This window comes from Oncorhynchus masou, chromosome 12 (assembly GCF_036934945.1).
Source record: "Oncorhynchus masou masou isolate Uvic2021 chromosome 12, UVic_Omas_1.1, whole genome shotgun sequence".
Taxonomy (NCBI): domain Eukaryota; kingdom Metazoa; phylum Chordata; class Actinopteri; order Salmoniformes; family Salmonidae; genus Oncorhynchus; species Oncorhynchus masou.
This window is the reverse complement of record NC_088223.1, coordinates 46,369,940-46,429,226: the sequence shown is the minus strand read 5'-3', so window position 1 is coordinate 46,429,226 and position 59,287 is coordinate 46,369,940. Positions and strand designations below refer to the sequence as shown.

Below are 59,287 nucleotides of genomic sequence, written 5' to 3'. Positions count from 1 at the left end.
CACTCCCTAGAAACACAACCTTATGGAACAATCCTTGGATAGCTTTTCAGAATTCATTGATAAATTGACCCACATGGAAAACTAAAGGCAAAGAAGTTGTATATCACAAAATCTTGAGGGAATCCTATTTGAGTCAGAAAATGATTTTCATATGATAGGTCAACTGTACAAATGATTATAACGTCTATTGGAACTAAGATTTAAAATAACTGATATTAGCATAAGATGTAGGGAATGTTGGAACATAACTAACAAGATTACAGTTAACACAGATTTACGCTTAATCCAGTATAAAATAATGTATAAAATATACAATAGACAAAATTCACACATTAAACAGTTATGCAGAGTCATGTCTGATAAATAAAACTACTGCCGACTTAATAGTTCATGCTTTCTTGAAATCTAACAAAATTCAAAAGTTATGGGCAGAGTTGGAAAGATGCATGTCAGAGGTATTGCAATGTAAATATAATCTGTCTGCATATTTCAAGACATGACATATGAGGGTGCAGTGATATACCAGATGGGTTGGACAATATTTTTCAAATCAATAAAAAAACATACAGTTGAAGTCGGAAGTTTACATACACTTAGGTTGGAGTCATTAAAACTTGTTTTTCAACCACTCCACAAATTTCTTGTTAACAAACTATAGTTTTGGCAAGTCAGTTAGGACATCTACTTTGTGCATGACACAAGTCATTTATCCAACAATTGTTAACAGACTTATAATTCACTGCATCACAATTCCAGTGGGTCAGAAGTTTACATACACTAAGTTGACTGTGCCTTTAAACAGCTTGGAAAATTCCAGAAAATTATGTCATGGATTTAGAAGCTTCTAATAGGCTAGTTGACATCATTTGAGTCAATTGGAGGTGTACCTCTGGATGTATTTCAAGGCCTACCTTCAAACTCAGTGCCTCTTTGCTTGACATCATGGGAAAATCAAAAGAAATCAGCCAAGACATCAGAATCTGGTTCATCCTTGGGAGCAATTTACAAATGCCTGAAGGTACCACATTCATCTGTATAAACAATAGTACAAACAAGTATACAGTGCCTTGCGAAAGTATTCAGCCCCCTTGAACTTTGCGAACTTTTGCCACATTTCAGGCTTCAAACATAAAGATATAAAACTGTATTTTTTTTGTGAAGAATCAACAACAAGTGGGACACAATCATGACGTGGAACAACATTTATTGGATATTTCAAACTTTTTTAACAAATCAAAAACTGAAAAATTGGGCGTGCAAAATTATTCAGCCCCTTTACTTTCAGTGCAGCAAACTCTCTCCAGAAGTTCATTGAGGATCTCTGAATGATCCAATGTTGACCTAAATGACTAATGATGATAAATACAATCCACCTGTGTGTAATCAAGTCTCCGTATAAATGCACCTGCACTGTGATAGTCTCAGAGGTCCGTTAAAAGCGCAGAGAGCATCATGAAGAACAAGGAACACACCAGGCAGGTCCGAGATACTGTTGTGAAGAAGTTTAAAGCTGGATTTGGATACAAAAAGATTTCCCAAGCTTTAAACATCCCAAGGAGCACTGTGCAAGCGATAATATTGAAATGGAAGGAGTATCAGACCACTGCAAATCTACCAAGACCTGGCCGTCCCTCTAAACTTTCAGCTCATACAAGGAGAAGACTGATCAGAGATGCAGCCAAGAGGCCCATGATCACTCTGGATGAACTGCAGAGATCTACAGCTGAGGTGGGAGACTCTGTCCATAGGACAACAATCAGTCGTATATTGCACAAATCTGGCCTTTATGGAAGAGTGGCAAGAAGAAAGCTATTTCTTAAAGATATCCATAAAAAGTGTCGTTTAAAGTTTGCCACAAGCCACCTGGGAGACACACCAAACATGTGGAAGAAGGTGCTCTGGTCAGATGAAACCAAAATTGAACTTTTTGTCAACAATGCAAAATGTTATGTTTAGCGTAAAAGCAACACAGCTCATCACGCTGAACACACCATACCCACTGTCAAACGTGGTGGCAGCATCATGGTTTGGGCCTGCTTTTCTTCAGCAGGGACAGGGAAGATGGTTAAAATTGATGGGAAGATGGATGGAGCCAAATACAGGACCATTCTGGAAGAAAACCTGATGGAGTCTGCAAAAGACCTGAGACTGGGACGCAGATTTGTCTTCCAACAAGACAATGATCCAAAACATAAAGCAAAATCTACAATGGAATGGTTCAAAAATAAACATATCCAGGTGTTAGAATGGCCAAGTCAAAGTCCAGACCTGAATCCAATCCAGAATCTGTGGAAAGAACTGAAAACTGCTGTTCACAAATGCTCCCCATCCAACCTCACTGAGCTCGAGCTGTTTTACAAGGAGGAATGGGAAGAAATTTCAGTCTCTCGATGTGCAAAACTGATAGAGACATACCCCAAGCGACTTACAGCTGTAATCGCAGCAAAAGGTGGCGCTACAAAAATAAATTAACTTCAGGGGGCTGAATAATTTTGCACGCCCAATTTTTCAGTTTTTGATTTGTTAAAAACATTTGAAATATCCAATAAATGTCGTTCCACTTCACGATTGTGTCCCACTTGTTGTTGATTCTTCACAAAAAAATACAGTTTTATATCTTTATGTTTGAAGCCTGAAATGTGGCAAAAGGTCGCAAAGTTCAAGGGGGCCGAATACTTTCGCAAGGCACTGTAAACACCATGCGACCACGCAGCTGTCATACCGCTCAGGAAGGAGATGCGTTCCCTCTCCTAGAGATGAACATACTTTAGTGCGAAAAGTGCAAATCAATCCCAGAACAACAGCAAATGACCTTGTGAAGATGCTGGAGGAAACAGGTACAAAAGTATCTATATCCACAGTAAAACGCAAAAGGCCGCTCAGCAAGGAAGAAGCCACTGCTCCAAAACCGCCATAAAAAAAGCTACATTACGGTTTGCAACTGCACATGGGGACAATGATCAATATTTTTGGAGAAATGTCCTCTGGTCTGATGAAACAAATATAACTGTTCGGCCATTATGACCATCGTTATGTTTGGAGGAAAAAGGGGAAGGCTTGCAAGCCAAAGAACACCATCCCAATTGTGAAGCACAGGGGTGGCAGCATCATGTTGTGTAGGTGCTTTGCTGCAGGAGGGACTGGGGCACTTCACAAAATAGATGGCATCATGAGGTAGGAAAATTATGTGGATATATTGAAGAAACATCTCAAGACATCAGTCAGGAAGTTAAAGCTTGGTCACAAATGGTTCTTCCAAATGGACAAGCAATCTTCAAAAGTTGTGGCAAAATGGTTTAAGGACAACAAAGTCAAGGTGTTGGAGTGGCCATCACAAAGCCCTGACCTCAATCCCATAGAACATTTGTGGGCAGAACTGAAAAAGCATGTGCGAGCAAGGAGGTCTACAAACCTGACTCAGTTGCCACCAGCTCTGTCAGGAGGAATGGGCCAAAATTCACCTTATTGTGAGATGTTTGTGGAAGGCTACCCGAAACATTTGATACAAGTGAAACAATTTAAAGGCAATGCTACCTAATACTAATTGAGTGTATGTAAACTTCTGACCCACTGGGAATGTGATGAAAGAAATAAAAGCTGAAATAAATCATTCTCTCAACTATTATTCAGTCTTTTCACATTCTTAAAATAAAGTGGCGATCCTAACTGACCTAAGACAGCAAATTTTTACAAAGATTAAATGTCAGGAATTGTGAAAATGTATTTGACTAAGGTGTATGTAAACTTCTGACTTCAACCGTATACTCAAAAACTGGAAATCAGCCAATCCTCCGTCGTTCACGCAATTGAAAGATCAAATACAATATTATAAGAGAGAAACAAAATCCTGCAGTTTGAGGCCATGTGGCAGAAAGTGATAATGGTGATCAACATCACCAGCTGTCATCATAGGCAGCTCTATGGTGAGAATCATCTCGGTCCCAAAGGCAAAAACCTTGTGCTACCCAGGAGCACGAGTACAGGACATAACAAGGTTGCTTCCGGCTGTTCTACCACAGATGCTGGATGCTGACGCTGTTGTAGTCCATTTGGGGTCAAACGACATCAGGAGCTCTGAACACTTGAAAATGTATTTTAAAGAACTGATTTTAGCATTAAAAGACTGCAGAAAAACTGACAATAATTTCAGGTTCAGTACCATCGTTGGGCTGCGGGTGTGAAAGATTCAGCAGACTGCTGGCATTACACATCTGGCTAAAATACTACTGTAGCTCTGCTGGAGTCACTTTTATTGATAACTTTGCACCTTCTGGAAACAGAAGATACTCTACAGGTATGACGGAGTCCATCCAGATCATCTTGGCTCCTGGACTCTTTTCAAGGCTGCGTTGAAACAATGATTGGTATGACGATCCAAGACCAGCTCAGTTAATCCTTACCATTGTGACAATGAGTCGTCATAATGCTGCATCAAATGTAAATGTTCTTAGGTGCATTGAATACATCTGTTACAGCTATTGTAAGCAGTAATAACGAGCCTATAAACCAGAGTTACACTGTTAGCACTGAGGTGGTGTGCAATAGTAGGAAGACCACTTTATGCAGTTCACCCTGCACTATCAGCTCCAATGTAAATAACACGAGTAAGTCTAACTCTGATAAGCTTCATAGTAAAGCATTAAAAACAATCAAGCAACCAAGAAAAGTGCTACAAATAGCCCATATTAACATATGTAGCCTAAGAAACAAGGTCCATGAAGTCAATAACTTGCTTGTAACAAATGACATTCATATTCTGACTATCTCTGAAACTCACTTAGATAATACCTTTGATGATACAGTGGTAGCAATACATGGTTATACATGGTTATAACATCTTTCTGAAAATACATAAATGCCAACGGAGGCGGTGTTGCTGTCTATACTCAGAACCACATTCATGCAAAGCTTAGAGACGATCTAATGTTAAATACAGTTGAAGTAATATGGCAACAGGTTCATCTGCCTCACCTAAAGCCCATTCTTGTGGGAAGCTGCTATAGACCACCAAGTGCTAACAGTCAGTATCTGGATAATACGTGTAAAATGCTTGATAATGTATGTGATATGAACAGAGAAGTATATTTTCTGGGTGATCTAACCAGGTAAAACTCTTTCCACAGTGGGAACAGTGATGCTGTCTTGCTGGTTTAGGCGTCTCTGGGTCTGGTTCCCCTGAAGGACTCTTCCCGCTGTCAGAGTGAGAGTCTGGTCTCTCTCCTGACAAAGACAAGGTATTTAGTTAAATATAGACCTGAATGAAACCCCCACATAATAAAACTGTCTTCCCATTAGGTTAAATATTGACTTGCTATCATCAATCTTCCCACTCAGGAAAAAACTTCAAACTGTAACCAGTGCCTGCAAACTTGATCAGGTTATAAGTCAACCTATCAGGGTAGTTACAAACAGCACAGGAATGAAATCATCAACATATATTGATCACATTTTTATTAACTCTGCAGATATTTTCTTTAAAGCAGTATCCAAATCCATAGGATGTAGTGATTACAATATAATATCCATATCTAGGAGAACCAAAGTTCCAAAGGCTGGGCCTAACATAGTGTATAAGAGGTCGCACAATAACTTTTGTAGTGATTCATATGTTGATGTAAAGAATATTTGCTGGTCTGTGGTGTGTAATGAGGAGCAACCAGACGCTGCATTTATGAAACTACTTATTCCAGTTACTAATAAGCACGCAACCATTAAGAAAATGACTGTAAAAACTGTTAAATCCCCTTGGATTGATGAGGAATTGAAAAATTGTATGGTTGAGAGGGATGGCAAAGGGTATGGCAATTAAGTCTGGCAGCCCAACTGATTGGCAAACGTACTGCAAATTAAGAAATCATGTGACTAAACTAAATAAAAATAAAAATAAACTACAATATGAAACAAAGATAAATTATATAAAGAATGATAGTAAAAAGCTTTGGGGCACCTTAAATTAAATTTTGGGAAAAAAAGCCAACTCGGCTCCTTCATTTATTGAATCAGATGGCTCATTCATCACAAAGCATCCAACTATATCGGACCCAAATATGAAAGACAAGAATTGTACTTTTGAATTCCGTAAAGTCAGTGTAGAATAGATGAAAAAAATCATTGTTGTCTATCAACAATGTAAAGCCACCAGGGTCTGACAATTTAGATGGAAAATTACTGAGGATAATAGCAGACGATATTGCCACTCCTATTTGCCACATCTTCAATCTAAGCCTACTAGACAGCGTGTGTTTAGTAGGCTTAAATTGTAGGGAAGCTAAAGTCATTCCGCTACCCAGGAATAGTAAAGCCCCCTTCACTGGCTCAAATAGCCGACCAATCAGCCTGTTACCAAACCTTAGTAAACTTTTTGAAAAAAATGTTTTTGACCAGATACAATGCTAGCAAACAAATTGACAACAGAATGTCAGCATACTTGTAAGGAAGGACACTCAACAAGCACAACACTTACACAAATGACTGATGATTGGCTGAGAGAAATTGATGATAAAATGATTGTGGGGGCTGTCTTGTTAGACTTCAGTGTAGCTTTTTACATCATAGATCATAGTCTGCTGCTGGAAAAACACATGTGTTATGGCTTTACACCACCTGCTATAATGTGGATAAAGAGTTACTTGTCTAACAGACCACAGAGGTTGTTTTTTAATGGACGCCTATAAAATCAGAATCAGGAATTTTGCAGGGTAGCTGTTTAGGCCCCTTGCTTTTTCAATTTTTACTAACGACATGCCACTGACTTCAAATCAAATTTTATTTGTCACATACACATGGTTAGCAGATGTTAATGTGAGTGTAGCAAAATGCTTGTGCTTCTAGTTCCGACAATTCAGTAATAACCAACGAGTAATCTAACCTAACAATTTCACAACAACTACATTATACACACAAGTGTAAAGGGATGAAGAATATGTACATAAAAATATATGAATGAGTGATGGTACAGAACGGCATAGCCAAGATGCAGTAGATGGTATTGAGTATAGTATATACATATGAGATGAGTAATGTAGGGTATGTAAACATATAAAAGTGGTATTGTTTAAAGTGGCTAGTGATACAGTGCCTTGCGAAAGTATTCGGCCCCCTTGAACTTTGCGACCTTTTGCCACATTTCAGGCTTCAAACATAAAGATATAAAACTGTATTTTTTTGTGAAGAATCAACAACAAGTGGAACACAATCATGAAGTGGAACAACATTTATTGGATGTTTCAAACTTTTTTAACAAATCAAAAACTGAAAAATTGGGCGTGCAAAATTATTCAGCCCCCTTAAGTTAATACTTTGTAGCGCCACCTTTTGCTGCAATTACAGCTGTAAGTCGCTTGGGGTATGTCTCTATCAGTTTTGCACATCGAGAGACTGAAATTTTTTCCCATTCCTCCTTGCAAAACAGCTCGAGCTCAGTGAGGTTGGATGGAGAGCATTTGTGAACAGCAGTTTTCAGTTCTTTCCACAGATTCTCGATTGGATTCAGGTCTGGACTTTGACTTGGCCATTCTAAGACCTGGATATGATTATTTTTGAACCATTCCATTGTAGATTTTTCTTTATGTTTTGGATCATTGTCTTGTTGGAAGACAAATCTCCGTCCCAGTCTCAGGTCTTTTGCAGACTCCATCAGGTTTTCTTCCAGAATGGTCCTGTATTTGGCTCCATCCATCTTCCCATCAATTTTAACCATCTTCCCTGTCCCTGCTGAAGAAAAGCAGGCCCAAACCATGATGCTGCCACCACCATGTTTGACAGTGGGGATGGTGTGGTCAGGGTGATGAGCTGTGTTGCTTTTACGCCAAACATAACGTTTTGCATTGTTGCCAAAAAATTTTGCTTGTGGCAAACTTTAAACAACACTTTTTATGGATATCTTTAAGAAATGGCTTTCTTCTTGCCACTCTTCCATAAAGGCCAGATTTGTGCAATATACGACTGATTGTTGTCCTATGGACAGAGTCTCCCACCTCAGCTGTAGATCTCTGCAGTTCATCCAGAGTGATCATGGGCCTCTTGGCTGCATCTCTGATCAGTCTTCTCCTTGTATGAGCTGAAAGCTTAGAGGGACGGCCAGGTCTTGGTAGATTTGCAGTGGTCTGATACTCCGTGATTCCACTTCATGATTGTGTCCCACTTGTTGTTGATTCTTCACAAAAAAATACAGTTTTATATCTTTATGTTTGAAGCCTGAAATGTGGCAAAAGGTCGCAAAGTTCAAGGGGGCCGAATACTTTCGCAAGGCACTGTACATGTATTACATAAAGATGGCAAGATGCAGTAGATGGTATAGAGTACAGTATATACATATGAGATGAGTAATGTAGGGTATTATTATTATTGTGTATTATATTAAGTGGCATTGTTTAAAACCTGTTAGAGATCGGGCTACTTTTTTCAACATTCTGTTAAAAATCGTGCAACATTTCAACGTCCTGCTACTCATGCCAGGAATATAGTATATGCATATGATTAGTATGTGTGCATCGAAAACACTCTGAAGTTTCTAAAACTGGTCAATGATGTCTGTGACTATAACAGAACGTGTTCCGTGGTCAAAATCGCAAGGAAACCTGATCACAAAATCGATGGAGAAAAAATCAATCCGCCAGTCTCTGTATTGTCTATTGGAATGAATAATAGTTAAGGATGGGATTACAGTTCCTACAGCTTCCACAAGATGTCGCCAGTGTTGTGATTTCGATGCAACTAAATCCTTGGTCATCTGAGTAATAGGCACATCCGGTCTTCAGGTCCACAGCTGGAAAAAATGGAACCGGAAAAGTGGACTACGTTTTCCATACTTGTTGCTATTGAATACAGAACGCTCCGTGATCAATTTGATCATTTACTAATACCTAAAGTTGGATTACAGAAGTAGTTTGAAGTGTTTTGTCAAAGTTTATAGGCAACGTTTTTAATTAAAAAAAATAACGTTTGCGTTTAAAAACTGTGTTTTTCCTGGATCTGACGGACTTCATAAATGGACATTTCGGTATACAAGGACCGATTTAATCGAAAAAAATACCCAATTGTGATGTTTATGGGACATATAGGAGTGCCAACAAAGAAGCTCGTCAAAGGTAATGAATGTTTTATATTTTATTTTTGCGTTTTGTGTAGCGCCGGCTATGCTAATTCTTTTGTTTACATCCCCTCCTGGTATTTCGGGGTGTTGCATGCTATCAGATAATAGCTTCTCATGCTTTCGCCGAAAAGCATTTCAAAAATCTGACTTGTTGGCTAGATTCACAACGAGTGTAGCTTGAATTGAGTATCCTGCATGTGAGTTTTAATGAACGTTTGAGTTTTAACGAGTGCTATTAGCATTTGGCGTAGCGCATTTGCATTTATTGTTGGCAAGGTGGGACGCTTGCGTGTCGGGTTGCCCAGAGAGGCTAAAGTGGCTAGTGATACATTTTTTCATCCATTTTTCCATTATTAAAGTGGCTGGAGTTGAGTAAGAATGTTGGCAGCAGCCACTCAATGTTAGTGGTGGCTGTTTAACAGTCTGATGGCCTTGAGATAGAAGATGTTTTTCAGTCTCTTGGTCCCTGCTTTGATGCACCTGTACTAACCTCGCTTCTGGATGATAGCGGGGTGAACAGGCAGTGGCTCGGGTGGTTGTTGCCTTTGATGATCTTTATGGCCTTCCTGTGACATCGGGTGGTGTAGGTGTCCTGGAGGGCAGGTAGATTGCCCCCGGGAGTGAGGCATTGTGCAGACCTCTGTCACGCCCTGGTCTTAGTATTTTGTGTTTTCTTTATCTATTTGGTCAGGCCAGGGTGTGACATGGGTTTTTGTATGTGGTGTGTTTTGACTTGGGTTTTTTTCACATGTATTGGAATTGTAGCTTAGTGGGGTGTTCTAGGTTAGTCTATGGCTGTCTGAAGTGGTTCTCAATCAGAGGCAGGTGTTTATCGTTGTCTCTGATTGGGAACCATATTTAGGCAGCCATAGTGTTTCGTGGGTGATTGTCCTTATGTCCTTATCTCTGTCGTGTGTTAGTTTGCATCAGTATTAGGCTGTTTCGGTTTTCGCGTATCGTTATTATTTTTTGATTTTTTTGATTCGTGTTTACTTCATTTTCATTAAACATGGATCGCAATAGCCACGTCGCATTTTGGTCTGACTCTCCTTCGCATATAGAAAACCGTGACAACCTCACTACCCTCTGGAGAGCCTTACGGTTGTGGGCTGAGCAGTTGCCGTAACAGGCGGCGATACAGCCCAACAGGATGCTCTCAATTGTGCATCTGTAAAAGTTTGTGAGTGCTTTTGGTGACAAGCCGAATTTCTTCAGGCTCCTGAGGTTGAAGAGGCGCTGCTGCGCCTAAATCACCATGCTGTCTGTGTGGGTGGACCAATTCAGTTTGTCCGTGGTGTGTACGCCAAGGAACTTAAAACTTACTACCCTCTCCACTACTGTCCCGTCGATGTGGATTAGGGGGGTGCTTCCTCTGCTGTTTCCTGAAGTCCACGATCATCTCCTTTGTTTTGTTGACGTTGAGTGTGAGGTTATTTTCCTGACACCACACTCCGAGGGCCCTCACCTCCTCCCTGGAGGCCGTCTCGTTGTTGTTGGTAATCACGCAAACCACTGTAGTTTCGTCTGCAAACTTGATGATTGAGTTGGAGGCGTGCATGGCCACGCAGTCGTGGGTGAACAGGGAGTACAGGAGAGGGCTCAGAACGCACCCTTGTGGGGCCCCAGTGTTGAGGATCAGCGGGGTGGAGATGTTGTTACCTACCCTCACCACCTGGGGGCGGCCTGTCAGGAAGTCCAGTACCCAGTTGCACAGGGCGGGGTCAAGACCCAGGGACTTTGTCCTCAAAGCGAGCAAAGAAGTTGTTTACCCTGTCTGGGAGCAAGACATCCTGGTCCACGACGGGGCTGGTTTTCTTTTTGTAATCCGTGATTGACTATAGACCCTACCACATACCTCTTATGTCTGAGCCGTTGATTTGCGACTCTACTTTGTCTCTATACTGACGCTTAGCTTGTTTGATTGCCTTGCGGAGGGAATAGCTACACTGTTTGTATTTGGTCATGTTTCCGGTCACCTTGCCCTGGTTAAAACCTTTTTGGGATAGGGGGCAGCATTTTCACTTTTGGATGAATAGCGTGCCCAGAGTGAACTGCCTCCTACTCTGTCCCAGATTCTAATATATGCATATTTTTATTGGTATTGGATGGAAAACACTCTGAAATTTCTAAAACTGTTTGAATGATGTCTGTGAGTATAACAGAACTCATATGGCAGGCGAAAACCTGAGAAAAATCCAAACAGCAAGTGGGAAATCTGAGGTTTGTAGTTTTTCAAAGCTTGGTCTAACGAATACACAGTGTCTATGGGGTCAAGTTGCACTTCCTAAGATTTCCACTAGATGTCAACTGTCTTTAGAAAATTGTTTCAGGCTTCTGCTATAAAGGAGGGGGAATGGGAGCTGAATGAGTCATGGATCTGGCAGAGTGTCTCAGGCTCGTGACGCGCGGTCCCGACAGAGTTAGCTCTCGTTCCAGTGCTTTTCTACAGAAAATGGAATTCTCCGGTTGGAACCTTGTTGATGATTTATGTTAAAACATCCTAAAGATTGATTCCATACATCATTTGACTTGTTTCCACGACCTGTAACGGAACTTTTTGAGTTGTTGTCTGGACGTAGTGCTCGCGCCTCATGAAGATGGATTACTGGGCTGAACATGCTAACAACAAGTGGCTATTTGGACATAAATGATGGACTTTATGGAACAAATCAGTCATTTATTGTCGAACTGGGATTCCTGGGAGTGCATTCTGATGAAGATCATCAAAGGTAAGTGAATATTTATAATGTTATTTCTAACTTCTGTTGAATCCAACATGGCGGATATTTCTTTGGCTGGAATGGGCTCTGAGCGCCGTACTCAGATTATGCTTTTTCCGTAAAGTTTAAAAAAAAATATGACACAGCGGTTGCATTGAGGAGAAGTCTATGTTTAATTCTGTGAATAACACGTGTACCCTTTATCGATGTTCATTATGAGTATTTCTGCAAAATCACTGAATGTTTTGGAATCAAAACATTACTGCACGTAATGGGCCAGGTTTTCCTTGCAAAACGTTTAACACTGCAAAGTGTTTCACTATGGTTGGCTATGGTCTTCACTAAGGAATTACACCCCAGTCTTCAGATGCATTCACACAAATGGATATGTCTTTGAATATGAATTACGTTTGTCAAAAATATCTAGATATAGCTACTAAGAGACAAAGCCTGTATGTATAATGACCCTTATGTAATGTATACGCTTGGAGTCAGGAAGCAGGTGCAGAAAGTAAGTTTAATGATGAGAAGGGTTATAAATAAAAACAGGAGAAGCGTACTGAATGTGACAAAAACCAATACTGCCTGAACACTGAGCCTACTGAGGGCTATATAAAGGGTGAGTAATCAAAGTGATGATGAGGTCCAGATGTCCATAACGATGGGGAGCTGGTGTGCGTAATTGCCAGGACTGGTGATTAGTAGAATGGCGACGTCAAGCGCTGGAACAGGGGAGCGGAAGTAGGAGTGACACATTAGCTAGATACATTCTAATAACAGAGCTAATGTTAACTAGCTAACTAGCTGTTGTTCATGCACACTGACTTTCATACACTTCTTTTCACATTCACATTACATTTAATTAATGTACCATTTTTGAAGTTTTTTTTTTTTACAGATAATTCATGTTATCACTGCCCATTAAATGGTTAGCATCTAATAAAATAACTACCTTAGCTTTCAATAAAACATACCTACGAAGTCCTGTCTTGTCTCTTCCATAGAGGTATAAAACAACAGTATCTGTCCGAACAAAAATAATGCATCATTTTCTATAGTTTATTTTTCTTCTATGATATAAATAGTTGCTCAAACACAACTGGTTACTCACGAGTGCTGAACTGTGTTCATATTAATAACTAAGCGTCAGTGACAATCCTCAAGAGCGCCACCCTGTCAGTAAAGGTCAATTAATTACCAACTCACTAGCGCCTCACTAGGAATAACACTTCAGCTCGGTATTCAGCTCAGTAGCGCCCCACTGAAAGGAAGAATGTCAGAGGAATATGTCAATAGTCACCTGACAGTTACTAGACAGTTGGAACGGATTGACCTCAGCCAAACTGCCTTTTTCTCTCATTCGGGACGATATCTCTTCATAAATATCTTTATTTCTAAATGTGTGAACTAATTTAGATTGGACAGTGGCATCCGACCACAGTGTTGGTCTTCCATCTGTTATAACTCCGTTTCACTAGAAAATCCAACTTTGAAAATGGTTTCAGATACAATATGTTCGCCATACCGATCACCAAAAGGAAGCAGATGACGTGTGATGTCCATAGGCAGGATTGAGCTCTGCCTGTCCTCCTTCCTATCCCATTACTTTTTTAACAGCAATATGCATGCACATTTATTATTTGAGTGCAATGAAAATTAATGGGACATATTGGCCTTACTTGAGAGCATCAAAACGACTGCAGGCGACTGCCGACTGACTGATCTACAAGTCACCTTGCATCATAAATAACGACTCATTATTTGTCTGTCAGTCAGTCACAAGTTACCTCTGATACATTAAGGTTTTGATCCTATCAAACACGGTAGAAACACGCATGCACAAGTCATGTCAGTGGGCGCATTCAAGCGGATCACTTCTGTCAAGTCGGTGGCGCCTTTCAAAGGGTGCTGCATTATGGGGATAAAAAAGAATCAGTTTTGTGTCTACATGTTCGACTGCATGAACATTGCATGATCAAAGGTCACTGTATTATGAGATGCTGTATTGTCAAGCAATCATTAAGGTGTTTTGTTTGACCCACGCAAACGTGACCAAAGACGTGACTGAAACAGGAACCAACTTTGCCGAACTTCATTTATACAGTGGATATGTACAAATAAGTATGATATGAGTCACTCTCTCACCAATTGATTGTACAATGTACACACATATAGTTTATTAGTTACACCCATCTAGTACTAGGTTGAACACCCCTTTGCCTCCAGAACAGTCTGAATTCTTTGGGGCGTGGACATGTTGCTGAATTGGTATAAAGGGACCTAACGTGTGCCAGGAAAACATTCCCCACAGTATTACACCACCGCCACCAGCCTGTACCGTTGACACCGGGCGAGATGAGGCCAAGGACTCATGCTGCTTACTCCAAATGTTGACTCTGCCATCAGCATGATGCAACATGAACCGGGATTCATCAGACCAGGCAATGTTTTCCACTCCTCAATTGTCCAGTGTGCCCACTGGAGCCTGTTTATTTTTGCTTTTAGCTGATAGGAGTGGAACCCAATTTGGTCATCTGCTGCAATAGGCAATCTGTGACAAGGACCGACGAGTTGTGCGTTCCGAGGTGCCGTTTCTGCACACCACTGTTACACTGCGCCCTTATTTGACAGTTTGTGGCCTGCCTATCAGCTTGCAGGGTTCTTGCCATTTTCCTTCGACCTCACATCAACGAGCTGTATTCACCCACAGGACTGCCGCTGACTGAAAATCTTTATCATGCAGAAAAAACTAAGATGAAAACATTTATATTTATTTTTTATTACAGTTATTTTTTCATTCATTTGTGTGCCTACCGTGCCTACCCTGACTGCAAGTCATTGCGTTGTCCACAATTATGGCGCCATCACGTGCTAGTCGGAACTAGGAAACTCTGAAATGTTGCACTTGCTAACTGGTTGAACGTGGCACTTGTATAACTACAACCAATTTGCAAGTTATTTTGTGACATTGGCCAAACGTATATGCTTTAGTTGTCGGGATTAATTTACACTTCAAGACTATCTGTACAATACACGCCTTCGACTACCTCTGGATGTGGTCAGGAAGATCTCACAATCAGATCACAATGTGTCTTGATTGTCTACACCTGCCGACAAATGTGGGCACAATCAGAATGTGGACAAGATCGTGACAAATAGATGCATGTTAGAACCAGGTATTAACTTTTGTGTTCATGTAGATTATTTCAGGAGAGGGAGTTTTGGGAAAATCTGGCTTGAATTTGAGAGAGTTAAAGGGGGAGGTGTTGTTGACAGACGAACACTATAGCGTGTGACATTCTATATGATTAATGTATGAACACAGATCCCCAAAGACTAGTAAGGCTGAAACAGACACACGCAGGGTAAGGTCATCAAAGGCACACACTTAGTGCAGGTTAATAACAGGCAAATACTTTATTTTGAGAGGTAGATTAGATGGAATTTAGCGCTGCTGAAGAACCCAGTCAACTTGTCATTCCCTCGCGATCTAGAAACGGAGCAGAGGTGCAACTGAAAAATACCCTAATGCTCTTTCCTCTGATGGTGATAGAGTCAGACAGGTACATGGCACACATACAGTCCCCTCGGTTCAGCACAGGTGACGCTATAAATCTACACTCCAACAGCCATATTAACCTTACCTGAAAACACTTATCAACCATAACAGGTTCTGTCTCTTTTACATGTCTCTGTGAATAACAATAAGAGCTGTTTGAGAACCTATAGCGGGTCTTTGTTTGACATTGAGAATTCCACATGCCAACATGAAGTAATACCTGTGAGGCTTCAGAGACCTGTGAGGATGCCATATTGAATAATAAACAGGATCTTTAAAAGGCCCGTCTACGCTCATTACCAAAGAGAGCAGGTGTTGAGTGACACCCAGGTTCAGTGTGGGTGAAATATAGATGAGCAGTGAGTGATCTCTCTCCAGTTTCACACGCATGCGTTGACATGGTCCCTCCTTGAGCTGTAGAGACGCATTAATAGGAGGGTCTGGTTCTGAGTAAGCAAAGCCGCATCTTATAGGATGGCATGGTGTCAATCAATATTCATGGAAAATGTTAAGGCGGGCTAAAAAAACATCCTGAAAATATGGTGAAATTAAGAATTTGGCATTCGAACAATATAGTACTGCATAACAAAAATACATAGGTGTGCCAAACTGAAAAATTCAAGAGTTACTATGTCCATGCTGGGTGAATATTTCTCATAGCATAGGGCAGTGTTACCCAACTCTGATCCTCGAGTACCCCCAACATTATATATTTTTGTTGTGGCCATGGACAAGCACATCTGATTCTACTTGTCAACTACTCTTCAAGCCCTTGACAAGTTGAATCAGTTGTTTTTGTCAAGGAGCTAAAACAAAAATGTGTGCTGTTGGAGGTACTAAAAGACTGGAGTTGGGAAACACTGGCATATGGTCTGAAACAACCACAGGCAACCTAAAGTGCAAATCCCACCTTGGCCAGAAGAGGGCAACATATGTCCAATATCATTCAATTGATCTGTTTTACAATCTACTGTAGCCTTGTTTCATATAAGATTACTAACTGAAAGTCAAGACTGTTGCCAAGTGAGTTTTCCACAACACTTAATCATTGTCTTTCTACCACCACATTTACCACCACTTTTCAGGACTACCGCAAAGTTTAATGGAATGTATGTTATACTTATTTGTATTTATCTGTGTCATGTCGATTGTATTTACACTATTTTAACTTGCATGCTTTACATTTGAATATTAATCATTTAAATCCTATGACTGAACTAAAGAAACAGAAAATGTATCATGGAGGCATAGCCTATATGTCGACAATTATAGGCTACTGTTAGGCTACATTTTTAGACCTGAGTTACAACACAATTTATTTATTATTATTTATATGACTTTTTAAAATGGGGGAGGGGGGTGCCAAATGTAGGCCGAGATCATGTACAAAAAAGACAAATGACAATTTTCTAATTATTCTACTTTGAGTGATTTCCCTACCTTTGAATGAGATGTATAGGCCTATACCCTATATAAGTATCTACTGCCCGAGCTCAAAGGTGAGAGACGAGCGGGTCCAAGGGCTCTCGCGGTCTCAGAATGTGAATATCAACCTGACGAATCACGAGCGCAGTTGATGACAGAGGGGACACCTGGGACAAGATTGCACTTGAATGTGAAACATTGCTTCACTGAATAGATTTAAGTCATGCCTCAAGCTGACAGAAGGTTAAATAAGATGCCATAGACCTGTGGCCCATAGGGCCTCTACCTCTTGTGAAATTGTTTGTCATTAGTGTACTTGATACATAATTAATTCATGGCCATTATATTCCTTCTTTACCAATTATATACGTTGTGAGGATGAAAGAACAACTGATCTCGAGGTTTGGAAGTTTTGCACCTTATTGAGCCCGGCTCCACTGTGGTTTCGGGTTCCTGCTTGTCGCGCTATGGCCGCGCCTTTTATTTGGGATGCAAGAAGCGCTCTCGTATTCCTAACACCCTGCCATCCCAAAGGAGGACAAAAACAAATGTTCGTCCTCAAAATCAAACAGTTCTCATTTACCACGGTCTCCTTGTGGAATATTAAACAGATCAACCTCCCTGGCTGTGCCACGGTTTTAATATAGGTTACACCAGTCCAGCTTACTTTACGGTGATTTTTACGCAAGCATGCATGATGGAAACAAATTTGGAGATTTTAGCTTTAATTACATATTTCAAACCTATTTTGTTTGGGTTCATCGTGACTAATATTTTCATTAATGCAGACAAAAAAAACATGCAAGCTACACAGCTTAATGTTAATATCACAAATCAATATTGGAATGCATGCATACCCTTCACAAGTCATTCATTCTTTCAGTTTCAAATGTTTTGATCGTATGCTCAATGAGGGGATGTAAAAGTTGTAGACAACAATGAATTCAGAGAGAGTTGGTTGGTGTGTGATGAAATGGTGATGAAACCCGTACTAATGTGCCATACATGCACTTGGCATGCTGTGCTCCTAGCTTTCTGACTTGCTTACTTCATGTGCTGTATGTTCACTTTAGACTCACAGATAAATAAAATAACTCGCAGACAAGGCATTATATCTGGCTTTGACTATTTCAAATAGCGACGGGAGCAATGTTGATGACCTTAATTAGGTTATAATTTTCTAATTTCACCTGAAGCTGGTTTGGATGGGTGAAGTGTGATGTAGGCATACGGTTGCTTAGTTAATTGACAGAAACTATACATTGAGAATAGATTGATTGGTAGACCTATCGATTTGTAACAACATTCTTTAACCAACTGTAGTCGTTGTGTTTTCAAATTGAAGGCCAAATAAGAAAATCCACAGTTTTTTCCCCCTTGTAGACTAGGCTACTTTAAGTAGGCCTACCTTGCGTTTCTTTTTTTTTAAGCGTCAATATTTGCTGCACTTGTATACACTTGTGGAGACTGGAGATAAAAAATATTGACAGAGGGAATTAAATCTAGGTTTAGTGGAGTGGAGACTTGGGAACAAATCCAGCATAAAGCCATGTGCGGTACACTGGATACCTCTCACACTGCGCAAACAGTAGTGCTCTCAGTGGACCAATTAACACGGCCCGCGAGAGGAGTCAGCGCTTTCCTGTGAGACATACTCACTTTAACAACCATTATTATATCTCACTCTCGTCTCCGTTACGATCGCGCTTATCTAGATTGCATCAAGTCGCTCTTCTACAACTCAATTGTGAACCGTCATGTGCGTTAGTACAGTGTTACAACTTCAAAGGATGTGTTATGATACTCGAAGGTTTAGTGTTATTTGGGACGGCAGGTGTAGAGAGGTTGTCTCCATCCTTTGGCTGCAATTAGGCTACTTGTCTCAATGAAACAGGGTGTTTCCCATGCAGATTATACCCCATTGACCTTTAGTAAATACTCTATTTTGAGTTAGGCTACTCTAACTCTCTGGGTAGGTCTGCTGGTTATCGGGAAGCTTATAGATGACAAGTTAATAAATGATCACCTGAAAACATTACCTCTAGACAACAATATAGGTAGGCTATGCGACCAAACATAATGTGGTGATGCTTAAAACTATTTCCCTGAATAGATTACATAAAGTGAGGTCCACGTTATCCATATGTTGTTATTTTTTACGTTTTTAGTTAGACATCCAAAAAACAAGGACTCAAGAGCCTTAGACATTGTACACAGACATAAACAGTTTGTCCTTATGGATGTGGCAAAAGAATACTGCAAACATGAAAACTTTTTTCGGAGATGCAACTCAGCAGGTGTGAGCTGGTAGAGGGGAAACATGGTTCGAGCTCGAGACAAGAGGAGAGAGGAAAGGAAAGAGAGCAAGCACTGCAAATCCCATGGCAACAGCAACCAGAAAACACGTCTAAAATAGGGGGCAGTGTTCGCTATTACTATAGCAACAGGAAGACACCGCTCCTTCAATCAGCTTTTGGATTTGCTGAAAGGGGCGAAAAACAAGGCATTATTCTTTTCATAATCGTCATTAGCTGGATTTAATGTATCAGTGTATTAATTTGATTAGACCAGCTGTGTCTCCCATGGCAAGCCTTTAGGCTTCTAAGTACAGACATAAACCTATGCCTAAACATAACCCCCCATGAGATGCATGCCATTTTCAAGTGAATTAGGATACTACCAAAACAAAGAATTTAGCCTAACACTTATCCAGTGCGGTTTGTTTACATCACAACCTATCATCTAGTTACAGGAGCGCGCGTGTCAGGTGTGCCAAGGCAGCAACAGGCAGAGGGGAGTCGGGGGTGCGAAGCGGAAGATTCCTTCAAGCCAACCCCTACAGGCTAAATAAAATGTGCTGAAGATGCGATTAAATTGAGTCGTTTCCACTTGCTATCGTTTAATCACAGTAGTTAGCTACACTTTCCACATCACCCTGTGGGTCTACCGAGTGTAAATTGGTCTACATATGATACAACGTTAGGCTACGCACGAACAAGGGATGGGGTGATTGGAGTGGTTGTTTTTCCTCGTCTGTTGTTCATTTACTCACCAAGCAGTTGTCTATTGCCTAGATAAGACAATTGAAATTGAATACAAGCTTAATAGGTGTTTAATCGGTGTAACCGTGTTATCTTTTTCAACTGGATTTGGGGATTTTGGGCCGCATGAATAATTTCCCATAGCCTATATTTCTCACACGTTCTTTGTAGCACATCTTTATGACAATGTTACAAACCAGGTATAATCCACTTTACATGAGTAATGCTTGGGCTACAACGTAGTTTATAGTGGAATCCCAATACAACATGCTAACCCTTTTCAAAACATATATGATGTGCCACAGCCGCCTCTTTGAAAACGTTCCTTCTTCCTCCGTTTACACTCGGGATGTTGTTTACCTGGAGCATGTGCACACAGAGCGGTAAACTGAAAAACCACCGGGATGAATCCATAGCACCGGGTAGCCAATCGGGCAACATATCTCTCCTTCCACAGCCAATAGCGGAGCGACAGGTTCGGTGCATCCAGCGAATCTGCGCTCTGCCTGAAGCGCTGATGCAACTGAGTTGCAATAGCAACCAAGCATCCCCTGTATAGCATATGGTGTCCTTCCTCGCAGCATAAAATTAAATAGTCCCCATGTAAACAATGAGGCGCATAAGTGTGTTTACGCCTCGTGGCATCAAGAATAAGTCACATTTTTGGCATCAGGCATGTTTACATTTCCTGTGCACCTGCTCTGATAGGGAACCAGCTGTAGCCTACCTCCTCCTCCTCCCACCTAAACCTCGATTTTCAATATAATTGTAAAGACATCTTCACCAATAGCAAATATATTGAATAGATATTCTTCAAGTCTAAAAACTGGAACGTGCGTGGATGTCTCGAAAACAAGAGGTTGGAGAGAGAGGGCGGAGGAATCTACAGCATGGTTTGCCTGCCCATCGTGACGCAGCCGGTTGCTAGGTGTGAATGAACTGATGCTCTCACTCAATAAATCGTCTCTCAGTCATCAAGTTCATCACAACAAAGAAGCAACAACAAGACTTCACTTCTGTCCCGGATTTTCCAAGGGAGCCATGGCTTGTTAAATTAGAGAAGAACTCGGACCCCCGAAAGACGCCGTGCTTTGCTCTTGCAACGCACCCCAAACTCACAAGAATTTTCAGCAAGAATGGAGTAAGTGAAACTTGTTACATTGAATCCTTTCTGAAGCGTTCGAAACTTTGTTGCCAGCCCACTCACCTGAACTGTTGTGCACATTACATTGTATCTGTTTGAGATACATTTAACTCAATAAAGTAATCTACGGGTGGTATGTTTAACCGAACGTTTTTAGTGCTTATATTAGCTACAGCATTGTGATGACTGCTGAAAACTTTGTCAACAACAACAGTAATCACACCACCACAATAGAAATAGGCGGCAGCCCATAAATGATAATGACAATGGCAGCAAAAGGCAAATAATAACAGTATGCTATGTTATTGCTGGTAAATTTTTTGAACACTATTTTTGTGTTAAATGTACAGTATGGCCAATACTGTAAACTTTATTGGCTCAGTATATTTGAGTCTGACTTGGCAAAAGGTGTTGTCATGTGGGAATAGGTTTCTTTAAAAAAAATGTATTCACTTTGTCTGAGTATCCATTAATTAAGCTGTTGTTATAGTTAGACAACCATTAGGCTAAGGTGTTTCTCTATTATCAATGACGTCTTAAAATGGAGCATGTGAAGGCTGATTGTTTAGAGTAGACCAATTAGGTAGTTAACCATATCGAGGAAGTAACGGTGCTCCAGATGAGTCTGGGTTATCCTAGAACATAAACAGGTGTGCATTATGTCATTTGCTTCAGCCCACGTGTTTTGAATGCATCAAGTGCATCAACATAACATTTGTGGTGTGGTCAGTATGACAGCACACCCACGGACTCTCAGTTCCTGTGAAGTTATTCTGACTTTTGAGAGATCTTTTATTTCTGACGATTATACAGGTATTCTTTTTTTTTTACTGTATGTAAGTGAACATAATGTGTGAATGTTGCTGTCTGTATTGTGGGTTTTGCTTGGGCTGTTATCTCACCTTTATGATCTGAACCTTTAAGATTTTGTAAGGTCAGATAGGTACGTTCAAAAACACAATAACCTCAGTTGGGAGTGGGACCTTGAGGACATGTGTTACTTGCACTAATAACAATATGATAACATGGTAATAGTGCAATATTAGGTTATATTTCTATTTATTGCGATTGCCTGCGAGTCAAAAGCACCATTTTTTACATAATGTTGTAAGTGTTGGGCTTGCAAACCTGTTGAGGTCATTACCTACCTAGCCACCTAGAGACTGAATGGGTTCATCCCAATATGTTTTCTTCTTGTTCCTTTGTTAAGTGGGACATCTATTCTTTTTGTATGATGAGTGACCCATACTGTTTTAAGAAATGTTTCAGCCACTGTTTTTGTGATGATGATCAGCAACCCAAAGTGTCAGTTTATAGTTTTTAATGACTCGCTTTAAACACCTCCCTACTCATTCTTTATCTCCTATAGGTGTCATTATGCTCACCCAGCCCTGCTCACTGTGGCTCAACTCTCAGACCCCACCAACTCATATTGTACGATTGGACTAATCGGATTGAATCAAAAGACCAATAGACAAAATGATGGCAACGTCAGCAGCTCCTCTCTGGAAGACTCTTCGCGTCTGCCCGGCAGACCCCCTCGCTCTCTCTCACCCACAGGCTAACCTCAGCCAATCACAGGAGTGCAGGGGGGAGGTGCCAGAGGAGAGCCAGCACTTAATTGGTGAGTTGCAGAGTACGCTTTTTTATTTTTCCACATTTCAGGTGGGCACCGCACTGCAGCACATTCGTTCTCCTTCGAACAGTGAGTAATAAAGTAGTTAACGTCTGAAGTTTTTTCCTGTTGAAATGTAGCTACTTTATACTAAACGATTGAAGTTGTTTTCACTCATTTTAATGTTCAAGCTTTAAAATACAAACACATTATTTGTTTTTCCATTATCGACGTTTAAGATTTCATTACCATTGCTATGTAGTTTTAATTAATTACAATCAATTAACGATGATGTTTGTTGCATTTATGACATTTTGTATTTTTCTTCTCTCAATAGGTGATGGTCTCACGGACTGGATGACGGAAGAAGTGGATTTCTCCTCGTACCTCCCAAACCCTCACCCCTCTCCCTCCCCCAATTCCTCCCTTCCTCCCTCACCCCTCCAGCATGACATCCAGGTGCCCTCTGACTTGGAGGTCATGACTTCTCTGCTGCAAGAGGAACTCGCTCAACTGGAGGACTACTTCCTGTCTGAACCGCTGCCGGAGAAAGGACCAAAACTGGGAAAATGCGACAAGGGTCCAGCGCCAGTGGGTCCCCACCAGTCATACTACCAGTTGCCCTTTCATGCGTCATCATACTCCACCTCCAACCAATCGGAACACAGCCCTCTACTTGTTACCCTGGCAACTGGGGAACTAGACCTGCTGAGCTTTTGCGGAGGTGGGCCCATTGGGCGATCAAAATTGCCTAGACACACCCCTTACAGTTGTAGCAATCGCCCCAATGGTTGTAGTCGCAAAAGAGTTTCAGATGGGGTGAGGGTGGGAGAGGTCTACGAGAATAGCATATGGAGTTCCAAAGGAAGTAACCCATCTGTGACTCTAAGTGGCAGTTACAGCTGTGTAGAGGACGAGCGGGTAGTCGGGAAAGGTTACTGTCTAGGCAGCGGAGTTGAGATTCGAAGATGCCCTTTTTTACCCAAGGAAGAGAAAAATTGTCAGTTCGCGGAAGAGGTCATAGCTGTTGGCAGTGGGTATGGTGGCTTTGGCGGGCCGCTGGATATCCCACACAAGAAAGAGGAGCTGTTGATGTATGGCATGAGAGAAGTGAATGTCAGTTGTGGTGGTGGAGGATGTGCTAGTAGCAGTGAGATAGAATTGTTGAGTAGTAATGTCAAAGTTGGCATAGTTGGTGAGTTGTCTTCCAAGATGTCCACTATTCCTTGGAAGACAGAGACTAGTGAGGGTTGTTATCTTCAGGCAGCGTCCCAATCAGAGGCCTCCTACCACCACGGCTTCCAAGGGACGGTCAGCGAGCAGGTCAAGGCAGAGGGTTTAGAGATGGGCCGTCAACATCATGACTTCCACTGTGGTGGGTTCCTAGAGGACCAGCAGGGCTCTGAGTGTCTGGCAATGGATAGGGAGGCTCTTGACAGGCAGGTGGTGTTGGGGTTGAAGGAGGACCCCTGTCCCCTCGCGAAGCCTGAGCTGGACGAAACAATGCCAGGGGAGGTCCACCACCCACCAGAGCGCAAGCAGAAGAAGAGAGACCAAAACAAGACTGCCGCTCATAGGTATGATGATTCAACCAAGCGCTGAAAACTTAAGGTGGTGTTCAAATTTGAGCTCTGCGCACAATTTCTACACAAGTCTCCCATTGACATCAATAAATGATTTTAGCGAAAGTCTGAGTTGTGTGTGCTTCTCTCAACTCTAAATTGACAGGTTTGTGGTTATCCAAATTTTGTTGTCTGATTTGTTGATAACAGAACTAAATAGAACATTGCCACTGGCATTTGACTTTTACTTTGATTTCACTCAGAATAATCCTATTTTCTCCCTTTTGACCCCACCCTACCAGGTATCGCCAACGTAAAAGGGCAGAGCTGGACTGCCTTGAGGAGCAGCTGCACGGTCTGGAGGGGCATAACCGGGAACTTCGGGACAAAGCAGAGTCAGTGGAGAGGGAGATCCAGTATGTTAAAGACCTACTGATCGAAGTGTACAAGGCCCGCAGTCAGCGGCTCAAGCAACCGGACACCGACGCCTGATGATGAAGATAAGATGACGAAGACTTTCTGCAAGTAGATTTGAAGAAAAAATGACAGGGAAATGTTAGTTTTTCAATGTTTTGAAATTGAATATTACATTTTTCTTTTTCTTTGGGAGGGTCAGGGTGGGGGGCAACAAAGGGGTTCAATTGCATGTTTTGATGACGTGTTTTTTTTTTTTTACGAGTCAAACAACTACTTTATACTTCCACTGTTTCGGCAATCGGCACTAACCAAGCAAGCCTGCACTGTGATGCTGTAATGTCTCAGCTGACAATCAATTTCTGAATGGGTTTCCTGTTGAATGGAGATGGGTTTGATTTCCACCATTGGTGTTTTTTATATACTGGTTAGACTAATGTGATTCAACTAAGGCCTTACACTGGTCTTGATGTCAATAACTTAGCTACTGGTTCAATATACTCATTAGCTTTTTATCAAAAGACAATCTTTGTTTATTTGTGGGAGCTTTGCACTATTTGTATATTTTCCCAAATTATTATTCCAATAATTGAAAGCAAACTAATATAAATATGAATGCAAAAACAGCCTTTAGGGAAGACTTAAGATTTTGTTGAAAGTGTTGTCCCCTTAAATGCTAATTGCAATATGATACAATCAGTTTTATAGCTCAGGTTATGCAATTCATGCCCAAAGTTCTAGAAGTATGTAAGTTGGTAATTCTTGACTGAAGATTTTTTTGCATGGCAAAGACATTCATGGCTACTAAAATTAACGAGTTCTGTCTGTCTATATGATGCTGTATAGCTACTGTGCACTGATTCCATAGCAGCCTCACATTCCATGCTCTCTCTCAGCAAATTCACTTGTCTCTAGCTCTTTCCTAGTTGTTTCTCTTCACTGGATTAGATGGTATAGGATTTCAGAAATCAATGTGGGACCCTCTGTCTCTTTACTTGCTGTAAAAGCAAATCAGGGTTTGTGATTTTATATGGCGGGTATGCTCGTCTGATTTATAAAGACTTTTTCAATTGTGTCTTGAAGGAGAGATGGTAGGTAGGTAGTTAGCCTTTGCTTTTTTCTAAAAAGAACAAAAAAACTATTTTTCACTAGAATGTTTGTGATAGCTTTTCATGTTGTTTCCCGCTTTTGTCTACGAGGATGCAGTGTCAATTAATTTAGTATAAACCTTTATTTTATAATTAGGTACAATTCTCAATTTTTCTAAAAACAGTCAATCTGCTTTAAGCAAATGTAACAATATATCATCTTTAAATTTGAAAATCTAATTGGATCTTTAGTGAATTAATCCAATTGAATTGCTGTTGCTTTTTGAATGAATTTAAGTTGAAATGCAATAACTCTTAAATGTCCTAACGAATAGTTAAGATCTTAATATAATGTAATTATCTGTTATCAATCTTTTGGATGAATGAGTAGGACACTGCATCTTTTTCAAATATGGTCTGTTATCTTGGCGATATACAATCATGTTTCTGATATACAGCTTTTAATGCAATGTGTATTAATGTTATTTTGTGATATTGAGATTCTATTACTTTCAATATTAAGCCTCACGCATTTCAGCAACACGATTACGACCAATAAGTTACACCAGATAAAATAACCAACCATTTAGTAATTTGGAAATAATTCCAATGTTTCCTCTCAATATATTTCCTTTGTGTTACATGTCACTCGTTTTATTCAAATAAAGTGATTTGTGTCTACACAGTAGCCTAACAGTTTATTCTTGTTTTGAGCTCATCTCTGTTATGCATGGGTAATTTCTGGTGAAAAGCCAGGGGAGATTTAGCCCACATAAATGAAATAACGGATAGATTAGGATACTTCTTGGAACTGTTTCGAAATGAGGCATTAAAAGTATTATTATTTTTGGATGCTTAGGCTATGTTGTTGTCTTTTACACAGCGTGGATTACATGGACTGTTGTACAGAATCTGGCTCGATTTCAAATATATTTAACGTTTTATTGCTTTATCAATCTGCTCCTCGGAGGGTAAGGCCAAAAACACCCGTCTATATTTTTGTTACGGAGTGCAAGCCATTTTTATACACGACAGGATTTTCTTTGACATACATATCTGTAGCATATATATTTATACATTTTTTCAAACAAGTGCAACCAGTCATTCCATGTGAGAAGGACCCAGTATTCACTCCAGAGGGTGTCATTTTCTGTGAAAAGAAGACAAGTTTTAAGTGGTGTAGACCTACATATAAAAATGACATGCTAAAAATCCCAACATGTCATTTTACATATAAAATAGTGTTACTACATACATATTAAACTGTCATATAGGCCCTATTCAGCACAAAATCAGGCACTAGCCTACTCAACAACACATATTAAATTATCATTGAAGGTGTGTATCGACTCTATCAGTCACATTATATCACACAGCCTAGGACCAAATGTTATCAAGCATATAATGTTCAACAGTATTTTATATATATTTTATCTCCTCAAAAATGATGTTTTAAGGGGATGCATTACTCTCAAATATTGATTTGTATACTCCGGGGGAAAAACATTTACTTTGACAAATACTAATTTGAGACATTTTCACAAGAGACCTTATGCCCATCTAAAATGGAATTGGATCATACGAAACATATTTGTGCCACAAGGAAATCCACAACATGATCTCTCTCTTCCTGGTAATTGCCGCAAACTGCACTTTGGCAAGAAAGTTGTACACCCAATATGTGCAATGCCAATGTTCTAAATCCCGTTATATTCATACATTAATGATATTCCGTCTCATAAAATGGGCTAATTTAAATGTTGACAACATCTTAATAATGCAATCAAAATACAGATTTTTAGAATATTATTTTGTTCTGAAAACTTGCTCACTTGGCCACCTGTAGTTTTTTTGTTTTACAATTGAGTTATTATACTTCGTTAAATTATGATTTGAATGAATGCATTGATAGTGTGTGCATATGTCATTTTTATCTAATTATTAAGATAGTTTGGCTCAAAAGCAGGTAAAACAATCACAAATTTAACCCTTGTCATTACACACAGGAGGGTTTATTAATACCAGTGCATAACAAATCAAAAGTCTTCGTCAAGAATTACTTGAAAACTACCTTTTTACATAGTTAAACAAAAACTATCAATTTATGATTGGCTGACACTACATACTTTATTCAAATTCAAAGCATTACAAATTACATTACACTCAAAAAACTTGACTTACACTGTACAAGTCCAGAACACATTGCCCAAACTAAACAAATCAATTTCGTACCTTTCAATTCAAGAGAGTAAAACATGTTAACAAGTTATCCCAAATTACAATCCCTCAAAGTAATGAAATGTACTTTTATCTTCTAAAACAAAGACATAAAATATTGATGGCAATAATTTTATCAACCAGCGTGCTGCACAGATGAGTTATGGGTAGGGGATATAACATCCGGCATCCAGCTTATACATTGAATCCTGGTATTAAGGCAAAGGCAGACGGGCTGATCCACAAGTCTGATCTTACCAAATAGACACACTATTCTCTCACTCGCTGCATTGGACTTCATAGCAGCTTGATGATCTGACAGTAGTCACACTGTGGAGGTGCGACATGCTGTGAAGCCTGACGAAGTTTCTCACGTGCATCAAGGGACAGCAGAGCCTTAAGGCACAGATGAAAGAGGTTGGAATATGGTCTTAGTAGAGACAGGGTTAGTCTGTTTGTGTATGTGTTAGAGAGAGAGAGAATGTGTGTGTGTGTGTGTGTGTGTGTGTGTGAGAGTATGTTTGTGTGAGAGAGTATGTGTATCTGTGTAAGCATGAGAGTGATAAGAGAGTGAATGTGTGTGTGTGAGCAGACATGCAGTGTTGCATCCAGAGTTAAATGACTAAAGGCAATGGTGAGTAAAGAAAGTTTTGGTGTTTGATCATGACATATGGCAACATTTAAGAAACTCAATAAATTATATAATAGAAAGACTAAATAAAACCTTTTTGTGTAAGCAATGGGTTCGGAGGGGATAACATTCTACAACAGCCTGGCCTCAACACACTGAAAAAGGTTTTAGAAATGTAGAAAGTCTAATAACTACATAAACACTTCAAAGAGTAGTATTATTTGCATTCTAAATTAGATAACAAGCCACAGTTATTATTATTATTTTTTTAATTTTAAAATGTGTGTTAGATAGACATTCACAATCTCATGGAGGATATGAACCCATTTTTCTTAAAAAAAAATTGGAATTTTGATCCACTGTGACCAAACTATTCTATGGTGCTTATATTTATTTCAATGTTTACCCCTTGGTAATATGACCCTCTATTACCTGTCGTAGTGCATCCTGTTGGCTGTATAAGCTCAGGGTAGCGACAGCCGCTTGTTGGACTGTATGCTGGGAGTCGGTACAGGCGGCCTGTAGGAGGAGAAGGGGCACGTCTCCCTCCAGCAGTGAGGCCACACCCCCTTCCACAGCAGCCATATTGCCCAGGGCAGCGCAGCAGTGGCGGCGCGTCAGGGCATCAGGGTCCGCTATGAGGGAGAGTAGCTCAGTTGTTGCCCAATTGGCTTCCGCGACCCATCCATGTCCATCCCCCTGGTCTGCTACTTGCTGTTTGAGTGTTGTGGATGAGTCTCCTCCGTCTCCTACCTGGGACTGGGTGGACACAGTCTTGTCTGGCTTGCCCTTCTTCCTGTCCCGGGCTATAATAGGGGCACTACTGTTCTCTCTCCCTTTGGCTCTCCGTGTTCTAAACTCTGCCTTTCCAATAAGCCCCAGCCAATTGCCCACGGCCTTGCAGGCCATCCTCCGTACGGACGTGGAGGGGTCGTGGAGACAGCCAATTATGTCTCTGAGGATGGCGGGTTGCAGCCGGGTCCATTGTGGGTCACTGGTGGAGGGAGGAGTATGAGGTGTAAACGGGTCCAGGTTACCTAGCAGGCTACAGGCAGCAGCTCTGACCCTGTCGTCTGGGTGAGCCAGGGCCTGGTGCAGGGGAGCAGGCTCCAGGTAGAGATGAGGGGTGGAGGGTCGGGACCTGGGGGAGCAGCGGGCAACCTGGGATAGTAAGGTGAAGAGCTCCACGGCCGACCCCCAAAGGGCTTCACTTTCAGACTTTAGCAGGTCAGAGAGAAGGGAGCTGGCAGTCCTAGATACAGACACTGAGTGCCCAGCCTGGTCCCTGACCCTGGAGGCTGGGGCCTGGTCTCTTCTATCCTCCTTGGGGTCACTGCTGGGTGGAGAGAAGAAGCCTTGGGCCCTGGCGGCGGCTGTGAAGCAGGGGACAGAGCGGCCGGGGTCACACAGCAGTAAGCGACATAGCAGAGAGAGAGGCAGTTCCAGGAGAGACGGAGGAACGGACTGGATAACCTGATCCAGAACAGAAAAAAACAAACACACACAATCCAGTTCAACCATCAATGACACCAGACATTGAACAACACAATGTTCTCCCAATGGTGTCAAGACAGCAGTGTGGTGGAGTAGCAGTTGTGGGATGTGTGACTAGAGCAAGCGGCGTCTTAGTTTTTCTGATGCAATTTAAGGTTTTCAAGTCACTCTGTATGTCAGACAGACATATCAACAGAGGGATTAATTAAGAGGGGGTTTTTGCGCATTGTCAATATATACTCATACATCCAAAGGCTTAACAATGTTCTTGTAAGGTTGCTGTAAGGGGAGAGCCTGACCTGCAGCAGGCCAGAGACAATGCCAGCGCTGTGGTACAGCTGGAGTAGTCTGTCCATGGTCTCTGAGGACAGGTCCAGGGCAAAGGGGAAACACAGCAGGTGGCAGCTCAACACTGATAGGCTGTTCACACTGGAGTCACAACCCCAAAGCTGGCCGTGAGTCTCGTCAGACGGCCTGGAAACACTGGAAAAGAGGCACTCTCCACATATCACCACCGTAACAGTATGGTATTGATTGACTGTTGATATGCTATAAGTATTATTAGGACAATCACAAGTGAATAAGAAGATGTGTTATGCAAGAACACAGCTAGACGGAGAGAGAGCGAGAAAGAGATGGAGAGGTCACTAACCAATCAGTGGTTAGCAGGTGGCCTAGGGTGAGTATGCAGTTTGTGTCGCTGTCTGAGAACAGGGGAACACAGCAGTACGGGTCCCTGGTAAGGACAAAAAGGGCGAGGGACAGGAACACATACAGTCCTGATGGGAGAGGAGATGGAAACCATTTATATTAGATTGGTGAGAGCTCAACACAAAACTTGTCAAAAAAAATGAAGGGTAATAATAATAACAATAAGACAGAATTCCAGAAAATAATTGTTTGTTGTTCAATGTCTTTTTTAAGTAGGCAGGGAAACAGATTAGACAGACATTTCGGTTTTAGCCTTCTTCATTGTGTTCAACGTTGGTGAGAGACCAACATCATCAGGTAGTGTAGTTTATACCATTTGAGGAGCAGAACTTTGTTCTGGCTGATGTTTTCTCCAGTGAAGTACCAACTTTCACCCACAGGAGGCGCAGAATGCTTGGATCCAAAGAAGCAGAGTGTGGAGGACTTTCATGCTGTTCAGAGAATAAAAGGGGATCTTTTTTTAAATGGATCAGAATATTTTTTGTTATTGACAAATGTATGCAGGCACAATTAACCTCAGTTAGGGTGTGGAGAACCAATGACAAGAAGCCATCACAGAACCCCCAGCCTGATGGTAACGGGACGCGTGGCTGGGAGAGAGAACATTTCAGGGAACAGTCTAGTCAGACACAACAAATCATATAGATTTTTACATTGCAAAACTATTTCTAGAAGTAAAAAGCTGTCATACAAATTATTTGTATAAATATTTACACACAAAGATAACACCATTCAATCATACACAATCATACACATTAGCTATGCAAGTCATAGCCTACCTCATCGGAGTCTGAGAGAAGCTTGTTGAGCTGGGCAGTGATACTGTCCATGCTAACAACCACAGAGACTCCACACTGGCTGAATATGGCCAGAATGGCTGCAGCCAGAGGCTAGATGAGAGATGGAGAAAAGGAGTCTGTCCAGAGCCAATTCAACACGACTAGCCTACTGCATTTCTTTGAGTGGTTTCATACTTACTGCCAATGGGTTAGGGTCAGGCCGAAGAAGAATCTTGAAAAAGGGCATGGTGTAATCTTCCAGTCTACAGTGAGAAAAGGTTTTGTGTCATATGACATTGAAATATTGTTAAACATTGTCATTTTAAACGATGACCTCTAATTATGTAAATGTGCTAAATACAAAAATGTTAAACCACTAAGAGGGGAGAAGAAATAAAGAAACAAACCTGTTCTCTGCTTGTTGCCAGTCACGGTGCTTCTCCCAATAGTTCAAGAGTAGAACAATAACTTCCCCCAGTACTGTCACACTCCATGGTTGCTGACGGAGATTATTAACATGATGAGAGAGACAGAAAAAGCGAGTTAGCAGTTGAGGGGATATCCACCGAAATTAACATTGCAGTCCTTACTGGCACATATTTACTTGAATAAAACAGCCATCAAATAGTTCTCACAATCTCATTGGATTATTGAAGACCAAGTCCTGATCTATGAAAATATAACATGTATACCCAGGGCCCAGCTGTAAAAGAGACCTTGGTCTCAGTCTGTGTTCCTTGTTGAAATAAAGGTAAAATAATAATACTGGTTAATATCACCAAATTAACCTTAATGACCACTGGATTCTCCACAATATCCTGGACTAGGTTGAACAGGAAATGAGGTAGTCCAACTTCCTGTCTAAGTCGATGGGAGTCCTCTGAGTCGGAGGTCAAGATCAGGTTGGACAGGACCTTCAGTGGCTGACGGATCTGACATGCCCCCTCCAGGATACCATCCAATAGCTGACCAAGAACACAGAACCACAGGGTTTATGTCAAAGAAAACATTTGAATAAACGTTAATGATCCTTAGAGGGGAGATTGGATTTGTCACCAGCATAGAAGACATCCCACACTTTACGGTGTCATTGAATTCAAATCACACCAAATACATTTTTTTCTATCCAACTTGAATTCAACTAAATTGAGTTTACTGTAGTTGCCTGTAAGTAGTAGTTACCAAGGTTTTGGATGTCAGCAACTTCTCTTTCAATCGAGGTATGATTCGAATGGATTGGCCACTGGAAACGGAGGTCTGCTGGATCAACCTCTCCCACTCCTCATCACTGTCAACATCCTAACAAAAAGTAGTAAAGAACCAACAATGAATTACAAACCAAGAAAACCCAAAACCCTATCCAAGACTGTGTCTTCGTCACTCAAAGAGCACTTCTCTCCAGCAGCAGTGACACTAACCTGGCTGTGGAGCCTCACAGCACTCAGGCTGGTCCTGGCCTGGCCCCGCTCCTGAGTCTCAGGTCGCCTCAGGGCCTGTCGGGGCCCAACCTCCACAGAGGGGAACTCCTGTTCGTAGTCCCGGCTGATCTGACCTCTGCTGGGGACACGGGGGAAACCCCTTTACATTTACATAAACAACTTTTATAAATTAGTAACATTTCAGGTTGACATCCTTTGTTAAAGCTTTGAACATTTACAATGCACCTGGAGAAGCAACCCTCAGATGTGTGAGTGCTTTCCATTGATCATTTTCGTAGAACACAACTGTCTGTGGGGAGTACTGTCTGGAGTTTTAAAGGCTCACCACATTGTACCTGTTAGTGGAAATCTCAATGGCAGACTGTTTTGGGGTAAGGCTCAGATTGGCGGTTAATTGTGACAGATCTTGATCCAAACCATCTGAGGGAGCCACCAGACTGTCTTTGGATAGGGGCTTCACTACAGGGGCTGTCCTTGAAAGTGCCCGACTAGATGATTCAGTCTTTCCGTTTCCCACCTGAGCATAGAGTGTACATGAGTGTTAAAGTTACAGTGAATAGAACAGCTTGTCCTTCCTTTCCATTTCTATGTAAGTTCATGATTACGACACACACAATTATGATACACATGATACTTTACTTTTACAACATTTCTGGCCTGATACTGTGTGTTGATTCAACAGCTCTGTCTGTCACTTTGTGCACACAGTGTTTGACATTAACCTTCAGACAAGTAGGACAGATTTTTGAAACACAATTTTTTACATCATTGTATGATGCAAGGAACCACTTTACAAAATAAAATGCATTATCATTATTATTATTACCATAGAAAATCTTTTTTGCCTACATTCTGCCTATCAAAATACAACAAGGCTCCCTTGGTTGGCCACCCTAAAGGCGTCCACATGCTTCCCAGTTTAGTGGAGTTCGTGAATTTATTATGACGACATTTTGTGACATTTTTGTTTGTTTTGGACTTAAGGGTTTTCTTGGCTTATCAGGCACACAAAAAGTCTATGCCCCTTCGTCAGTGATTGGGCAACAATAGAGATTCTTCAATAAAATGTTGTCGTTCAATGTGAGACAACTTGTTTTCATGCACATTCTTTCATAGAAAAATACTGCACCAAACATCTGTTAGATGTAAAAACTAAGATTTCTTTGGCAAAAAAAAATGAAATTAATGACAGATTTCTTGAGTTATCTTAAATTCATTCGGACACTTTTGAGGAAGTGCATACTGGCTACTTCGTCTCAAAACGGACAAAGAGTACTATTGCCGTTTTTGTTCTAGTTTTTCAAGCAAATATCGTTTAAGGGAATATGCACGCACACTCATTCGGTTAGGCTAGGCACCAGCCGAACTGAAGCATTCTGACGCCTTAAGTAGCCTATAAAATATTGCTACACTACAATTAAAACTACAGTGCCTTGCGAAAGTATTCGGCCCCCTTGAACTTTGCGACCTTTTGCCACATTTCAGGCTTCAAACATAAAGATATAAAACTGTATTTTTTTGTGAAGAATCAACAACAAGTGGGACACAATCATGAAGTGGAACAACATTTATTGGATATTTCAAACTTTAACAAATCAAAAACTGAAAAATTGGGCGTGCAAAATTATTCAGCCCCCTTAAGTTAATACTTTGTAGCGCCCCCTTTTGCTGCGATTACAGGTGTAAGTCGCTTGGGGTATGTCTCTATCAGTTTTGCACATCGAGAGACTGAAATTTTTTCCCATTCCTCCTTGCAAAATAGCTCGAGCTCAGTGAGGTTGGATGGAGAGCATTTGTGAACAGCAGTTTTCAGTTTTTTCCACAGATTCTCGATTGGATTCAGGTCTGGACTTTGACTTGGCCATTCTAACACCTGGATATGTTTATTTTTGAACCATTCCATTGTAGATTTTGCTTTATGTTTTGGTTCATTGTCTTGTTGGAAGACAAATCTCCGTCCCAGTCTCAGGTCTTTTGCAGACTCCATCAGGTTTTCTTCCAGAATGGTCCTGTATTTGGCTCCATCCATCTTCCCATCAATTTTAACCATCTTCCCTGTCCCTGCTGAAAAAAAGCAGGCCCAAACCATGATGCTGCCACCACCATGTTTGACAGTGGGTATGGTGTGTTCAGGGTGATGAGCTGTGTTGCTTTTACGACAAACATAACGTTTTGCATTGTTGACAAAAAGTTCAATTTTGGTTTCATCTGACCAGAGCACCTTCTTCCACATGTTTGGTGAGTCTCCCAGGTGGCTTGTGGCAAACTTTAAACAACACTTTTTATGGATATCTTTAAGAAATGGCTTTCTTCTTGCCACTCTTCCATAAAGGCCAGATTTGTGCAATATACGACTGATTGTTGTCTTATGGACAGTCTCCCACCTCAGCTGTAGATCTCTGCAGTTCATCCAGAGTGATCATGGGCCTCTTGGCTGCATCTCTGATCAGTCTTCTCCTTGTATGAGCTGAAAGTTTAGAGGGACGGCCAGGTCTTGGTAGATTTGCAGTGGTCTGATACTCCTTCCATTTCAATATTAATCGCTTGCACAGTGCTCCTTGGGATGTTAAAGCTTGGGAAATCTTTTTGTATCCAAATCCGGCTTTAAACTTCTTCACAACAGTATCTCGGACCTGCCTGGTGTGTTCCTTGTTCTTCATGATGCTCTCTGTGCTTTTAACGGACCTCTGAGACTATCACAGTGCAGGTGCATTTATACGGAGACTTGATTACACACAGGTGGATTGTATTTATCATCATTAGTCATTTAGGTCAACATTGGATCATACAGACATCCGCACTGAACTTCTGGAGAGAGTTTGCTGCACTGAAAGTAAAGGGGCTGAATAATTTTGCACGCCCAATTTTTCAGTTTTTGATTTGCTAAAAAAGTTTGAAATATCCAATAAATGTCGTTCCACTTTATGATTGTGTTCCACTTGTTGTTGATTCTTCACAAAAAAATACAGTTTTATATCTTTATGTTTGAAGCCTGAAATGTGGCAAAAGGTCGCAAAGTTCAAGGGGGCCGAATACTTTCGCAAGGCACTGTAATACTTTGTCTTTATAAAATAATTCCCTCATTCAATTAACCAGGGATCAAATGGCTAAGGTAGGCTACTTCAAAGCAAGGTAACTAAGATATGTTTATCTATAACCTTGTAAGGATAAAATATTCTGAAACTCCCAAAGCCACCAACTGTTAATAAATTAAAGTAATAGTGGAAGATATTATAATTTCAGCACTGTTTTGATAGGGACAGTGCCATCGTGATGCTTTGAGACAAGCTTGGGGGACATGTCTTGATAAATCAATCAATGTCAGACTTGAGTTTTCACTGAATCCCCATTTGGATATTTGGTTGCAATTAGGTCAGGAAAATTTTAGCTTAATTGAGGTGAGTGCTTATGATCATCCTTAGTCTAGTTTGCTCATCTCAACAAGTGGATTATTTTTCTCTTCACTCCCAACCAAAAACCCATGACCTGTCTGATAAACAAAACCACATTGATTGATTAGTCTAATTGAATTGGTCTGTGTATTTGGTTAATTAATCTCTAGCTGGACAAATAAGTGGAGGTGATAGCTCATCTATTTGTTGTCTCATCTATCACTGATAAGAAACATTTAGCTTGCTAATGTAACCTTAAATAACCTCACGCATATGCAACTCCAAAAGCCTGCAGAGTGTGTGTGCAATATGAACCCGAGACACGTAAAAAAAAGAGATTGCTAATATTTTCTTTGCCCATCATGATATAGTCCCAATTTAACACCATACGCCTGCTCCCCACTAGTCGTTGAATTTGCGCCATTTGTAACTCATAGAAGGGCTGGTGCAACCAGTGATTGGTGATTGAAAAAGACTGCTCGTTCCTGTCATTGCAAAACAATTCCACTCCGATGCGCTCTGCTGAAATTGGGAGAATAGTGCGCAAATCATTGCATCCGGATGACATTCTGATCAGAGTAATATATTGTTTAAGATAGAAATTTTTGTGTGATTTGTTTTACTTGTCCATTCGGTCTACTTAAATCTTTAGTCTGCTATTTTTTTTTTTTTAACTTGTCCCGGGCAAGTGTTCATTTTTTATTTAATTTATTTAACCTTTATTTAACCAGGTAGGCTAGTTGAGAACAAGTTCTCATTTATAAACTGCGACCTGGCCAAGATAAAGCAAAGCAGTTCGACACATACAACAACAGTTACACATGGAATAAACAAACATACAGTAGAAAAAGTCTATATACAGTGTGTGCAAATGAGGTAAGATAAGGGAGGTAAGGCAATAAATAGGCCAAAGTAATTACAATATACCAATTAATAAACTGGAGTGTTAGATGTGCAGAAGATGAATGTGCAAATAGAGATTTTTTATTTTACCTTTATTTAACTAGGCAATTCTTAATTTCAATGAGGGCCTAGGAACAGTGGGTTAACTGCCTTGTTCAGGGGCAGAATGACAGACTTGTCAGCTCGAGGACTTGATCTTGCAACCTTTCGGTTACTAGTCCAACGCTCTAACCACAAAGCTACGCTGCCGCCTCAGATACTGTGGTGCAAAGGAGCAAGACAAATAAATAAATACAGTATGGAGATGAGGTAGTTGGATGGGCTATTTACATACGGGCTATGTACATGTGCAGAGATCTGTGAGCTGCTCTGACAGCTGGTGCTTAAAGCTAGTGAGGGCCCTTGCCCAGTCTACCTACCTGTCTGCTCCTCTTGTCCCTCTGTTCCCTGGCCTTGCGCAGTAACCTCCCCTCTCCACCATGTGGCGCTGCTTTCTGTACTGCCTGCTGGAGTTTCAGCACCTGCAGGTCTGGGCTGGCGGCCACTGTCAGCGGGCTGGACACAACGGGGGCTGAGAGAACTACAGACAACAACAACACAAGGAATAGACGAGGTCTCTATGTCTACTATAGAAGCCTGTTATTTAAAAAGGTATATCATAAAAAGTAGAATATAGAATAAAAAAAGGGTCTTACCTAGAACTCCATCAGCAACAAATGGGTGTTTTAGGAGGTGTGGCCACGACAACCTCTTCTGTGGGTCTTTGGTCAACAAACCTTTCAGGAAAGTCTGGCATGGATAGATTATAGACAAGCCATGTGGTGATGGGACTCTAAATGCTATCTTAATTAATATACATGAGCTTAAAATCAATAGTTTCAATTCCAAATTGAATTACACAAACTAAATGTTTCACTATTAGTTTCACTATAGTTTCACTGTGAAATGTAGCATGATTCAGTTTGGATTAATTCAGAGTTAACAGGGACTCTGTAGTACCATGCAGGTCTGGCTCATGGTGTCCGGCCACTTGACCGGGTCTCTGACTATGAGCTGGACCAGCTGAAAGATGGAGTTGGTGTAGAAGGGTGGCGCCCCCGTGTGGAGCTCATAGAGGATGCAGCCCAGAGACCAGAGGTCGGCTGTGTGGTCGTAGGGCTTCTCCTCTACCAGTTCTGGGGACATGTAGAGGGGCGTCCCCTTGATGGAGGTCAGGACCAGCGTGGACACACTCATTGCTCTAGCAAATCTGGAGGATAGGACACACACAGGTACAGTTAAAGGCAGGCAGACAGACAGACTCGCTATAGGGTATAATCAGGCATCATTCTCCACTTGAGTTTCCTCTAGTTTCCTCTTCTCATACATATAATGAAGAGTGTACCCTCATCAGTGAGATTTCTATAACTGATTGAATCAAAATTCAAAAAAGCACTCGCACATCCGAGCTGTCTGTTGCAGGTGCATGGTAACAATGAGAATACTTGAAAGAAAAGAGAAACCTGCACACTGTTCTTGCTAATAGCTATCACTATTTTTATTCAAGCTTACGTTTTGGCCTTTTGGCCTCGCCAGAGCTTTTCTTAACAGATTGAATGTCACAGCTTTCAACACCACAAAGTTCTCCTTCAACACAAAGGCTGTCCTTTCAGCACCAAATATACTCACCCAAAATCACACAGCTTCACCACCCCTCCTTTACCCAGCAGAATGTTCTGTGGTTTCATGTCACGGTGGAGAATCCGATGGGAATGCAAATAATACAAGGCAGAGACCAGCTGGCAGGCAATATCACGGACCTTTGCATAGGATGAAAAATACATGCATGAATATCTGCTGTTTGATTGATAATAGGTTTCATTTTACAGTACTTTGTCGTTCTTATTGTAGTACGTTGAGAAATAACCCACTACATCATGAGTCAATGGCTTTACCTGGCACTCTGGTAAGTTACCATCATCTTCAAGGATCTGGAACAACTCTCCCTCTGCATACTCTGTCACAACAACAACCTGCCATGAATAGACAGCATTATCATCATGTTATTAATGAAATTAAAATGTATTGTAAGCATGTATCTTCCATACTAAGTAATAATGTAACGTATAAGTGATGACATTATATGCAGGTGAAGACAACAGCTTTTACATACCTCTCTTTCGGTCTCAAAGCTGTCTAAGAGCAGGACAATGTTCGGATGTTCAAGTCCCCTCATGATGTCAATTTCCCTTTTGAGATTGCGCAGCTCCTTCTCAGAACGGCCCACCTTGGGGATAAACTTTAGTGCCACGACCTACAACGGACCAAAACAAAATGGATGCGCAATGAAAGGGAGCACTACAAGCTATTAATGACAGACAAAGCTGATGTTAACGTACAGCAGAAAGGTCAGTGTGTAACTTTATATTTTCCCAATATACCATATACTCACTTGGCCACTGAACTTTTTACGTCCTTTATACACTCGTCCAAACGAGCCCTCTCCTATCATCTCCAAAACGTGATACAAGTCCATGCTGAAGAGTGTTTGGGAACTTAACGTTAACGTTCGCTAGCAAAACTGTAATATCCACGTAATCCCTCAAAAAATGATAGAGAGGTGAAGTGAGTCGCAGAGACTAGTTATTTGAAGGACCTTAACATATTAAATTTGCTCCATGAGTATAAAATATGAATATTTGTTATTTTTCTGCAATGAAATGCTAACCAATGTGCAGAGGAAGAAAACAAAGAGCGCTTGACCACCTGTTGCGTCTAAAGAAAGCGCCGTTTTAAAAACAGTCTCACAAAGAAGCATAGGGACTATACTAATGATTATTACTACATCGCATGAATTATTTCAACAAATTATCATAATTATTGGTAAAATACTTCATTACGTTACTTTGAATGGTTTGTATTAAACCGTAATACATATTCGAGGCAGGCTACTGAGAAGACAGCAAATTTAACATGGGTCCTGAGCCTAACAACCGATTTTGCGTCTCAGTAACCGATGCTGTCGGTGGAGTTGGGCCATAGAAATATAATGAATAATCGATGTGGAAAAAGATAGATAAACGATTTTCTAAACCATACTTGGATAAACTACAGCTCTGGATGATCAAAAACGACAACCTTTTTCAGTTTCATTTTATTGACTTGAAAAATAATTATGGCAATCTATAAAAAAAAGTTCCTTATCTCACTTTCTCTCTCTCATACACTCACACACAGCTGGTAGACCCTGCCAGCCCTAAACCTCAGGTTGGTCTCCAGATGAGGCACAGAACAGAGTGCGCCCAGCCAGCCACCATCTCCCCGCCACCCTCCAGAAACTCTGTATTTAAACATGACTCATGCTTGACATTTGCCATTTATAATAACAGTTGTCCAAAGTTGACCCATAATAACCTGTGCTACCTAGGTCAGGGCATCCACTGTATTGTAGAGGTCGATTCAGTAGGGTTTGAGTACACAGAGGTATCATATTGAGTGACATTTGTATTAAGCGATATGTAAGTGGGATCCACAGGTTCTGAGTATTTTTGTAGTAAGGAGGGGAGATGATGGGTATCCAAAGGATTAATTTTCTCTGGTGTCCAGGCCGGAGTCCAAGTCTCTAATGAGGACCAGGAGGCCTGCAACAAATCATGAAAAGATGATGTTCAAGAGAATATGCATCCAATTGTACCGTTTTCATGCACAAGACACGGTCAATCGCGAAAATTGATAAATGACAAAAAGGGCCGCATCAGAAGCCTCTGTACCTTTTTAGACTGTAGAATTCTGCTCCTCATAGAATGTTCGGGATTGTATCCACGACAACAATAAACTTTACATATTGATGTGCTGATGTGTTGCCTTTGTTTTTTTAATGGTAGGGTAGATATGTGTTTTCTTTCTTACTAAATGTATTGGAAAGTCATTGTATTTAACGAACTTCAAAGTAATTCTCTTAGGATCTAGTGGTCTGCACGCAGGCAACATGCAGACAGCTCAAGATAATTTGATTGACAGTGCTGGATGCCTGTCATTCCTTCCCAGACACATTACACCCCTGTTCGGTGGCGCTTCGAAACTACACTATTTCCAGAGAAGTCTTCGCTGTGGCATTTAAAAAGTCAGTGCGTCCTTTCAGACAACCAAATATGCCCTAGCCAAGGCGCTTTCAAGGCGCCACATTCTGAAAGGGATATTCAAGACTTGGGAACATTCAAAGAGGCTATTTAACAGTCCTTGACATCTAGGAAGATAATCAATTAGCCTACAGCTAGAACAGAGGGAATTAGCGATAGATCCACCACATAAGCATTTAAGAAGGGGAAAAAAACAGCGGAGGAAGCTAAAGGATATCACCGTGTGAATGGCCATTATGCGTACCTGTCCTTCCCTATAGTCCTTGTGCAATATATGTCCAAGGGACCAGGGCTGTTGATGAGTGTAGTTGCAGGGTTCACTGTATGCTGCAGGTTCAGTCTGTTGAGCCGAGCTGAAGTTATCACAGTATAATGAGAGACACTCTGTCCCATAGTCACTGGGGTTGTCCTCACAGGGCCAGGGTTGTGCACTTGGCTCTGGCACCAGACTTAAGGAAGGTGTGGCAACAGCATCTTGATACCAAGAGTTTGCACATTCCTGTAAGATATCAAAAATGTGTTATTTTACACAAAATCTTATGTTTAATATACCACATAGTAAAGGTGCGTTGTGAAGTTTATCTTATTGTATTTTACTGCACGTTACTTTTTTGCAAAGTTATTTAAAGTGGAAATTATGATGATGGCGAGAGCGAGCATGTGTGTTCTTTCTCTGGTTTTGGAAGGAAGGATCTCAGCTTACCGATGACAATTTCATTTGACGAGCTCTGCGCTTTTCCAGCAATTCCTTTACCGTGATCTTCACCCGAACACCTTCGTAGACCTTTGGCTTTTCTGTGTCAAGGAAATTAGTAGATTTATACATAGGAAATGGCTTTTCCCGCGGCCTTCTCACGCATGCATTTACGCAGGTGCTGACGTTTGATAGCCTATCCATTTTACGCAATGTGCGTAGTTTCTTTTTTTGCACACTCAAATCCTTAATTGGTGAATATGCCGCCAGCCTTATTGTCGACCGAATCTTAACATTAGGCTACACTTCAGTAATTTCCAATGGTCCATTTAAATGAGTTTGAGCATGAGAATAACAACGTTCTCAACTTATTTTTATTTCACTTACTTACTTGCTGATGCTTTTTCAGCCTACCAATACACAGTTATCAAAATATAAAATAACTCACCACCCGACATTTTGCTTGGAGACACAAAACTGAGAAGAATGCAGTGCAAAGCTGACCAGGTAGAGGATTCAGTCAGTGGACAGCGGCAAGGTGCTGGATCAACTCACTCAATGGAAGCAAACGAAACACGAGGTAGGACCTCCAAACGTGGCTAAAACGTGAACCAGAAATACAGGTTCGTTGTATTTATTCTGTATTTACTTCTGCGTTTTGTGATTCATATATATACACAGTGTACAACCTTGTCGTCATAACGATTAACAATGATTGTGGGGTATGCATTTGAATATTCAAATATGCATCTCAAAAAGAGAAGCGTTTTTTCCTGGTCTAAGGCGACCTCTATTGTCTCATCCATGTAGTTACAATGCTCCCAAAAGAGGTAGGCCTAATGGTGCATTTTCATACTAGCTTCTTGAATAATGTTTTTAAATGGTTATAAACACACACACACACACACACACACACACACACACACACACACACACACACACACACACACACACACACACACACACACACACACACACACACACAGAGAGAGAGTTATAAAACACAGACACATATATCACAATCAAAGATTTATATCTGTATTTTATCATTTGCACAATTAAATGTTTATATACAGGTCAAACAGAATACAAAGTATATAATTATATTGTATAACAAACCCACATCCACATTCAGCCACATTCTCTGTGGTAGTGACTCTGAAGTGAACTGTACTGTAGCTATTCATTAATGTCCACAACAACATGTCAGTTCGTGTCTCAGTCAGTGTCCATGTGCATCAATAGGCCTTCCTGGGTTCATATGGCAACCAAGAGCCAGTCCCGTCATCCTTGGCCCACGAGGCATCACTGAGGGTGACGGCTACACTGCCAGGGTCCTCTGAGGGCACAGGTGATACCTTGACCCCTGAAGTCTCCCCCGGGGATGTCAAATATGTGTAACTGGAGGGGTAGCTGGATGAAGGGCTGTACGAGGCACCAGGGTAGTGCACCTCTTCCAGGGGGTGTAGAGAGTAGGGCTGGGAGCCGGACAGGGTGGATCCTCCACTACGGCCAGGTATCAGCCGATAGAGGGACGGGCTGTCAGTGTCAGGTGAAGCCAGGCCAGAGGTGGCTGTGGTGGGCACTGGGACCTCATCCTGGCTCACTGAGTGTCCGTCAGACTGCTCCCAAGAGTCTCTCTTTTGAGGGAAGACATATGAGAACAGTGAGGGGAAGGTTAAGAGAGCAACACAGATCTATTGTATTCACATAATACTCAGAGGTTGTGATGATAAAACAAATATGAAAGTAATGGAGAAGCATTTGAGGACTGACTGGTGTCTTTTACAACTTGAAGGTCTTACACTTGACTTGACCATAAAAGGGAGACCTTTACGTTTTACAAGACAGCAGCTCAAATGCACTGTGACACACTAAAGGAAGACTCTCTGTCTCTGTATTATTTTTGAAACTGTCTCCATAGCAGTTAAGGTGAAATGTGTTTGTACCAGGAGGAGATTTGATGATTCCCCAGGGAGAGGTGGTAGCAGATGAGGTAGAGACGAGGTGGGGAAAAGGGATCCTCCGCTGGTAGAGAAGGCTGTGGCACCACGGTAGTCCCCAAATGACTCGGGTGTATAGTAGCTGTCAATATAGGCAGGATAAGTGGAGGTGTGGTCGAAGGAGAGGGCCTTTCCCCCCAGGGCTGAGCTGTAGGGATCTGAGGAGTACTGTTTAGTGGATGGGCTGAAGTCTGAGTCAGTCAGGTAGGGGGGCCTCCTCATGCTATAGTAACCAGGAAGCATATGGGATCCTGTAGAAAGAGTCTAGAGGTGAAGCTTCCAGTGTAACCCCCCTCCAATAATATATACCATTTAGAAGATACTTTTATCCAAAGAGACTTAAATTACTGTGTGTCCATACATTTTAGTATATGTGATCCCAGCCAGACTTGAACCCATGACCCTGGCGTTGCTAGCGCCATGTTCTTACCAATTGAGCTATATAGGAGCAGGTATATTTACATATGAACCCCACATACTGTATGCTGTTGTAAAAGCTTCAGCCATAGTGAGTATTACAATAGGCTCCAACAATAGACTCACCTGGCATCTGCACAAAGGCTGCCTGGGAATTACTTGTCCCAGCCTGCTGGTGAGACAGAGACTGATGAGTACTATCTACCACACTGGCACCACTTGTGTGTGTGTGTGCGCGCACATTATGCAAAACAATGCACTGAACTTGGATCAAGCACAATTCCGGTGAGACAGAGTGAGAGGAAGTAAGCAATGAGCATGAGACAGAATGGGAGAGACTGAGTGAGACCGAGGGGGAGGGAAGGAGGCGGAATGGAGGGCAAGCAGGCAAATGTTGTGGGTAAAAATTTGAATGTAATTTGCCAATTCGCCATTGGGATGTGCCCTACCCCCTCCAAGTGCCATTTCCCTAGTGAGTACACGTTGCTTGCTCTTTGGGGTTTTAGGCCTGGTTTCTGTATAAACCAATTGTGACATCTGCTGATGTAAAAATGGCTTTATAAATAAACATGTTTGATACACAAACTAGTATACTACAGCACAGACAGAATACAGAGCCAATACTGACTGGGCCTGATGGCTGAGAAGACATCACACCTGCAGAGTTGGACTGGTTTATTTAATTATACCATACCTATCTAAACACTTGACCAGTGAAAAATATATGAGCGTTAAATGGACTTGTATTTTCCAATTACTCTGAGTAGCAATGCACGGGCAAAATGACCCCAGTTTATCATTCCGTTTAGAATAAATCAATTGTCCTTCCAGTTTAGTCCATTTTATTCAAATCACCACCAAAATTCTCCTTCACACAGGTTTTGTTATTCTTCTCAACTGTTTGGACGGTAATGATTACAGGGTAATAGCAGAACTAGGTACATTCCCTCATGCTCTGCTGCATGAACCATTTGAAATGGTTTCACATAAACTGTCATAAGACGCACATGTGAACCAAGCTTTTCAGGCAGCCAACAATGACCAACCATATATCTGCATTCTATTTTCATAGAGGTGTATGAACCAAGCTTTTCAGACAGCCAACAATGACCAACCATATCTATGAGAATACAAATATATGTCAATTGACAATACATCAGTTTATTTAAACAGTCCCCATTCCCATTGAGAGTTAATGAAAAAAAGTCGAGCTCTTTGTGATCAGTCATCAGACTGACCTGTCCCCAACTGAAAACGAGCAGCCATTTTATGATTTGGTGGTGACTGATGAAAGGAGCTTGTTGTCTTTCCCTGTTTGATCTAGGCCTGGGTTTAGAGATGGCCTAACCTCAGCTTAACTGCCTGGGGCCCAACAATGGCTTGCTTGTCTGAACTGATCTGCTGGGGAGAAGGCTAGTAGCATTGGCAGGTGTGTCTGATTTCAGGATTCTGATAGGTGACCTGCTAGTGCTACCACAGAAAGCCCAGCAGGGATGTAGCCTACTGTCAACCGAAGCCTCTTGAGAGCACACACTTTCACTCTCTCACACACTCTCTCCATGGGTATTTCCTTTGTGTGGTCGGTGGTGGTCTCGTTGATTGTTTAATTGAAAGAAAGACGATACAGAATGTAAATAATCTGAGAGGCGACTAGGGAGCGAAAGACCGAAACAGAGAAAATGGATGGGAGCAAAAGAGGACAAGCTTGAAAAGTAAACTCACGTTGAACCTGGGAACACTTGTCTGTCTCTGCCTCTTCTCTGCCAGAAGGTCTTTGACAGTGTGTTTGACCCTGACACCCTGGTACACTCTTTTGGAGTATTCTGCAAAGAAACCACGGGAGAGTCATAACCTGTTTATCCAGAGAATATAAATAGTGATCATTGTTATGATAATGTTATTAAACATTTGACCTGTATGTATTGGTCAATATATTAGTAGCCTACAGGCAGGATATTCTCTCTCTCTCTCTCTAGACACATTGTACAATCAAATGAAAAGGAAAATCTGCTCAGTCTAGTAGCTCCAAATGTAATAATTATGCAAGAGCTGCGGGACAAAGTAATACTTTTTTTGGCAGCATATTTTCCTCAGGACTGTCAAAAGAAAATATATGATACAGAAAGTCCCTATTTAAGATATTATATTAACAATGGATACAACGTGCATTGGCATTGTCCAATCTGATTTCTTTCATCCCTTGTGATGTTCTAGTTTCCATACCATGAGATCATGGGAGAAGTTAGATGGAACCCACCCTGTCATATGATTTAATTTCAGATAAAATCATTTTAGATAATACAGTCTAGAAGATGCAAGATACGCCTAAACAAAATCAAATCAAACTTTATTTGTCAGATGTGCCAAATACAACCTTACTGTGAAGTGCTTACTTACAAATCCTTAACCAACAGTGCAGTTCAAGAAAGAGTTAAGAAAATATTTACCAAATGAAATAATAATAAAAAGTAATACAATTAAATATCAATAACGAAGCTAGATTACAGGGGGTACTGGTACCGAGTCTATGTGCGGGGGTACAGGTTAGTCGAGGTAGGTAGGGGTGAAGTGACTATGCATAGATAATAAACAGCGAGGAGCAGCAGTATAAAAACAAATGAGGGGGGGGGGGTCAATGTAAATAGTTCGGGTGGCCATTTGATTAATTGTTCAGCAGTCTTATAACTGAGGGTAGAAGCTGTTAAGGAGCCTGTTGGTCCTAGATTTGGAGCTCCGGTACCGAATGACGTGCGGTAGCAGAGAGAACAGTCTATGACTTGTGAGTCTTTGACAATTTCTGGGGCTTTCCTGACACAGTCCAGTATATCGGTCCTGGATGGCAGGAAGCTTGGTCCCAGTGATGTACTAGGCCGTACATCAATGATATAACAGTGATGTCAGCAGTCATTCTAAGAAATGGTAGGCTATTTCTTGCTACTCAGAAATGTTACACATCCATAAAAAAGTGTAATGGGGAAGAAATTGAGAAATAAATTAAATATTGACATGGAAAATGTCATTTTGATTTATTCAGTTGGCTAACGATGAGCCCTAGTGGCTTAAACTTCAAAGTTACCAGATACCAGTAATATAATATGCTAAACTACCTACCTTAAGCAAAATATTTTAAGGCATTGAAAAAATGCCATAGGCTAATCCATCAGGACACAAAACATACATGTTGTTTTTCCTCAGTTGTAACCTAACATGGCTTCAACGTCAATTAAATCTATAATAAGGACTTAGCCAGGCTCATTTATACGGCCACTAAACATAAACAATTCTTGTTTGAAGATGTTTTGCACAAAGGCCTTTCCATGTTGAGATGAAATATGAGAAAATATACTGTACCGTACCCTCCATGAGCGTACCTGCTTCCATCGTGTAGGCCTAGTTATCCACAAAAAGGATCTTAAAGGGTATTCTCTTAATGTATCCAGGAGTTGAAGTGAACAGTGTTCATGATACCAAACTTCAGCCCCTTACAATCTAACTCTGAAGTTCAGATGTGATAACCTAGTCATTGAAGTGCCTCTGAGGCAGTCTTTTTGCTTTGTGTAAATGCAAATTATTGGCTGGACGTTTAAAAAAAATAATTTGCATCATTATTCCAGATTAGACAGAGAGAACCTACCTTTCCCATCGTACTGATGCAGGGGGATGTGTTTTGGGAATTGTTTTGGTGATGGTGGAGATGATGGTGTTGATGATGATGAGGAAGAAGATGAGATCGGTAATAGAAAGAGGAGGGCAACAACTTTTGATGATGAATACTACAACATCATTTTTCTTTTTTTTAAGCCCTAACTGAAAAGTCAGGCTTGTTCACCTGTCAAGCTACAGTATATCTCACAAAGCCAACTTGTTTTAGTAGAGGGGGTTTTCCCAGGACTCAAACGGTTGTATGTGGGTAGACCTGATGACCCCAGACTGGGTAGGGGATTAAACAGTTGTCCAATATGAATCTCCGGTAAAAGTCCTTTATTATGTCAAACTGTAATTCGCTTGGGTTAAAAAATGTTGTCTTCTAAAATGCATATATTTTTTCTTTTTTACCCCTTTTTTGTGGTATCCAATTGTTTCGTAGCTACTATCTTGTCTCATCGCTACAACTCCCGTACGGGTTCGGGAGAGACGAAGGTTGAAAGTCCTGAGTCACAGGACACAACCTAACCAAGCCACAGTGCTTCTTAACATCCAACATTCTTAGCATCCAACACGGAAGCCAGCCGCACCAATGTGTCGGAGGAAACACCGTGCACCTGGCAACTTTGGTTAGCGTGCACTGCTAACCAGCGTGCACTGCTAATACAACAACTTTTCGGTTATTGGCCCAACACTCTAACCACTAAATGACCTGCCGCCCAACTAACCGCTTTTGTAACCCCCTGCAGGGGAGCCTATGTAGAGAGCACCATCTCTTTCCACAGAAATGGAAATGGCCAGGCTTAGTGAATCATTATAGTTTCAAGCTGCATTTCTGTTTTCATGGGAACATTATAATCAGGCTAACTAACTCCATCCTCTCCTAGAGAGAAACCCCCTTCCCATGCTCTGTGTGTACAGTTTGATAACGCAGTGCCCTCTTTATCGCTCTCTGGCAACACAGAGCTACAAAGGCCAGTGGCCACTGTCTGCTGGTTTGCAGAAGAAGCAAACATTGAACAGACTCAATATCAATGGAGCCTGGGCATCTCAAACTTGTGCATGTTTGTTAATATGATACATGTTTTGAACCCAATGTAATTGGGTCATGGTTGATGTACGGGGTAGAGGCCCGTGGGTTAGAGTTGGCCTGACAGAGTGGAGTATAGCCTCAGGCGCTGGGTGTTCGTTATTGTCTGAGTGGTACATCAACAAGTGCAGTTGCGTTCAGACAGTTAGGTGGGAGTCGTCGATCAGAGATAGCATCTCGTTCAAAATAACAGTACAGTATTAATAGCACAACTTGACCTTATCTTTGCTCCAGTTCTTTCCATGGCAGGCAGACAGACAGAGAGACACAGGTAGGCACAAGCAACAGTCATTGCAGGACTTGGTCTTCATTGACTTTGTTCTATAGACATTTTCTCAGGTCAGTAGGGACAGGCATTGGCTCAGGATGCTTCATGGCAGATCCAATATGGTGGGTAAACAAAGTGGACTTTGACACGCAGCCACCCGCGTCCCGGGCAGCTGAGAGGAGGAGGACGGCAGGAAGAGGCGCATGAGGACGTTCACGCTCCTGACCTGTCAGCACTCTTAATTAAATACAGGAAGGAGCACTAACTAGGCCCGCAGGCTCTGTGTGTCGATGGCTATCGGAGCGAGGAGGAAGTGGGCAGAGGGAGCGGCGGCAGTGTGACATGGTCGACACCTATGACAGGCCGGGCAGCCTTTGAGGTTTAAGAGAGGCTGGCTGGCAGCAGAACACAACAGATGAACCTGTGACATCAAACTCTCTTTATAGTTAATTTGATCATGGCTTTGTAGTTTGTCTTTGGGGCACAAAATTACATGGGTTTAAACTAAATGGTTTCAAAAGATGAATAATGAATTGATTCCTTTCTCACCTGGCCGTGGTCTTTGACTTCAAAATGGACTTTGAAGTCTTGAGGAGAGTGGTGATTTGTGTTGTGATGTGGGCTTGGCTCAGGTGTGAGAGAGTGTTGTTGGCAGAGAGAAAATGTAACTTTTTGTGTTTTAGGACCTTTTCTTGTTGCAGTGGAATTTCAACTTCTTATCAAGTAGTAGCAGTGGCTTCAAACATTTTCCCTTCTTCAAAAGAGGGATGTCATCAGAGGGAGAGAGAGAGAGGGATGGTTGTGACTGACATCGTAAAGAGACAAACAACCAGAGGAGAGATCAAAGAGCATCCTAGAACATAGAATGAGAGAAGGGATGGAGACAGACCAGTTAATCATTTTGGAAAACTGACCAAAAAGTCCCTAACATTGCAGCATCCATCTTTAATTAAGGCCACAACAGCACAGGCATCTGACACTCATTCACATATCAGAACGAGACATCCTCTGATAGTCAATCCACAGGATGTAAAGTATCTGTGCCTTTAGCCTATTTTTTTTATCATAAAAACCACATGAAAAAAACTAATTTCAGAAACAAAGGACCCTTATTACTTCTAAAGCCCACATCAATGGATCCCTGATTAAAAAACAGCCTCAATAGACCTACAAAATGATATTCTCAGTCAATGTCAGTGCCATCTCTTCTCTAGTCTCTTTTAATCAGTGGAGGGTAGTGAGAGTACTGTCTGGCCTATAGTGCAGGCTACTGTCTGGCCTTGGTCCTATAGCAGGTGGGGTACTGTAGACACTGCAGGACTGACACCTGAGGCACACTGGGCCCTGTATCTGTCTGACACTACAAAGGATCCAACAGGAAATCCCATCCTGACTCCTTCCTGGCTACGGGTGAATCACTGTTCTCTCCTTCCTGGCAATGGGCCAATCACTGCTCAGGATTCAATATACTAAGGCATTCTTATTCGACCTACAGTATATCACCACTAAACTAGATGACCATGGAGATATATTAGTCAAAATCAACAAAACAGCAGGTTAGACGGCTGTAAGAACCATATATTTATGAAACATCAGCTCTTTGACCAACTGGCTCCGAGACAGCTTCTACCCCCAAGCCATAAGACTGCTAAATAGTTCATTAAATGGTTACCCGGACTATCTGCACTGGGTCTATCTTCCACTGACTCTATGCACACTCACACTCCTATATATATACACAGTATATAGAAACTCACTCACACACACTACACTGACACTCTCACTCATAGACAAACATTGGCAGTAGAATGGCCCGTACTGAAGAACTCAGTGACATTCAATGTGGCATCGTCATAGGATGCCACCTTTCCAACAAGTCAGTTCGTCAAATTTCTGCCCTGCTAAAGCTGCCCAGTCAACTGTAAGTACTGTTATTGTGAAGTGGAAACATCTAGGAGCAACAACAGCTCAGCCACAAAGTGGTAGGCCACAAACTCTCACAGAACGCGATCGCAGAGTGCTGAAGCGCGTAAAAATCGTCTGTCTTTGTTTGATACACTTACTACCAAGTTCCAAACTGCCTCTGGAAACAAAGTCAGCACAATAACTGTTTGTCGGGAGCTTTATGAAATAGGTTTCCATGGCCGAACAGCCGCACACAAGCCTAAGATCACCATGCACAATGCTAAGCATCAGCTGAGTGGTGTAAAGCTTGCCGCCATTGGACTCTGGAGCAGTGAAAACGCCTTCTCTGGAGTAAAGAATCACGCTTCACGATCTGACAGTCAGACGGACTAATCTGGGTTTGGCGGATGCCAGGAGAACGCTACCTGCCCAGATGCATATTGCCAACTGTAAAGTTTGGTGGAGGAGGCATAATGGTCTGGGGCTTTTTTATCATTCGGGCTACGCCCCTTAGTTCCAGTGAAGGGAAGATCTTAACCTTACAGCAACAATGATATTCTAGGCTTCCAACTTTGTGGCAACAGTTTGGGGAAGGCCCTTTCCTGTTCATCATGACAATGCCCCCTTGCACAAAGCGAGGCCCATACAGAAATGGTTTGTAGAGATCAGTGTGGAAGAACTTGACTGGCCTGCACAGACCCCTGACCTCAACCCCAATCGAACGCCTTTGGGATGAATTGTAATGCCGTTTGAGAGCCAGGCCTAATCGCCCAATGTCAGTGCCCGACCTCAGTAACGCTCTTGTGGCTGAATGGAAGGAAGTCTCCACAGCAACTTTCCAAAAACTAGTGGAAAGCCTTCCCAGAGGACTGGAGGCTGTTATAGCAGCAAAGGGGCAGTGGCAACACCATATTAATGCCCATGTTTTTCAACAAGCAGGTGTCCACATACCTTTGTTCATGTAGTGTATCTACCTCATACCTCGTGCTCCTGCACATTGATTTGTTACTGGTTCTCCCTGTAAATGGCTCCATTCTTGTGCATTGCATTCCCCTTGTGTTACTATATTTTTCATTTTATTATTATTTTTTAACTTTGGATCGTTGAACAGTTTGTAAGCAAGCATTTCCCGGTGAAGTCTACACCCTTTTTATTCGGCGCAAGTGGCAAATAACATTTAATTTTATTTGACGATTTACGAGTTGTTCGTTCACTCATTAATTCATTAATTTAGAGCAAGATACATTATTAGAAAATCGTCATTGCTGTCTGTTGGTTGACTAATTTCTATGATGTAAAGACAGTGATAGAGCACATACAGGTAAATATAGTAGATGACATTTGCTGATTACGTTCATTGACGGATTTGTTCAGGAAACTCTTCCCCTAAAGGCAATCACTCATCTGCCAAGTTTTTATAGTCAGATGACAACGTGTTGCTATCCTTCCATGATGCTGTGTTCGGGAGCCAAGCTAAGGGCAGATCCTGACAGAATACAATAATGCCTAACAACCTACTTGTTTATCCAAACCAGGTAGATAGGTGTCGTCATCCAACTGAGAATACTGTGGCATCACCTTTTCCCAAAGGTGTGTTACTGTTAGTTACCTGTGTTTCCTCACTTGGGGATGATGTCAGAGGCTACTGTCACCTCACCTGTAGTGGTATTATGTTCGCTTAGTGACCACACCCAACAGTTGAGGAGTCAATACTGCTTACAATAACATTACATTTATCTGTCTGTTTACCGTTGTGTGGGTGATCTGATCAGTACACACTCCGTTGCTATGCTGTTTCATTCATACAGTTGTGTCATCCTATTTATAAATCCTAAGTATAAATAATGTCATTGGATCACTCATGGGCCTTTGGATCTGAGAGATGATGTAGGGTGACAGGGCAAGATAAATAAACATTGGGTTAAGGAGCTTTAATTTCAGTCAACCTACGTCTCACTGTTGACATTCTGCGTTAAAACCAGTGTAACACCCAAGTTATTGATATACTTACTGTACAAGGTAATGGAGACTGTAAAATATCCCTCTAGTTCTATTTTACCTTCACTAGGTGTCAGTATTCCCCTTGCTTACAGTAGGCTAAATCTGTCTGACTGTCTCAGATGGTTAAACAGGGAGCCACAAGACCAAGCCACAAGCCACACAGTTTGATATCCGAACCAGGAGACCACATGCCAAAATCCAATAGTCTTCTGAAATACCCGAGCACAGCCTTTGCTTATGGAACTTTTGAATGAGCCCCAAGCATGTTGCTCACAACATATTCTTTGCATCCTGAATCCTGTTGCTTTCCAGGAAACTGCCTGGGATATGTTGACCATACGAGAGAGGTTATGGTGGTGGAGCCTGGGAGATGAGGCTCTGTCTGTCTCATCCATTGTGTCTAGATGACACACACAGGCACGCATGAACACACACACACACACAGTCTGGAGTTACAATCAGGAGTCAACCATGACATCAACCTCCATCACCTCATCTCTTAGGCTTAGGGTTAACCTCAACATCCTCTCATAACAACAAGCTGTAAATACACTCCATTCACTCATTCTTCTGATTTTATTCTCTCTTCGCTATCATCTTTCCTCTTCCTCCTCTGATCCTTGATCTCTTCTTTCCTCCCCATTCCCCATTTTCACCCCCAAAGTCACCAATTATTATTTAAAAAAAAATTGGTAAAACAGTCCTGTATTGTCAATGAATGTTGGTGTTAGGTATTGTGCAGTATACAGTATATTCTCATTGTTCACTTTCGAGGTTCTGTGATAACTGCTTCCGTTGTTTCTGGGATAGCAATCATTAATAAACATCCAGGGGACCAACAGACGAACGTCACAGCATTAGGAAGTGACTGAGAGGTCAGCCATGGCGCTGGGTTCCTGGAGGAGAGAACCAAGCCAGGAGTAGTCAAGTCTGGTCCTTTCCTTCCCATCATAAATAAGCATAAGTGTTAGCTGCCTTACTGGGCTCTGGACTCCAACTCAGTGACCAGGAGCTAGCTAAACCTGATGACACTACCATCTGTGGACTGCACTCTCTCTCTCTCTCTCTCTCTCTCTCTCTCTCTCTCTCTCTCTCTCTCTCTCTCTCTCTCTAAGTCTCTTTAAATCCCTTACAATAGCTTTTACAGATAACAAGAACCTACGTTCTATCATTGTCTCCCCATGCCCGGCCCGCTTTTGTCATTCGACTGACTGGCGGTTCTGGCAGATCCTGGCTGACTAGCGGATCTGGAAGAGTGGCTGACTGGCGGATCTGGTAGAGTCTGGCTGACTGGCGGATCCTGGCTGACTAGCAGATCCTGGCAGACTGACGGCTCTGGCTGCTCCATGCTGACTGGCAGCTCTGGCTGCTCCATGCTGACTGGCGGCTCTGGCTGCTCCATGCTGACTGGCGGCTCTGGCTGCTCCATGCAGACTGGCAGCTCTGGCTGCGCTGAACAGGCTGGAGACTCCAGCAGCGCTGTAGAGGAGGAAGGCTCTGGCAGCGCTAAACAGGCAGGAGACTCCGACAGCGCTGTAGAGGCGGAAGGCTTTGGCAGCGCTAAACAGACGGGAGACTCTGACAGCGCTGTAGAGGAGGAAGGCTCTGACTGCGCTGAACAGGCGGGAGACTCCGGCAGCGCAGGAGAGGAGGAAGGCTCTGGCAGCGCTGGAGAGCCGAGGCGCACTGTAGGCCTGATGCGTGGTGCTGGCACTGGTGGTACTGGGCCGAGGACACGCACAGGAAGCCTGGTGCGGGGAGCTGCCACCGGAGGGCTGGTGCGTGGAGGTGGTAGTGGGTAGACCGGACCGTGCAGGCGCACTGGAGCTCTTGAGCACCGAGCCTGCCCAACCTTACCTGGTTGAATACTCACGGTCGCTCTGCCAGTGCGGCGAGGTGGAATAGCCCGCACTGGGCTATGCAGGCGAACCGGAGACACCGTGCGTAAGGCTGGTGCCATGTAAGCCGGCCCAAGGAGACGCACTGGAGACCAGATGCATAGAGCCGGCTTCATGGCATTTGGCTCGACGCTCACTCTAGCCCGGCCGATACGCGGAGCTGGAATGTACCGCACCGGGTTATGCACCCGCACTGGGGACACCGTGCGTACCACAGCATAACACGGTGCCTGCCCGGTCTCTCTAGCCCTCCGGTAACCACAGGAAGTTGGCGTAGGTCTCCTACCTAGCGTCGCCCTACTCCCTGTGAGCCTCCCCCCAATACATTTTTGGGGCTGACTCTCGGGCTTCCTTGCCAACCGTGTTCCCTCATATCGCCGGCTCCTCTCTCCGGCTGCCTCTGCTCTCCTCGCTGCCTCCACCTGTTCCCATGGAAGGCGTTCCCTTCCCGCCAGGATCTCCTCCCATGTGTAGCAACCCTTGCCATCCAATATATCGTCCCATGTCCAATCCTCATTGCTCCGCTGTTGCTGCTGCCCGTTACCACGCCGCTTGGTCCTGTTGTGGTGGGTTATTCTGTCACGGTTTTCTGTATGCGAAGGAGAGTCAGACCAAAATGCGGCGTGGCTATTACGATCCATGTTTAATGAAACAAAAGTAAACACGAATCAAATACAAAACAAACAAACGTAACAAGAAAACCGAAACAGCCTAATACTGGTGCAAACTAGCACACGACAGACATAAGGACAATAAGGACAGGAAAAGGAACAATCACCCACAAAATCCAACACCAAACAGGCTACCTAAATATGGTTCCCAATCAGAGACAATGACTAACACCTGCCTCTGATTGAGAACCATATCAGGCCAAACACAGAAACAGACAAACTAGACACACAACATAGAATGCCCACTCAGATCACACCCTGACCAAACCAAACATATAAACATACAAAGCAAACTATGGTCAGGGTGTGACAGCCACATGGCTTTAAATTGTACCAATTTGTTTTTCTCGGTCGCCCCCATGCTATTTTAATAATTAATCATTTGATTTTTACATTTTGTTAATGATGGAGGATTAATTGATGTCCATTTTTTTAATATACATTTTTTTTCAAGATGAGTGATGAGAAGAGAATCGTCCAGCTCATGTCATGTCTTGAAATATGCAGACAGACAGATTAAAAGTAACTTTACATTGCAATACTTCTGACAGCCAACTATCTAGCGGCGCCCATAACTTTTGGACTTTGTAGCATTCCCAAAAAGCATTGATTATTGAATCACTGTTAGTTTGAACTTCTTTGGGACTGGGGAGCAGTATTGAGTAGCCTGGATGAACAAGGTGCCCAGAGTAAACTGCCTGCTACTCAGGTCCAAAAGCTAGAATATGCATATAATTAGTAGATTTGGATAGAAAACACTCTGAAGTTTCTAAAACTGTTTGAATGATGTCTTTGAGTATTACATAACTCATATGGCAGGCAAAAACCTGAGAAAAAAATCCAACCAGGAAGTGGCAAATCTGAGGTTTGTAGTTTTTCAAGTGATATACAGTGTCTATGGGGTCATATTGCACTTCCCAAGGCTTCCACTAGATGTCAACTGTCTTTAAAACATTGTTTCAGGCTTCTACTATGAAGGGGGAGCGAATAAGAGCTGTTTGAATCAGGGGTCTGGCAGAATGCCATGAGCTAAGTCACGCGCGCGGCTGTGAGCGCGAGCTGCGTTCCCTTTCATTTCTAAAGACAAAGGAATTGTCAGGTTGGAATATTATTGAAGATGTATGATAAAAACATCCTAAAGATTGATTCTATACATCGTTTGACATGTTTCTATGAACGTTATTGTAACTTTTCTGACTTTTCGTCTGGACTGGCATTGTGCATTTGGATTACTGGACTAAACACACAAACAAAAATGAGGTATTTGGACATAAATGATGGACTTTATCGAACAAAACAAACATTTATTGTGGAACTGGGATTCCTGGGAGTGCATTCCGATTAAGATCGGTAAGGTAAGTGAATATTTATAATGCTATTTCTGAGTTTTGTGACACCTCTCCTTGGTTGGAAAATGGCTGTATGGTTTTCTGTGGCTAGGCGCTGACCTAACATAATTGCAAATTGCATGGTGTGCTTTTATGTAAAACGTAAAATCTGACACAGTGGTTGCATTAAGGATAAGTATATCTTTAATTGTATGTTTAACACTTGTATCTTTTATCAATGTTTATGATGAGTATTTCTGTAATTTGATGTGGCACTTTCACCGGATGTTTGTTTGAGACAATGTATTTCTGAACATAACGCACCAATTTCAAATGAGGTTTTTGGACATAAAGATGAACTTTATTGAACAAAACACACATTTATTGTCTAACATGGAGTCCTGGGTGTGCCATCCGGTGAAGATCATCAAAGGTTAGTGATTAATTTTAACGCTATTTCGGTCTTTTGTGAAACCTCTCCTTCTTTGGAAAATGGCTGTATGGTTTTCTGTGGCCAGGCACTGACCTAACATAATCACAAGGTGTGCTTTCGCCGTAAAGCTTTTTTGAAATCAGACACTGTGGCTGGATTAACAAGAAGATTATCTTTAAAATGGTGTTTAATACTTGTATGTTTGAGGAATTTTAAGTATGAGATTTCTGTGGTTTTGAATTTGGCACCCTACAATTTCACTGGCTGTTGGCGAGGTGGGATGCTAGCGTCCCACTTAAGACATCTGACTCTAGTGTTGTCCTGTAGAATTTGCGAATTTTGAATAATACATTTTCTGTATAATATATTATATGCAACAGTGTGTTCTGGATTAAGCATACATTTTTGTGAACAGTAATTTCATTACTGTCTTAGAATGGCGTCGGAGGGGATGGCTGCCGTTTTACAGGCTCCAAACCAACTGTGCTATTTTGTTTGTTTTTTCCCGCGTTTTTTAAATTATTATGTACTTAATATTGCTGCTAACAGAACATTACTCACTTTCTATAATGAGTCTGACTCAAGGGATATACTGCTTTCTCAGGAACAGGCCCAAATCCCCAGGCAAACTTAAATCTGTTTTTCCTCATTTCTACTAGCATGTCACATGTGCAACCAGATGAACAAAACTATAGGCCACCTTTACTCCACACACAGAGACGCATACAAATCTGTCACTGGCACTCCATTTGGCAAATCTGACCATAATTCTATACTGCTGATTCTTGTGTGCAAGCAAAAACTAAAGCAGGAAGTACCAGTGACTCGCTCAATACGGAAGTGGTCAGTTGACGCGGCTGCTACGCTACAGGACTGTTTTGCTAGCACAGACTGGAATATATGTTCTGGGATTCATCCAATGGCATTGAGGAGAATTCCACCTAAGTCATCGGCTTCATCAATAAGTGCATCGATGACGTTATCCCCACAGTGACTGTGCGTACATATTCCAAACAGAAGCCATGGATTACAGGCAACATCCGTATCGAGCTAAAGGCTAGAGCTGCCGCTTTCAAGGAGTGGGACACTAATCCAGAAGCTTATAAGATATCCCTCTACGCCCTCAGTCTAACCATCAAAAAGGGAAAGTGTCAATACAGGATTAAGATTGAATCCTACTACACCAGCTCTGACACTCGTCGGATGTGGCAGGGATTGAAAACTATTATACCAGATGAGCTAAATGCCTTTTTTATGCTCGCCTAGAGGCAAGCAACACTGAAGCATGCATGAGAGCACCAGCTGTTCCGGACGACTGTGTGATAACGCTCTCGGTAGCCAATGTGAGCAAGACATTTAAACAGGTCAGCATTCACAAAGCCGCAGGGCCAGACTGATTACCAGGACATGTACTCAAAGCATGCGCAGACCAACTGGCAAGTGTCTTCACTGACATTTTCAACCTCTCCCTGACCGAGTCTGTAATGCCTACATGTTTCAAGCAGACCACCATAGTCCTTGTACCCAAGGAAGCGAAGGTAACCTGCCTAAATGATTACCGCCGGTAACACTCATGTTGGTAGCCATG

The 59,287-nt window shown here is 41.8% G+C and overlaps 4 protein-coding genes across 10 annotated transcripts; 1 reads left to right on the top strand and 3 right to left on the bottom strand.

Moving 5' to 3' along the window:
* Positions 1-20,758: 20,758 nt before the first annotated feature.
* On the top strand, positions 20,759-26,350 carry atf5a (activating transcription factor 5a). The gene is made up of 4 exons (XM_064980771.1): positions 20,759-20,980; positions 22,353-22,607; positions 22,936-24,175; positions 24,463-26,350. Exons 2-4 carry the CDS (start codon positions 22,463-22,465, stop codon positions 24,650-24,652), a joined length of 1,575 nt encoding a protein of 524 aa, XP_064836843.1. The 5' UTR covers positions 20,759-20,980; positions 22,353-22,462; the 3' UTR covers positions 24,653-26,350.
* Positions 26,351-27,650: 1,300 nt separating this feature from the next.
* stk36 (serine/threonine kinase 36 (fused homolog, Drosophila)) lies at positions 27,651-40,001 on the bottom strand. Of its 5 annotated transcripts, none has more exons than XM_064980763.1 (20): positions 39,660-40,000; positions 39,381-39,521; positions 39,163-39,240; positions 38,897-39,027; positions 38,228-38,477; positions 37,924-38,017; positions 37,648-37,808; positions 33,269-33,450; positions 32,913-33,072; positions 32,677-32,793; positions 32,283-32,459; positions 31,902-31,993; positions 31,694-31,757; positions 31,495-31,605; positions 31,231-31,305; positions 31,029-31,146; positions 30,657-30,783; positions 30,304-30,487; positions 28,943-29,983; positions 27,651-28,275 (listed from the first exon to the last, which is right to left on the bottom strand). In XM_064980763.1, exons 1-20 carry the CDS (start codon positions 39,741-39,743, stop codon positions 28,177-28,179), a joined length of 3,486 nt encoding a protein of 1,161 aa, XP_064836835.1. In that variant the 5' UTR covers positions 39,744-40,000; the 3' UTR covers positions 27,651-28,176. The 5 variants fall into 5 exon arrangements, with proteins under 5 accessions (XP_064836835.1, XP_064836836.1, XP_064836832.1 ...); XM_064980764.1 differs by having other exon boundaries at positions 32,913-33,048; XM_064980760.1 differs by having other exon boundaries at positions 31,029-31,305; positions 39,660-40,001.
* A 634-nt stretch (positions 40,002-40,635) lies between these two features.
* Positions 40,636-42,704, bottom strand: LOC135550191 (POU Class 2 homeobox-associating factor 3-like). The gene is made up of 4 exons (XM_064980782.1): positions 42,489-42,704; positions 42,050-42,141; positions 41,591-41,845; positions 40,636-40,848 (listed from the first exon to the last, which is right to left on the bottom strand). The coding sequence occupies exons 1-4, from the start codon at positions 42,496-42,498 to the stop codon at positions 40,636-40,638; spliced, it is 570 nt and encodes a 189-aa protein (XP_064836854.1). The 5' UTR covers positions 42,499-42,704.
* A 369-nt stretch (positions 42,705-43,073) lies between these two features.
* On the bottom strand, positions 43,074-48,003 carry pou2af2 (POU class 2 homeobox associating factor 2). 3 transcript variants are annotated; one of them, XM_064980779.1, is made up of 5 exons: positions 47,817-48,003; positions 46,183-46,283; positions 44,587-44,632; positions 43,990-44,294; positions 43,074-43,680 (listed from the first exon to the last, which is right to left on the bottom strand). In XM_064980779.1, the coding sequence occupies exons 1-5, from the start codon at positions 47,839-47,841 to the stop codon at positions 43,279-43,281; spliced, it is 879 nt and encodes a 292-aa protein (XP_064836851.1). In that variant the 5' UTR covers positions 47,842-48,003; the 3' UTR covers positions 43,074-43,278. The 3 variants fall into 3 exon arrangements, with proteins under 3 accessions (XP_064836851.1, XP_064836852.1, XP_064836853.1); XM_064980780.1 differs by having other exon boundaries at positions 44,587-44,629; XM_064980781.1 differs by having other exon boundaries at positions 47,832-48,003.
* Between the last annotated feature and the right edge of the window lie 11,284 nt (positions 48,004-59,287).

Coding starts and splice junctions, on each gene's coding strand:
- atf5a (XM_064980771.1), top strand. CDS start 22,463: ATGATGGCAACGTCAGCAGCTCCTCTCTGGAAGACTCTTCGCGTCTGC. Junction 22,608..22,935: donor GGAGAGCCAGCACTTAATTG/GTGAGTTGCAGA, acceptor TTCTCTCAATAG/GTGATGGTCTCACGGACTGG. Junction 24,176..24,462: donor AACAAGACTGCCGCTCATAG/GTATGATGATTC, acceptor CCACCCTACCAG/GTATCGCCAACGTAAAAGGG.
- pou2af2 (XM_064980779.1), bottom strand. CDS start 47,841: ATGGAAGCAGGTACGCTCATGGAGG. Junction 44,295..44,586: donor AGCCTTTGTGCAGATGCCAG/GTGAGTCTATTG, acceptor CTCTTTCTACAG/GATCCCATATGCTTCCTGGT. Junction 43,681..43,989: donor AATCATCAAATCTCCTCCTG/GTACAAACACAT, acceptor TTCCCTCAAAAG/AGAGACTCTTGGGAGCAGTC.
- LOC135550191 (XM_064980782.1), bottom strand. Junction 41,846..42,049: donor GTCAAATGAAATTGTCATCG/GTAAGCTGAGAT, acceptor GATATCTTACAG/GAATGTGCAAACTCTTGGTA. Junction 40,849..41,590: donor AGGACTATAGGGAAGGACAG/GTACGCATAATG, acceptor GATTTGTTGCAG/GCCTCCTGGTCCTCATTAGA.
- stk36 (XM_064980760.1), bottom strand. CDS start 39,743: ATGGACTTGTATCACGTTTTGGAGATGATAGGAGAGGGCTCGTTTGGA. Junction 39,028..39,162: donor GTAACTTACCAGAGTGCCAG/GTAAAGCCATTG, acceptor TCCTATGCAAAG/GTCCGTGATATTGCCTGCCA. Junction 30,784..31,028: donor AAAGTTCTGCTCCTCAAATG/GTATAAACTACA, acceptor CTCTCCCATCAG/GACTGTATGTGTTCCTGTCC.